Source organism: Ambystoma mexicanum, chromosome 5p, assembly GCF_040938575.1.
Source record: "Ambystoma mexicanum isolate Mex_15411 chromosome 5p, UKY_AmexF1_1, whole genome shotgun sequence".
In the NCBI taxonomy this organism is placed as follows: domain Eukaryota; kingdom Metazoa; phylum Chordata; class Amphibia; order Caudata; family Ambystomatidae; genus Ambystoma; species Ambystoma mexicanum.
This window is the reverse complement of record NC_090930.1, coordinates 647,554,697-647,626,785: the sequence shown is the minus strand read 5'-3', so window position 1 is coordinate 647,626,785 and position 72,089 is coordinate 647,554,697.

The window sequence follows — 72,089 nt, the reverse complement described above, 5'->3', positions numbered from 1 at the left end:
AATCAAATGACACAGAAAAGCCAACAGAACCAAGCCTGCAACCTACAATACCATTAGGTTTGCAGACCCTCTAACAAATACATAAACTACACCAAACAAGGAAGAGTTGGAGGAACAAACAAGAGACGGAAATTAACTCAAAAAAAAAAAACAGATCAGCGACTAACAAGATCAAAAACACAGAAACAAGTAGGACAAGGAAACAACAAAACCTAGTTATGAACCTCCCTGACAAGGAACTGACACCATTAGAAACCCAAGTATTAAACAGAGGTTTGTCTTTCTCACCTACAAGATACAACAACCTTGTGGACATCCACATAGAGCTCTTTAAATTTACAAGAAGACTGAAATTAAAAACATCATTTGCGACACAAGTAATGACAAATAAACCACCAACATGAATTGCTACACCGAGCGTACTGATCATAGGAGACCTTAATACAATCCATCTATTGGCAACAATGGAAGAAAGCGACAACATCACCACGAAAAAAACATGTATGAAGGAATTGGCAATTGAAGCCTATGAAAATATCAGAATTTAAGAAAAAATCAACATTCACTCCACAACTCTTTACAGAAAACTTTATAGACACACTCCAGGAAGCATTTGCTCTAGACCTCCATAAACTTGAAGATACGGAAACATCATCCCACAAAGGTAGAACAAACCTTTACAAAGCACAACGGCAAGTACTACCTGAACTACGAGCAAACAAATACATCACTGTCAAACAGCGGACAAAGGTGGAAACATCGTCGTCATGAATACCAAAGACTATATAAAGATGGCAGAAACACCCGTTAACCTTCCAGGGAACTGCGAGAAATTAAACAGCAACCCACAACCCGGCATTCTAATCAAACATGGTATACTTATAAAGAAAATACCGTAATCTGGGACTATTGATGGATGATGAACTAGGCTACATCAACACATGCCACCCGGTGACACCAACACTATACCTTCTGCCTAAAATACACAAGACCTTTGTAGAAATAACTGAAGGAAGACCAATCCTCAGCGGGATAGGCGGCATCACAGAAACTCTTGGATACTATATGAACAATGTGATCCAGCCATTAGTGACTACAATACCTATGTATCTGAAAGACTTGATGCACACGCTAAAAATCTTATCAGACCTTGAATGGAAACCAGAATACCTGATTGCTACATTAGATGTCAAGGCTCTGTGTACAACAATAGACCACCAACTAGCCTTGCAAAGCGTAGAACACCTACTTAGTCATGAATCAGCATCCTATTACGAACAGGTCAAAATGACCAAAGACTTCCTCGATTTCTCACTAACTAGCAATATCTTTCTTTTTAATGGAGATTACTACCGGCAGACATGCAGGACCGCCATGGGAGCAAGCTACACATCTGTATTGGCAAACTGTCTCATGCATAGTTATGAAAGCAAGTTTGCTCTGACATTACCAGAATATATGGAATGGTACACTAGATCATCTAGAAGAATATGTGAGAGTACTCAACTGCAACAAGTTTGGAATAGAACTGACGAGTCATATCAGTGCAAATACAATCAACTTCCTGGATCTCACCATCGAGATAAAGAACAACCAGATCACAACTAAAACATTTCGAAAAACAACAGAAGTCAATTCAATTCTTCATGCCCAAAGCTGCCACAGAAGATCGGTTATCAACAATATACCAAAAGGAGAATACATAAGGGCCAAGAGAAATTGTGACACTGTGGAACCCTTTGAAAAAGAATGCACACTTCTAGACAACCGCTTCAAAACAAGGGGCTATGAGACTCAGACGATCGTCAAAGCTAAAGCAAAAACTGAAGCACTGCCAAGATCAACACTACTCACTCCAAAAACAAGAGTGAGAAAAACTAAGGAAGACACTAACAGATTCATAACAAGGTACAATTCTGATAGCTAAAAAATACAACGAATTCTAGAAAAACACTGGTCACTCTTACTACTAGATCCAGACATGAACCATATACTGAAATCTCACCCAAGCATTTAATACAGTAGAGCACCGACACTACGGATGTTACTGAGCCCATAGTACATGCCAGAACAGAAGGAACCTCAAACCAACTGGTTAACTAAAAGAACCACAATAGGCTTCACCAAATGCGGGACATGTTTTATGTGCAACTATGCAGAAAATGCAACAATCGCCAAATTTAGCAACTGCTAAGACTATAAAGTCCAGGATTATATAAACAGCAGAACCAAGTTGTCTGTATATGCCAACAGATGCATATGCGACAAGATCTACATTGGGAGCACGATCAGGGAACTACGTGTCAGAATACGAGAACACTTAAATGGCAGACCCAACATCAAATGGATGACAAAAGACGGATCCGCTTCATTGGACTGAGAACAATCAAATGCAGATCATGAGGTGGAGACAGAGAGTGACAACTATGCCAGGAACAAGCCAAATTGATCTGCCATTTCAGATGCACCAAAAATGGCTTGATCTCTGACCATGACTTCAATGTGTTCCTATAAGTATTTTGTTAATGTCTGACTACTCTCCTGTTGTCTTACATTACTTTCTCTCTTCTGCGCCCCACTAGGGTTTATATTGCCCTTCTCACCCCTTGTGATCTCATCTAATTCACTTGATGTTGCAATTTGGCCCCCGATTTCCCCAGTGCATTTATAACAGTTCTTTGCAACCACTCCTCTTTCGAACTATAACTTTTAATCCTCTAAACAACATCCAGCATTCATGCTTAGCAATTAAGTCCCCACCTTTGTTTCTTGATCACTTCCCCCCTTTTTCTAATTCAGCCACCTGTTTGTTACGTTATGACTTTATTTACTCAGTTTTGCCTTTGGTGACTCTCCCTATAAACCCATGGTGGGCTTACATCCTGCCTCAGGTCCAAAGGTTTTAATTTCTCCACAGGGGATTTGTCCCCCCAGCCATGCTATATTGACTAGACTGTGCTGCAATTTTAACACAGCCCCATTTGTTCACGTTCCCCTCTCCTATTCAGTTATTTTCACGTGACCCCCTGATGGCAATTACTTTCTACTTTGCTTTGGTTACTCTTCCAACAAACACAATTTGGGTACCTATTCTGCCTCCAAACCGCATCCGGGGGCCATTCAGCCTTCTCATATCTCCCATGGGGCAGTTCCCCCCCCCCACCTCCCAGCCTGGCTTTTTCGACTAACTTTGTCATTCCACAGACGTACATCCTCAAACATGTGCATTGTTCACTTTCACATGCGTACGGCTTTGAACATTTAACCGAGTTCCTTTGCTTTCCCTTCTATGCCCGCGAGCACGGCTGCGCAAGCACCCCGGGCTAAAGCACATGTGCGATTTAATGGTTCGAATCCCTCAGTCATTTCACCAGACGGAGCGAGTATTTACACAGGCATCAGGTAAGCTTTTCCTACGACGGGCGAACAGCACTTTGCAACCTTAACTTCTCACGCTGCATAATTATTTTATCTCCTCACGTCAGATTCCAAACAACAGTTCTGCTTAACCCTTCCACCATTCTATATATCTTGAGATATCTCTTAAATTATCGGCACTCCGCACAATAACCCCCTTTGTATTCGTCCAGCCGTTTAACGCGGCCTCACCTAATTCACCATCATTTCTAGCCGCCCATTTCTCACGAATCTGACTCCTCACCATTGCATCTCCGCCCCTATGGAGACAACATGCAGACGGATTGCACTCCCTGTGACGGTTTTGCCCAGTTTCCCGCATTCAGCTCGTAGCAGAGCAGTACTTAAGCCTCTCCAGAGGCAACACCTTCACACACATTCAACCAACAAGGGACCTATTCCCGAACATAATTGTCATTTTCCAGCGTGATTTTACGACCACAGCGCTCACTCATATTTACATTTGGCCACAGCCAGGATTGTGTTTGCATTAGCAGTAGCTGCTGGACTAAACAGCTACATTGATGACATGTTCTTTCTCCCTTTCTACTATTTCCACACGCGCAGCCTTTTGACCCCTTGCATACTGGATGACATGTCTGCCATTGGCCATTGACAACCACACGGAATTGATCCCATGAACCTTACCAATTTGGTAAAACGCCACCTGGCCCCCTTCTTCTTTTTTCTATTCTCAATACATGCCCACTCAAGACAAATTTCTAATCTTTATTTACTTCTGCTTCCTCCCACTCTTGTCTCCTTTTTTCTCCTCATCCTCGCAACCTTGTCCTACTGTCTATTATGTCTTACGGTCATTCGACACACCTGTATAACATTTTAATCTTGATTGTTGAATGCATTTAAATGACCAATGTTAAATCATAAATACACTGTCACTATTCACCACTTATAATGATCATTTGACAATCTAATCACTATATCAACACAGGCACGTGTTGTCCCACAAAATTGTGATATGGTATTGGAAATTGCTTGTATCCTATAACTAATCAGCCTTGATAAAGACCCTCTGGGGTTGAAACACGTGTCGGCTGACCTTCTCGTTGCAGACAATGGGCCTCATTATGAGTTTGGCGGTAGCCGTGTCCTTTTTAAGGGCACGCTACGGCCAAACTCGCTACCGGCACCGGCACCCGTGAATAGGCCATTACCGGTCCATTAGGAGATGAATGGGCCGGTAATTGCCCATTTGCGGGTGCCGGTATGGCCGGCCTCCCAATCCCCATTCTGCCCTATTGGACAGAATGGGGGTCGGGAGCATGGTTGCACGGTGCCGGTGCAATCACGAGTTCTGCTTGCGGGTGCCGGTCTGCATGCCTGGTCAGACCACGCATGCAGTCCGGCACCGGTAAGCAGAACTTGTAATGTGGCGGAGAGGTAACAACGGTGCCGGTAGCACTACCGGCGCCGTTGTTGCCTTTCCGCCACATTCGTAATGAGGCCCAATGTGTCTAGACCATGTACCAATGCTAATAAAAAACACACATGTAACAACCACAGCTAAAACGCATGAGTTTCTTTCATATTGAAGGGACCAAATACCCTCCTTGCAAGGCAACCAGGACTTTTTGATAAACATAATAAACGAGATGACAATATGTAATCAAAAACCATAATATCATAGCAATATTGTTAGACTATTTAGAAACGTGTTAGGTACATAGGGCCTCATTACACGGTAGGCGGAGGACCAAGGTGCTATTAGCACCTTGGTCCATGCCGGTAAAATACCGGCACCGCCTTGGTGGAAAGGGGAATTACCGCCCTATTCCAAGGTTGGCGGGGCGGTAATTCCCCCTTCCCCCATTGCCCTTCCCCATTCCCATTTTTGGCCCATAGGGCTCTATGGGAATGGGGAAGGCGCTAATTACGGTGCCGCAAATTGCGGTACCGTAATTAGCATCCTGGTCCCTTTGCGGGTTGGTTTTTAACACCTGCTAAACAGCAGACGTTAAAGTACCTACCCGCAAAGGGACCTCGTAGTAAGGCGGTAAGGGTTTACCGGTACCGGTTAACCCTTACCGCCGTCTGTGTAATGAGGCCCATAGTCATAAGTCATCAACACTGGAAGAATGTCTAAGGGCAAAGAAGGCTGGGGCCATCAGACAAGGAGGGTTAATGCTAACAATTCAAAGATAAACCGAGGTCATGGCTAGTATAGACGGGTAAAGCAAAGAAATGTGCTAAAGGATTGGATGTGTCTTTGTTATTGCATGTTTTGAGGAAGTGCAATGCATCCTCCAGATGTCTGATACCAAGCTACTTAAGGTGCATGTTGATCCTTTTATTACTTTGGTTGGTATACTTAGGGCAAAAGAATATACAATTAATTACTGTTTCCTTTACAGTACCACATAATTGCAAAATGCAGACTGAGCTTTCGCCCATTTGCAAGTGAAAACTACGAGAGGAAGCATATCAAAAATAAATGGAATAAGCAAGATTCCATGGGCAAACGTCTCAATCCAAATGAGAAACTGTTTAATATCCTAGCAAACCCTTACTTTGAAAAATAATATAGTTTTTGAACCAATGCTCGTGTGATTAATGAAAAGGGATAAGGCCCAATCCTGAAATACTACTTTTACTGTCATTAATGTTTGGTTATCAATGTAGGCAGGATTTCTCCAAAAGTGGCCAATGACAACTTCAGTCAGCAGGTTTTTGATTAATTTGAGTCATTTCCAATTACTGCTCTGAAGATCATTGGCAATGGAACGTAATATAATTTTTTGGAGCAGCAGATTAGCACTAACATATTGAACCTACCGAGAAGACTAAGGATTTCAAATAGATCTCGTACATAATGGGGCAAAAAGCCGCTTTGAATTATATTAGGATGGAGGGGTCTGTGGGTGGAACCGCCAAACTATGTTGTATAAATTTTCACTCACCCAGACCTAGACCATCTAACACCTAATGACTACACAATTCAGAACCCTACTGGGTTGCTGAGAATAATGCTGCACCCGTTCAAATACCGGGATTGATATTGGAGGGTTCCAAACACCTTGTGAACATTGTACTTAGACACCATGCTCCAGAACCTCCTGGAATGTTTGCCAGATGCAGAACTCATGATCTCATCCCAGTTCATTCTGTTCAGATCTACTTTTTATTGTTAATGAGGGCCTTATATTTGGAACAAAGAGACTGAATTGTGGCTGCGTTGGCACTGTTTCCCTTTTTAAATTCAAAGTAGCCTTGCCTTCGTAGCAATGTGGACATCTTCAAACCATGGGCTAGCTACACTGTGGACCCATCTTGACCGAACCCAGGGTATCATGCAGGATACGAATAGTCAAATTGAGTTACAGATAGTGTTGTAACATTTTTCAATGTTTCAATGTTTAAGCTACCTTGATTGAGGTTGAGGAGATAGGTCTCAAAAACAGTTGATAGCTTAACATATATTCCTGCCTGGGATGACAGTCTCCTATTTTAAATCATTCCATTTAATAGATTTACTGTTGGCCGAGTTATTATGCTCCAGATGACCAGGAGTACATGGCAAATGGGAAGGGTTAGATGCTGATTGTAATGTTACACGAGCAGTTGCATGGTCTCCTTCAGGTCTTCTAATGACTTCAAGATGATCTGTTGGGTGTCATCTCTCTAAATTTAACAGTATATAGTTTAAGTGAGTTCTAACCTTACCCCTTCTAAATGTTGGGGCAGGGAGCCGATCACCAGAAAGCTTCCTGTTAGTTGCCTTCAGGGCAAGCTCTATAAGAAGCTTCGGAATCATAAGGGCTTCATATCGGGAATTTACAACCCTCATATTCGTCAAAGGTTGCTGCCAAACATTCAGGCAAAGGCTCCAAATGAACATTTAGGCCGCCAGCAACGATGACAAAAACATTAGAATTCCAGGTGGAGGATAATGCACGAAATGGATGACCACTGCAGGCACTTGTGTCCACAGCAATCCATTTTCCACAGTATCAAAACAGAGTGTAAAAACCAAAGGTCAAACACAGTCAAAAACGCCTTTACGCTTTGTTTTGTACTCTGTTTTGCAAAAAGTGTAAGTGCTGCGTGCCATTTATGCTGAGCAGATGGCATTTACAATGGATTCCTACTGAATCCATTCGATTGATCCAGTATGAAAATCGAATGCTAAAATAAAACCTGGCAGATTATCGAGTACAGGTGAGGCATAAACATATATATCCCATAAATCACCGACTCCTCCTAAAAAAACAGGTAAATATCACCCGAGTGTAACCATTTTATATCTACCTTTTACCCTTTTTTCACATTCCAGGACTTACAAAATGGCCCCCTTTTTGTCTTCAGATAGCACTAATGCCAGATTCCTCTTACCTCTAAGAACTGTAATTAAGCAATATGCCCTGAGCCACGGGGGCATTACAGAGTTAGGATATACCCCAGGGCCCATAGTTATAGGCCCGAGCAATGTGAGGGCCTTAACGAAGGCCCTAGGGCATTACCTGACTCAGTAATGCCCCCACGGCTTGGGGCATATTGCTATTAGTACCCTGGCCCGCAAGACTGGGGTACTATGGAATTCACATTATAAATGGCATCTTCCATGCGGAAATGCAAGCAGATCTTGCACTTTTTGCACTGTGAAGTGGTAAAAAAAATAGTTAAGGCTGTTTTGCCTGGTTCCACGCATTTTTTGCAGCTCATAGTCCCCGGGATTCGGATCTTAACCTGCGTTGCGCTGCCATGCCTTGCTTCAAAGACAAACACGTTGTCCTTAAGCTATCCTTCCTCCCCACCATCTTAACTAAGTCATTCTTTGAGAATGCTGAGAAATGTGACAGTAGGCCATGGAAGCTAAGGTGCTCTTGCTTATATCAAGCATGTTTTATATTCTATTGTATTTATTTGTATAGCGCACCAAGCTCTGAGGCAACTGGGCACATTTCTTGATACATAGGAGATACAGTATTTACAGTTACAGGCATATTCACATACAACGTTTTTACATTTTGCAGGTAATGTGATTACCTAGGTCAGATAGACACGGCTTAAACGGCACACAATATTTACACAGTAGTGCCAGAACGCAGTGAGAATATTCAAAAGAGGTACAATGTTTGGCAGGGTCGGCGGGTTTTCATTAAGTATGACAAACAAGTTCCCAACTTCTAGAAATTGAATTGCCCCTGATGAAGTGTGATTCACTCGAAACGCGTTGGGCCCCCTTCGACTACATCATCATGAATAAAATGAAGATTGTTCTTGTGACCTAAATTGTCTGAAAGCTCATTGCTGCTTAACTGTCTCTCGTCTAAATTGTTTTCCCTTCAAAATATGTGATACAACTATTTACCTAAAACAGTGTGAATTTAAATGTTGAATTTTTGGTCTGGTATTCCAGACATACGATAGTGTGCAAGGGACGTGAGTTCCCGACTTGGGAACTTGTTTGTCTTTTCTGTATTTAGTCAACCTGGGTGTCAAGGTTGCATCTCTCTCCCCTGCACCTCAAAAATATTTTGCAATTAGTAACCTATTTACTAAGTACACACTAGAGTATATGAAATCACTGATAATAGGGTGAGCTTCCACTGTCCATATTTCTCTTTTCATTCAGTATGAGCCAGGATTTAGCTCTTTCTGGAATTTGTGGAATGAAGGTTCTAGTCTAATGTTGGGTGGTAGTGTGTTCCAAGTTTTGGCTGCGAGGACCGGGAAGCCTTTTCCTCCTGCTTTTTGCAATTTGAACCTTGGTATGACCAGGTAATTGGATAAGGATGATCTGGTTTGTCTTGCTGAAGTGTTAAAGCTGAATGTATTGAAGAGGTATGTCAGTGCTTGGTTGTGTATACGTTTATGTGTGAGGCAGAGGGTATTGAGCTTAATTATTTGGTTAATTGAAAGCCAGAGAACATTACGCCTCATCTCCGAGATATGCAGTTTTCTCAGGAAGTTCATGGCTGCTCTGAGTGTGTTGTTTTGGTAGATCTGAAGTTTGCGCAGATTGTACTGACTCATGCCTAAGTATAGTGCATTGCAGTAATCTAGTTTGGTTAATACCAGTGCTATGGCCAGAGTGATACAGTTAGCAGGTGTTAGGAAGGGTCTACAAGCATTGATGAGCTTAAATGTGTAGGCAGTGGTGGATGCTGTGGCATTGATTTGTCTTCCTAGTGAGAAAGTGGAGTCGATGTACATACCTAGTGTTTTGACATCGAGACTTTGATGTTGTTGCCGTCAATGTTGAAGGTGTTAAATTTGTTGTCCATTTTGTTGATTTTAGCTTGGGTGCCTACTAGTAGAAGCTCAGTCGTGTCGTCATTGAGGTAGAGACCATGTTGTGCCATCCAAGCTTGGATGATGAGATAAATGTCATTGAGTCGTTGTGTGTCTAAGTCATGGTTGCCCATGATGTGGATGAGGACTTGTGTCGTAGTTAGTGTATGAGATGCCTAGTTGGTCAAGTATGTCGAATAGTGGTTTCGCAAATATGTTGTAGAGTGTTGGGGAGACACAAGAGCCTTGCGGTACCCCACAGGTGACTGTCGATGGAGAAGCAGTGGCTGTTGGTGCAAATACTCTAGTTGTTCTATTGTTCAAGAATGATTGAATCCAGGCAATGGCATTGTTAGAGAAGTGTGATGCTGAGGAGAGATGGTTGCAGAGGGTTTTATGGTCAACAAGGTCAAATGCCGCTGATAGGTCTAGGAGGAGGGCAAGGTTGCAAGGATTGCAAGGTTGCCTGAGTCTTGAATCTGTTCAATCTGGGTTACCAGATCTATCAGGGCTGTCTCAGTGCCGTGTCGGTTGTTGCTTTTTAGGTGGTGCTGGATTTGCAGGTGGGCTGCTATGTCAATGATCTTCAGGAGGAAGGGTACCGTGGTGATTGGTCTGTAATTCGAGGGATTATTAGGGTCCAGGGTAGGTTTCTTGAGGAGAGGCATGACCCAGGCATCCTTAAGGTTAGCGGGAATGGTATTGGGCTTGAAGGTGGAGTAGAATATCGAGGTAATGAAGGGGGCAATCTCCTTTGCTGTTTCTTTTATGATAGGTGCATAAACTCTGTGGTCCATGTACACTGGGACATTTTTGAAACATGTACTTTGAGAATACATGTATTCGGCCTGTTTCTGCATGTTTAAGCAATGGAAAGGAAATCCAGAGGAGTCTTTGGCCAGGAACAGGAGCATGAGGAGGTGAAAGGTGACAAAGGATCATTATGATATGTTTACGCAAAGAAGTGTTATGCAGTGGATGAGATATTTCATTTGAAAATCGTATTTGTCCATAGGAGAGGGGGTTGGTTTGTTTCCCAAATCTTCTTTGTGCCAGCTTGGAACATAGACAGTGATGAGCAGGGAAGTAAAGAACTTGTGCTAATCAGCATGCACGCTCTGCAGATGTTTGTGTGATCATCCCTTGTATTTCCTGTCCTTAGTCACGCATCCCACCCCGGTTATGCATCATATAGAAATGGGTTGTTAATGGAGAAACTTTCCCTCCCACCCATGCTACTGCAGATATGTGTGTGCAGTGAAACTTTGCAGGTGTGGACTACCCGACAGGGAACTCTGGAGATTTCCTGGTAGGCCTCTGCACCCTGAGCCTCTTCAGTGTTTTAGTTCCACATTTTCTCATAGGAAAAGGGTTGGATTTGCTGAAAATGTGTAATTTGGGGCCACTTCGAAAATTATTTCCAGGGCCGATTTTGGTTCCCAGTCCACTCCTGAGTGAAAGTACCCGAAAGTACCTGTGAGCAGATTGCAGTATTTGCTGCAATCTTCTCACACAGGGTGTGGTTCTGCATGCACACTGTACTTGTGTGTATGAGTCGCAGTGCCTGCAAAAGCAGATTGTTCTTTTTTCTGAATGCAACGCATTTGTATTCCAAAAAAAAGCTTTGTGACTAGGCCTTTTGTCGTGAAAGGAGAATCCAAAACCGAATTGCAATTGTAATTCAGTTTGCGCCGTCCCAGGGCACCACTTCCCTGCATTAGAATTCTTAATTACCGAACAGTAAAAAAAACAACCAAATCTAATTGAAGCCACCTGAATCCATCTGTATCATTACCGACATATGCACATACAATTACGAGTAACATAACGGCAACAGTATTTAGGCAGATACAAAACATGAAAATAATTCAAGTTACAGGTAAATCTAATCCTTCCAAATGTTGTCTGAGAAAGACATTTTCCCAGTGAAAAATGTGTTTACAAATCAGGACAATCGTTTCTTAGTCCATATGTTGTGCATTCCAATTGGGGCTGACTTCATTGGGAAGGAAGTGCTTTTCCATTTGCTGAAAGGTTCTTTTTTTGGAAGAGGCGTATAGGAATCCATGCCAAATTAAAATGACACAATATTGTGGAGGATTGCTAAATTCGGTCCAGTACGACTATGCAGCAGATGCGTGGCCAGCATTGTCTAACAAGTGGGACCTGAAGCAGATGTAGTTGGGACCACTCCAAGGGGATCCTGCAGAGGGAAGGGGTTTGTTCTGTCCTGGTCAAAGGCACAGAAGTGACCAAGCCAGACAGGGGAATCCAAACCAGCCAAGCAGTATTCATGGGGGTTGTCCCCTTCAGAATAATTAATACATAATAGGTTAGAACTGTGGATTTTTCAGTAGAGCTTCTGTGACAAGTCAGGTAAAAAGCCACACAGGTCACAGACGGTTTTGTATGGTAAGACAATAAAATAAATCCATTTGAACTATATACAGGATACTTTTCAAACACATTTTATTAATGTCTTTGCCCTCTATATGATATATAGCGCCAATATACAATGGGCCTCATTAGGAGTTTGGAGGTAACCATGCCGTTTTTAGCGGCATGGCTACCCCAAAACCGGGTACCGTGTTCCAGAAGTAGGGAATTACCGGGCCATGCCGACTTTAGCGGGCCCGGTAATTCCCATTCTTGAGACCGGTACATCCCCATTCCCATTTGAGCCCCCATAGGGCTCAATGGGAATGGGGAGGATGCTAACAACAGGTTAATGACGGGCCCGTTGTTAGCATCCTGGTCTGCTAGCGGGACCCACTGCAGACCTTGTAATGTGGCAGCCCGGAATGAACGGTGCCGGTCCCTTACTGGCACCGCTCATTCCACGGCCGCCTACCTCCTAATGAGGCCCAATGTGTTTCAAAGTGCATATGCCAGTGCAAAAAACGATTTCATGGTGATTGCCCATATATGTCCATGCTGGTTCACCTATACATGATAGTACTCACACATAAGAACATACTCATGTTTGCTTGCCCATAATGCAAGTAATAATACTATAACAAAACATGTTCATGCTGGCTCTGCCAATATCTGCCAGTATCAGTACATAAGAACATACTCCTTATTGGCTATATAATAAGAAAACATCTCTTTGCTGGTTACTCAAATGCCCCATATAAGAGCACTCATCATGTTGTATTTGCCTTCTAACACCAGTAAAAATGGCCAATCTACTGTAAGAAAGTACTGCCTTGTGGGCTGAACAAATGCCCACATTGTAAGAACACTCATGTTGTCTTTGACCTTGACACCAGTATAATATGCTGTTAAAAGAATGTAAGCATTGAGCGTTAACAAGGTGGGCCAATTAGTAAGGGTGTAACAGGACCACTAACAGTCAGTAGGCCTCATTACACGGATGGCGGTAAGGATTTACTGGTACCGGTAAAATACCAGTACCGGTAAATCCTTACCGCCTTACTATGAGGTCCCTTTGCGGGTTGGGGGATTTAACACCTGCTTTTTGCAGGCGTTAAAATCCAACCCGCTAAGGGACCTCGGAGCTAATTACGGCACCGCAAAATTGCAGTGCCGTAATTAGCGCCTTCCCCATTCCCATAGAGCCCTATGGGGCAGAAATGGGAATGGGGAAGGGCAATGGCGGAAAGGGGATTTACCGCCCCTCCAACCTTGGAATGGGGCGGTAAATCCCCTTTCCGCCAAGGCGGTGCCGGTATTTTACCGGCATGAGCCATGGCGCTAATAGCGCCATGGCTCACCGCCTACCGGGTAATGAGGCCCATAGTCCGAAATGGATGCTCATTCTTCTCAAAATGGTTTTTGGAAGTTGAAAATATCTTTTTTCTTTTTTTAGGGGTAGCAATGGAGACCACAGGGGTAGCAAGGGAGACCTCAGGGGTCACATGTGCGACCCCTGGCACCCCCCAAATGACATCCCTGAAGGGTATTCTTATTTCATTCTGGATACTGAGTTAGTGGATTGTGGAGGAAGGGTGTCAAATGATTTTCCACAGGCATAACACCTAGCAGTTCGAGTGAACTGTCAATGTCAAACATGCATAGTGCCATTATATGTGATTATTGGTGGCTCGTTGTTCCTTTCTATATTTTTGCACAGCTCTTTTTCTTCCATTTCTCCTTCGCTATTAAGATTTACATTTTTAGCTTTAAGCTATCGACACCGTAGCCTTTTCTGTGCCTAGTCAAATGCATTGTGATATTACAACCCAACTACATTAATGTCAGCCATTTGCGGAAACAGTCTATTCCTCTTGTGGGACTGTAGGACCTGATACCTTATCATGCCCGGCTCCAGCAGGGGTCAGGGGGGCCAGGCCCCCAGAGCCAGCCTCTTCCCCCCCTAGAAATGAGGCCAGGTCAGTGGTGTTCTACACCACTGGTAACCGAGGGAGGGGGGTTGTATTTCACTCTAAGCATTCAGCAGCAACCCCAGAGACATCATTCTGAGAGACTGCACTGCAGGATTCCTGGCCAGGATGTGTTTTCTTGCCCTAGGCAATGATTTATGCCCCACAGCCATAAAAGTGCAAATGGCCAGGGAGATGGAGGATCATTCACACCTCTAAGTGAGGTAGCCCACTTATTCAAGCAAGCTGCTTACAACTATTTTTTCAATCCTAATATCACTATTTTGGTTTCTGCAATTTAAAGTATATTTATTTTTTGTGGTAATATAATGGCTTTTCACATCATGCTTAATAAAATGGTTAACTATATCAAACAATAAATGACAGGTAAAGTTGCTTGAAAAGAGATTTCTGCAGAAGGTGTGTCAACTGACTGGGGGCCCTTGCAAATTCCATTCAAAGTACATATTCTACTGCATTAACTACTCGAGTACAAGTGAAAAGATAAGGTTGGTTGTAACAAAAATGTAATTCTGGGGGGGAGAGTGTAGTAAAATCAAAAAGTGATAAATGCAAGGCTTTCAATTAAACATTACCACTGCCATTGCTCTGTGCAACATTTCATGCTGTAATTCTATAGTATTTCTGTGCGATTAGAGAAGGGGACAAGCCATTAGCAAATGACTTTTGGTGCTGCCACCAAAAGGTGCCGTTCAATCTCAATTGCTAGGCCGTGTTCCATCTGCACTGGAACACAAGCAGCCATATGAATGTGTAGGCCCTGTGGTCTAGCAGTTTGGGAAGGGTTTCTGACATTAGTGACAGGGCCCAGGCTGTTATGCAAACAATAGTATGGAAGGCTGGACAGAGCAATGAAGGTGGTTCTAATTGACCTATTAGGTACAACCAGACCACATGCTGTGGAACACAGATAGGATGGCAATAAAATGTGAGGATAAACACACATCCTATGGGTGTGTCTGGTCATTTACCCACCTAACGACTAGCCCTGGCTACATCAATGCCTCGCACCCAAAACATAAAGTTTCTAGAAATCTTTGAGCAAGCTCTATCACAAAGTAACACCAAACGTGTTACTGTATCGGCCTGCCGGTTTTCTATCTAAGCATTCTGTTGAGTGTTTAATTACTTAAGTGCTTCTGTAAATCAGCTCCCGGTGTAGTACAATTCTCATAATGTGGGTCTTCAGTCAGTTGATTTTATAAGCAATATATTTGTCAATGCTTCTGTGACTTGGCTTAAACAAGCAATCCCAAACCAGCAGTTTTGGCTTGCATATAGGTATTAGCAGACATTTGCCAGGCAATGCCATCATATGGCCAGTTACTGGCACCATTTTCAAACTGTTCCCATATTATGGCCTTGTGGTACCCTTATGGCAGTGCCTGGCAAATGCCTATCCATGCCTAATCAAAAGCCCAAGCTGCTGGCTTTGCCAGTGCATGTTGGCTTCCGTTTGTCTGCCTAAGTGGATTTGTATTTGCCCAGATGTGGGAGTCTTGCTTGCTACGCCTAGGGAATGAAGCTGCACCTCACTGAGCTGGTCCAACAAGGCCCTACCTGAAAATGATATGGCTAGGTTGGCAAGTATTGACCAGTTTCAGATCTTCTCATGCATACATACCAGTGGGGCTCAGACCTAAATAGAATGTATCTTTGTTTGGAAGCCTAGTCTACTTTAACAGAGGGCCTCATTCTGAGTATGACGGTAAGGGATACCGGTCACCGCTAACGAGACCAGTGCCGGTAATCCCTTACCGCCACATTCCGAGTTCCCTTTTGCGCCCTCGTCCCTAACGCCTGCTTTAGCTTTTAGCAGGCGTTAGGGACGAGGGCGCAAAGGGGCTTTTTAGCCAATAACGGTGACCGTAAAGTACGGACACCGTTATTTGCAATTTCCCCATTCCCATTGAGTCCTATGGGGACTCATTTGGGAATGGGGAAGGGCCCTGGGGAATGGGAAATTACCGCCCTGGTCAACTTGGAATAGGGCAGTAATTTCCCATTCCACCAGGGCGGTGCCGGTACGGGTCCGGTGCCGACCAAGGCGCTACTACCGCCATTGGTTAGCGCCGGACTCGGATTGAGGCCCAGAATGTTTCATGATTCAAACTGATAAGTACTGACTCGAAAAACATCATTCTGTTTGAGTAAATTTACAGAGTCTACATGCAAAAAGAATATGTCATGTGTGTTGTGGGTGGGATTTGTTTGGAAAGTTTGATATAAATCCTGGGTGCTGGGTGTTTAGGCAGTGCTGGAAATGAAACATGAACACCCATAAAATAACAAAAAAAGAAGAGCGTGTTCTATAATGTTTTCTATAATGTTGCTGGCAAAGTATGAATGGTGCACATCTTTTATAACTAAAAAGCAGTATTTAAATATTTTCTAAATAGTGCAATCAGAGGTGGATTTAATATTTGGACAAGGGACACATGCCAATGCCCCCCCTGCTCTACTCTGTCCCCTCAAATACAAGTAGCAGGGCCGATCAGGCCCTACCGTGGGATCTTCTCTTTTTTACATGTCTCAGAGGTAGATTATTTACAACAGGAAGTGATTAGAGATGAGAAAAGGTAAAAAGGCAGTGGCCACTGCTGCACCACTTTAAAAAAACAAATTATATAGGGTTTTAAGAAGCTATTTAAGTGTGATTGTTGGGTGATTAGTAAGTAAAGGGATACAGAACAGGCTGTGTGAAACCATAACCTTGTCATACATTTTATTCACGTTGTGTCTGCATGAGATTTGTTGTAAGTGCTCATTAATTGCTATGCTGAAGCTTGTAGGCTTCCATTCAGGATCGGGAAAATAAAGCTACAGTCATAGGGGATCATTTTTCAGGTCAAGCGGAGTAGAAGAAGTGGCACTAAATGCATGTAACTCCAATTTTTATGTTAGCTGCATGATTTTGTATGACAAGTGAAGTTGGAGAGCAGATCGGACTTAACAAGGTCCCCCTGACAAATCCGGTATTCCACCAGCATGTATTTTTACGTTGGTGGAAACCAATAGATTCCTATGGGTGCTGCCTGACTTTTACACTTGGAAAAAGCAGGCAGACTCCAAAGAAATCCATTGTGAATCCATTGTGGATGGCTCTCACAATCGTTAATTGTGGAAGTGATTGACACTTTTCCAGCCACGTAGTGGTAAAGTAAAGAGCAAAGGCGATTAACACCTGTGTTTTACTGTTTACTTTTCCAGTACTTGATGGAAACAATTAAAATGAATGAATGATCCCTTTTGCAAAAAAGTGCAAACAGGAGAATTCTGATTTGTGCAATTTAGGATTCAAAACAAAATGCCCTCCTTAACTTTTTCATCAACATGTTTCTACAATGTTGAATACATTGTCAGGTTGATTCATCATGTGACCTGTGTATTTCTAAAGTAATCTGTATACTATGTAGTATTATGTTACGTATTCAAAGCCAAACTATGGCTTTACCACCTGACCAAAAGTATGTGATCCTGGCATATTTATTAATTTCACTATGCCTTATCTGTTAAAATTAGGTGCCCCTGGAAGTGATTCAATTCACATTATAAGCTATCCCAAAAGGCCTCACTCATAGTTTAATTGATGGCCAGCGCAGGGATTAGGACACACACACATCTAACTTTGAAAATATCCAGGCAACATTTATTGAAAACAATTGTGTCATTCTCTAGCAAATCAAAGTAAACACATCTAACAAAGAGTCATCATGGACAATTGCATATTATACCCAGTATGTAAACAGTATGTAACAGACAATGATGTACAGGGCACACCCTACCAGGAGCACTACCAGGAGGCCACAAACCTCTCAACAAGCACTGTCTGCCTCCCGATGTGGCCCTTACAACCCTAGCACTCCTTTGCACTCTCAGCTCAATTCAAGTTTTGTGTTTAAAATGTAATTTTGGACACAAACCATTGACGGGAGACATTCAGAATGGGACTACTGTAGGGGTTCAGTTGGAAAGGAGGTGCGAGGAGGTTGTGGAATGGGTGGGTGAAGGGAGGATTGTATGCATGTGTATGTTATTGGAGGATATGTTGTCATTGAAATATTGGTAAGATCAACAAGACTACCTGTATTGATTGGACATGGTATGTTCTGTTCTTGAAATTTAAAGAAGTTTGAAAAAAATGTCATTTTGTAGGAAACACAATCTCCTATTTCTTGCTTCAGTATGCTGGGTGGGGGGTGTATATCTTTCACAACAAGATGGAGGGACCACACGCATCTCCTGCAGGGCCTGCTGGGAGTAGTCACAGTGCCCAGGAAGGTATTGTTGGGCAGACACCATCTGAAATGGTACAAAGACTGGGGGCCTCACTGCTCATCCCTCTCAGAGGAGGAGGAGGCATCACCCTCAATTCCGCCAAGCCAGTCCAGGAAAGGCATGCTGGGTGCTGGTGTGAATAGGTGGGAGGGGAGGTAATTCGAAATGGTGGTTAGGGCAGCTGAAGGAAGGTGACAGGATGGTGAAAGGTGAAGGAGGATCCGATATAACAGAAAGGGGAGAGCAAATGGGAAGGGAAGATAGGTAGATTGATGTTGCAACACTATTTACCTTGCTTCTCTTTTGCTATGTACTGTTTTTTTCTAGAGGGGTGGAAATGTATTTTTGCAGATCTGGGAAGACATTATTTGCTGGATCACGGATCTGGGAAATCTGGATCAATTCCAGCACTTTGTTTAGGGTACTCCTACACCCACAACCAATGGAATATGGGCCCCCTTGATCACAACCCTGGCCCACACAGATGAGAATTCCTGGAGTCAGGCCTGTACGTTATAGACATAATCACTATGGTTTCTCTATTACAATAGTCTATAAAGCCAAAGCCAGTGAATGTACATCATTGCCAGTGAATTAGCTCCAACAGAGTAAGCTATCTGCTTTATTTCAATTGTTACTAACTGAGCATTGTGCCACAATTATCCCTGACCATGGACTGGACTGTCTTTCTCTCTTTTGTTTATGGCAAGAGTTTGGGGTGACTTCTGCAATGCACCATACAATAATAATAATAATAATAATAATAATAATAATAATAATAATAATAATAATAATGCCAAGAAAGCCCTCACCACACTCAGGGTTTGAATATGATCCACATTACTCACTACACCACATCCGCTGACTCTCAAACAGATCACTAGCAAGCAGAGAGAGAATTCGATACTGTGAACCAAACTTAACTGATGATTAGCATAGACAGCGTGGTCATTTAAGTTTACCAAAACTCAATAGTTACAAATCCATCTGTTATTGTGAAACATGGTGTGCCCTAAATTGTTGTGATTGTACAGACACCTTTTGGTAGGCAAAGATGCTGCTCATCACAGACCTTATTTTCATAAACATAAGACACATGAAGCCCCGGCAGCTCCCACACATGATTTTTCCCTTATCGATACGAATGTGCTGTAGCACGTGGTACATTTATAATTATGTTCAGATGAGGAATATCGTGGGACAGCTCAGATAAGAACCTTTATAGATGTGTTACCACCTTGTCTAATAAAACGTCTAAAAACACTAATTTTGCTATTTTTGTTGTCTTTTTTTCTTTTTCTTGAGTCTTCTCTCTGTCTAGCACCATTCTCCTAGTTAGGAAAATGCTAGAAATTATAACAGTACCTCACACTGCTAGGGAAACTTGTATATATATATATTATTCATTCAAGCAATGACCTTAGAAGAAAAATAAGTAAGAAGACATTTTTCTATGATTTCTTTGCAGAGCTTCAAGCAATAACTCTGGCAATTTATTATCTGGTCAATACTTAACCAAAGAGCCTGGAAGAAAAACACGTGTTAGCATGAAGCTTTTATTTATTTATTTATTTAAGTATGTATGCATTTGCAGAGCGTCTTAGGTCCGGAGGTAAACAGGCTCTGGAAGCAAATAGACACATAGTACCACGGTCAAAAACAGACATGGCCAACAGGTATCAAATGCAATAGAAACAGGCAAGTATAAAACTAAACAAGATAAGAACAATAATCCACTAAAAAATGCAATAAGGATGTAATAACATGATAAAACAGTAAAAACAGGTTAAAACAGACAGTAAGAACAAGTGTCTAAGTACAATAAGAACATACCATTTTTGTAAAGAAAAAGGTTTTCAGCTTTTTCTTGAATGCTTCAATAGAGGTTTCAGATCGTAGTGTGTCAGGGAAACGATTGCAGAGCTCGGGGGCAAGATATCAAAGGAAAGTTTACCTGCTCGATCAAGCTTCACACGTGGCACCACTAACAGATTGCTGTTGCTTGATCGGAGAACCATCTATTCTGTTTGATGCACAATCTTTGTTTCAAGTACACAGGGTTTTTGCCAAAAAAACACGTGTGTAATAGTCAGCACCCTACATTTATTGTGTTCCCTAACAGGAAGACAATTCAAAGACCGCTTGGCTGCCATCACATGATCCCTGTGCTTAAGGCCTGCTACCACCCTGATTGCGTGATTCTGAGTTACTTGGAGCCTGGAAAGGTTGCAAACAAAATTGCCAACCAAAAGGCTCCCACCATAATCAATTCTAGCTTCTAATATGCCCCTTGCTACAGTGGAACTATTTTCTTCCAAAATAAATGGCTGGATCTTGCCAAGTGATCTTAAATATTATACCTAGGAGGAACCTACAAAGTTAACATGATCCTTCATAAAGTAGAATTAAAGTACATTTGCATGTGTTGCCTAATAACGCCACTGACCTGCTCATTAAAACCAACTGAGAGACTCAGGGTATGCCTGCTGGCTCCAACCTAATCGGAAAATGGAATTACTACAACTTTGGTAAGGGCAACCCATGTTGTCCATATATAAGGATCCCCCTACTTAAAAGGACCCCCTACTTTATCCTATGATGCTGAATGTATTAATGGGTTGCTGTAACTTTCAAACTGTTTTTCTCTCACTTGACTTAAAAAATGATCATATAACCTTCATTAGTGGATAACCTGTTCATAGAACCTCCAAAAAACACAGCTGACCGAATCGAAATGGAATGAATATTGTTGCCAAGAATGAATTATCTTCCTCTGTTTCCCTTTACGTTTTGGTTATTAAGTGACACTATAAGCATTGTCTATAAGCCAGAACTATTGGCTTGTTACGCAAAGGTAGGGGTAGTATATGAGGAGGGACACAAAGGCTGTGGGTGTTGTTTTGCTTTTTACCCACCAATTGGCCATACATAGTCAAGCTAGTCCCTATGGCAATTCCCACCCAAAACGTGCCTTTTAGGGGATGCCAATGCTATTTCTAGGTAGACATTTGAAAGGCAATGGGCTAATTGTTGCTGAAACCCATTAACTCGTGAATTGTAAAGATCTTAACCAAATGGCCCATTAGCAACTTGATTTATGCGCTGTATGTGTGTCTTTGCATCTCTTCATTGCCCTTAATTCCTGTTAAAATGAAGCACAGACAGAGCCAACAACTATGTCTCCTGTATATGCATTGAATAGGCATTTGCTATGCACTGCCATAATATGCCTAGTTACTAACAGAATTTGCCAGCTGCTGTCGCTATGGCTAGGTGTGTCCCATTCTGATAATGCCCACCCAAAAGTCAAAACGGTTGACATGGTTGGACTTTTTTCTAATTAATGTCTCGTCTGCAGATTGTGTGGTCTGCAGTTTGTGCAAGAGTTCGCAAGGCATTTGCAACGTTATATGAAGCATGCCATCAATTATCTGTTTTTAAAAGCCTTCCTTTGGAATCTCTGACTCACATCATAGCATTTGCTCTCAGAAATGGCATTTGTTATGCCACATAGGTACACAGCTATAGAAAATGAGATAGTCATAGCTAATGAATCTGCCAAAAGAAATAAATGGATATGATTCAAAAGATGATGGAAAATAAACAAAACAAAGACATTAAAAAGTATTTATGCATCTGACAGCACAGAGAATAATGAATGTTGCCCGGAAAGCACTTCATCATACAGCCCAGATAAGGACTGCAAACATCTTTTAAATATGGGTATTTCGAACGTTTGAGGCAGCACGACAAAAGGCAAACGCGTACTTCTGCAGAAGAATACGTCATCTCTCTTGACAACCGTTGTCAGTGAGGAAGGTCATAGATCACCTTTCAATGAAGGTGATGTAGGCATATGCCATGTTTGCTTTACTTTAAACACATTTATAGATGCCTTACATTCTAAAAATATAAGCAACGCTAGAACTGGGAGTGCAGTGGTGAACATAACATGACTAAGCCAACTGAGAAGCCATTTCCAAAATGATTTTCACACATTACAATTCACTTAACGGTTGGTATTACGGGACCTTTGCACATGCGCACAATGGCCCTCATTCCAAGGTTGGTGCTAGTCATGGCGCTATTAGCGCCATGACTAGCACCAATACCGGTACCGCCACCGACTTGGTGGTATGGGGACTTACCGGTCTATTCCGACCTTTGCGGGACCGATAAGTCCCCATTTGAAAAGCCATTCCAAATTCCCATTTGAGCCCCAATAGGGCTCAATGGGAAGGGGGAAGGGGTCAATAACAGTCCCGCAAATTCCGGTACCGTTATTGACCCCGGTATCCTTTTGCGGGTTCCGTCCATAACGCCTGGTAAACCCAGGCATTAAGGGAGGGACCCGCAAAGGGACCTCGGAATAGGGTGCAAAGGGATTACTGGCACCGGTGTCATTACCGGTGCCGGTATCCCTTTGCGCCCAGGTCGTAATGACCGCCAATCTCTTTGCATAACTACTGCTTGCATATGCACTGACCCCAAGAGATGTATTGGCCCTTTCAAGGGTTTTGAATTTGCAAAATGCAGTGTGGCTCCATGGCCGAGGCAATCGCTTAGCTTGTGAGCTATCCACCCACTTTGACGAAGTTGTCTTGTTATGTTATGGAACCTTTATACTGTACCCAACACCACCATAGAGTGAGAGAGAGGGAGAAAGAAAGAGAGAGAGAGAGAGAGAGAGAGAGAGAGAGAGAGAGAGAGAGAGAGAGAGAGAGAGTGTGTCTCTATAATGATTGGTAGTAGGTCCAACGAATGTTGATCAGAAAAAGGGAATAGAGCCCATATGGAATTTCTCATGAGTGCAGTTTCCAGTACTTGAGTAGTGGGGTTCTAGTGTTCACCAGTGCATGGCTGTGCCCTTGAAATGTAGAGGTACTTAGCCACATAGCCCTCCCTGTAAATCCACAGGATATTCTCGATTGTCAAGCCAACTGACAGAAGTGCCAGAGCAGAGACTTGGGCATGCAGATGTAAATGCAGGGAGCACAAAGGCATAAATGGCAGGTGAGGAAGGGATCCACTTGATCCTCGAAACACCATAGCCATTTGTTCATTGGGTGAAGGATGAGACAGACTGATAAATGTTTGGTCAACAAGAGCTTTTAAATGAGAAATGTAATCAAACCAAGGTAGGATAAAATTATTCCATGTGTTACCTCAACATCACCACACCAATGTGTGGCGTTGGTGGTGGTGGCATTGACTTTATGATTTGTATGCTTTTTTTTCTGGAAAATACACATAGTTCCAACATCAATAAACAGTGATTGTGGTACAGCAAAAAATTCATAGAGCCTTACATTTTCAACTAAATCTCCTTGACACAGTTCTGCTTCCAAAATGTTGTCGGCAGATAGTGATCTGTCTGCTCTTACCCTTGTAACTGCATTCTCCTGGCTTATTTTTCCATGATCTCACTGCCGTTCTGGATGACTGTGCGGATATAGACTCAAGTACTGCCTCTGTTAACAAAAATGGTGCAAGGGCCCTAGGGTATTGTGCTAGGCCTATAAAGCCTCCAGTAACATTTACAATTCTGTTTTGATGCGGGTGCTATTTTGGCCCTAGGAAGATTTTATCACTGTGCACTGGTTTTGAGGAGTAGGATGGTGGCAGCTGTATTTTAGTTTTGTCTTCACCTGGGGTGTCTGCTGATTTACTGTGTTGGTTGTTCAATGTTCATTTTTGGTAGCCATTGGTGTACTAATGGTGTACTAATGTGTACTAATGTGTTTTTCTAAGTGCTGCTCTTGGTCGTTTTCTCCATTGGCTTTTTCTTTTTTAAGGGAAAACATGGCACACACATGGCCTCACTTTGACCCAGCCTTGCATCCTATTTAGTGGTTTGAACTGGTTTAGACCAGATCCTTGCCCTACACATGCCAATTCACAGTACGTCAGCTTTCTTGGGTGTTTGGCAGTTCCTCCGACCAACCTCATCAGGTGCTAAAATCTTTGTTTGAAGCCCTGTTGTGTGATTGAAAGGCTATCTTAGGCCAGCCTGAATGAGTATGGGATATCCAAGGGGTACCGGCCTCTACACTGCATTGTGTTGGATTTTTTGGGGGAGCAGCAGGTTTACCAACCAGCTGGGGGAAAGCTATTGCTTATACAATTGCCTTGTTACATAGTTTTGTTGTTAACATTATTGGGTTATTGTCTCGTGTAGTGTACAATGAGTCCTTGTGACTACTACTGTGAGTTTAAACTATTCTTGCCGTTTGGTGCCATCTGCATATGATTTTTGAAGCTGTACATGTATTCCTATAGGCCTACATGTATTTAGTATAGAGCGCATTTATATCACCCTTCTTACTATGTGAATGAGGATTTAGGAATACAGTGATCACTATTTGTATGACATATTGAGTCTGGATAATACCTGTATGAAAGACATGATCCTCTGAGTTTAGGGTACCCATGTCCTTCCACCCTCCCCAGGCTATATGCCCAGCCTCAATCGTTGCATAGTGGGCTTATATGTTAGTATAAGTATCGAATTGGGTCTTAATAGACCAGCAACATTTTTGTAAAGATACACGGGTTCCATCATATGCTTTATGTGCCTAGAGTGTTTAGTTTGAACTGAAGCAGTTTATATGTGTTACTTAAATGGAGTGAATATTTGTTCAGGATATTGGTGCGTGTGTTTTCTTTGTTAAACTGAGTGGACTAATGGGCCTTCCTTACCCGCCCTCATCCTTCCCGAATTTAAGACTGATCACTGCATACTACCCGTAGAGAGGTTTGACTTCCCTTATGGTTGAATTAGGTTAGACAGCTGCACATCCTTTATCAGAGGACTGTGTGAATATGCCCCTAACGACATTCAAACACTTTCATCAGCTCTAGAGACACAGAATTGAATATTAGTTCTCCTCACAACACAGATTACTTTTACAAACTAATTTCAGCAGGATAGCAGGATAGTATTCCATCAACCCAGAACATGTGTGACAATGTAATGAACATGTATACCCAATGATTGCTCTCAATTGGTGCATTACAGTCATCACAACTTATATACCGTGTTGCTTGCAACAAACATGCAATCAGTAGATTTTGGGTAAGGCTGTCCTTAAACATTGTCGCATGCTTACATTTTTTCCGATACATTCAATTCCCCCATGGTTGATAGCAGTTCTTAAATATCAGAGCTCATGATACATTTGGTTTGATATTCTTCTTCCTTACTAAGCATTTCTGTGCATGGATGCTCCTTGAAGAACATTTCCATGTAGCAGGCATGCAGTGTTCCAAGTATGTATTTGGATGCATCTTCGGCATGTCGAATATGTGTGCCCATTATGATTTATTTAACAGTGCTTTCATTAAACCAGACATCTCACATTTGAGAAATACCAGAGCCATCAATGAAATAACTAAGAGCATGAAATAATGCCATATATATGTGCAGGTCATCAGGCCATATCAATATCAAAGACCCTGCAGAGACATTATTAGGTCATTATTAGTTGCTGCACAGGAATGTAGTGACCCAAATGTAATGTCACAATACATTTTGCATCTGTTCAACAAATGTGCTTTGTCAAGTTTTCAGATACATCAAGACAATCAAATACAATTAACCTGTTTGGGTAGCTGCTATGGTTGGCAGAATACATTTACACGTTATTTGCTTTGGTACGTGTTGCAATATTCCACTGAAAACAGTCCAGGTTGGAACACACTCCGAATCAGAACCTGTTTACCATGGTTCAATTTAGGAGTCTGCAACCATTGCACCATTATCCGCCCTAATTTCAAATTATGTGCTCCAAACATTTAAAGTAGTAGAACTTGTTAAACTTCCAATTTTGCATGTTAACATCCTTAATATTTTTGGCTTTTGGCACTTTGAGACTTTGTAGGAGATGAAGACTCATTTGGCTGGGTAGCTTAAACCATGAGCATTTCACAATGCTTGTATCATTCAATGTTGTGGACTGTGATCCATCTTCGTCATGATAATCTTCATAACAATAATCCACACAACTGGGGACAGAGCTACCCAAACAACATGGAGCTTTTAATTACAGCAAATCAGAGGTAAGTAAAACATCAGTATTGTTTATTTACAGTTGTGTTATTTGAAAAAAGAGCCTAACTCAGAAGAACTGTGCTTTGCCTCTGGGCCCTATGGCTACCTAGAATGATGAATGTATGTGTTGCCTTTCTAATAGGGGATACCATACCCACAGCTGAACATTAATGAGAAACATGGAAAAGACTAAAGTTACAAACTGCACAATTCAACTCAATACCCAAACATCATCTATGAAAAATGTGTTCTTCGAAAATTATGAGTTCCAAAGAAGAACCTCATTTTGAGCCCAATACAGTTTATGGGAGACATGCCTAAATGTATTCTGCTACTCTAAAGTATGCATGGGCTGAAAAGGTATGATTAAAATGGGAAAGTGAAAGAAAGTCAAAGAAATTGAATAACATATTCCCCTGAACTTGTTGACCGGTTTCTGCAATAGTATTAATTCTTCCATTCATCAGGACAAGAGTTGCATGTCAGGGGCTTGGTATGGTTCACTGAGTACATGTAAACTAACTAATATTGTAGAGAGACAGCACTGCATATACATTCACCTTTCTAGATATCCAGAGGGTCCAGAGGGAAAGAGTAGTTCTTCATTGTGCAGCTATTTAGCCAAAACCCCTTTTGTTTTGCTGTAGTCACCCAGAGTGGGACAGCTATGCCCAGACATGGGTCCCATGACTTCTGGGCAAACATGTTTGGGGATGCTTGTGGTCTCGTGCAAAAAGGATGTGACCAAGCAGTTTGGGAAAGACTGCCCCATTTCGGGTGGGACCAAGCCTGATTTGTATATGGTCATTCGCCTTTTTTAGTAGAGGGTTGCCCAGAGCAATGGCATAGAGTAAGATTAATTCTAAACCTTCCAGCATCACCTCTTTTGTTTTGCTGGAATATTGTAGAAAGACAGCACTTCAAATATATTCACCTTTCTAGATATCCAGAGGGTCCACAGGGAAAGTATATCCATTTGTTTTATTTTGTTATGTTTATTGTTGAAAGCATGAACCTAGCTTGAGAGCAGCAGAGCACTGAACAGAGTGTGAGTAGCCGGCATCTGGGCTTGCTTCTTTTAACAGTAGCGATATACTGTGAGGTCTGTGCATGAATATCTGCATCCATTGAAATAAGTTCTTGGTCAGGTGTTGTTGAAAGAGCCATGTTTTGAGTGATTTGCTAAATAGGAGAATTGTGTGGGCATTCTGAGCTGACACTGGGATCGAGTTCCAGAGGGTGCATGTATGACAAGAGAAGGGTTTTTTGAGGGTCCTCTGTTTGTGACCAAGTTGTGATTCAAGCCTGTTGGTCGATATGCTGCGCAAGGAGCATGTGCCACCAGATATGTGGAGCTTAGCTGCCAGGTACACTCGTGTGCTACTTCTGACTTCTTTGCAGATGATACATGCAGTTTTGAACAGTATCCTGTCTTGGAGTGGAAGCCAATGTAGTTTAAGTAGGATGGGAGTAATTTGGTCAGATTGCTGTACTCCCATGATAAGACGTGCTGCAGCGTGCTAGACTGCTTTTAGGAGAGCCAAGTGAGCAGCTGGGAACTCTGTCAGGAGACCATTTCCCACATCAATGTTTGAGACCACAATGGCCTGTAGTAGAGTCCGGAAGTCCTGCAGCGGGATGAACAGTTTGATTTTTTGAAGAATAGAGATTCTGACCAGGCTTTTTGGGCCTTCTTGGTCATGTGTTTCTGGACTGACAGATTGCTGTCAATGGTAAAGCCTGAGGATTTTTCTGAACATAGTTATGTAGTGTGCAGCTATCTTTAATAATAAAATGATACAATATACAATATTGATTGGTTACTTACCACTCATGTGTTGCAATTCTGTATAGCAAATCATCACAGTTGCACTAAAGGTTCCCTTTTCATCAGGTGTGTCCTCAAGGAAGTCCAAATAATCTGCAATATAGTACATACATATTCATCTCACAAGGTTCAGTGGTACATATACTTCTCCATTATCTCCTATGAGGCGCAGAACTTCATTAGCTAAAGCTGTCCCAACCAGAGATCTTTATTATAGTTGATTGAGGAACCCACGTCCTGTATTAATTGCACAAAAATTGCACTGCATGATTTGTAATGAACCGTTAGGTCAACAACAACTTAAAATGGAAGTTCAAGTGTGTCCTACATTTACTGAAGTGTAAGCACCATGCAAGCCTACATTTCTGTTCTGGTTCAAATGTGTGTTCTCAACTTGCATGTTATAAAACGTTCTTGTACCACTTACACACCATTTGAAAAAATAATAACACCACTTGTGGTATTGCATTTGTAACTTTGTCCTGCATGATTCAAACTGTACATTTCCACATCTTCTCTGCCAGGATGGGTTTCCAGAATCTGTGGGATTTCTCTGTGGCTGATTTTCCCACGATGGAAATGACCGCATGGGAAATGTACGCGTCACAAACATTTTCGTACATTTCCCATGCGGACGTCCATTGAAAATCACACAGATTCAAACACATACCCTCACTCACACTGTCGGAATAGAAACAATATTATGCCTCCTATTGTAACAATTGTATGTGTATTGGCCTACGCCAAGTTGTCTAAACATCATGTGCGAACAAACTCCACGACAAGGTCTTGACCTTAGAGAAATTAATGTAAGCCGCCATCTTGGATTAAACCGCCATTTTAGGTTCTCTTGTTATGTAGAAGTCACCCTGAACATCAAAATGGAGGCCAAATGCCATTCTGAGTAAGATTCTGGCCGTTGTGACCTCCGTACAACTGAATAATTAATATGCCTGCAGGCCACTTGTCGGGGTCGCGAACAGAGACCTTGTCCTACCGTTGACCTATATGTAACTGTACTACTCATATCAGCGAAACTAATCGAAATGCATATATTAAAGGATTGACCTGGCAAGGAACCCTAAGACCAGAATTAAATATTTCACAGAATGGTTATCCCGCAAGAGGGTTGACCAAGGGCTGGACAAATTGTATAAAAAGCCCGGGTATTCTAATGTGCGCTCTCTCACTAACACATCAAACCCTCGTTGAAGTTCGTTATGTTATTCTGAGAGCCGAATAGCTATCCGTTTGTCAATTGACTTGGTAACTGTTGTAGCTTGAAACAAAGCACTCTGTATGTTTCTTTGTAACATGTGTTGGTGTGTTTCTTTTTGGGCTTCCCGGCCTCATATTATTTTTCTGTTTTCACAGTTGGTGCCCGATTAGGAACCCTCAAGATTGATGCCGGATCATTGAAGGATTGACGCAGACTATCGAACCGGGATCGGACGGTGTGATACTGCAGCACCGACCGAAAGAGACGCGATACCTCGGCAGCGCTGCACGGTCCGATCCTTCGACGATAGTCGTGTGGTCTGACACGGCATCTTGACGAGGGTCCATTTTTGAGGCGGGCAGATTTGTCGAAACCACCAAACACAAGGTAAAATTTGTTAGGTGAGTTCTTTGGTAAACCGTACAGTCCTCCTCCCGACTCTTAATTTAACCCTGACAATTTGAATTTGGCGTATTTTATCTGCAGACACAATTATTGACCAGGTAACACCAATTTTTTGTGAAATGCCTGGGAAATTGTGTAGCTGCTTTAGGGCTCTGTTCCGCAGCGATCGACAATCTTTGGAATTTAGCCGCCCGGCACCACAGGAGGGGTCGCCGGCGTGTACTATGTACTGTAAGCATGGCATTGGAAGTATAGTATTTAATGATATTTGGCACAGACAAACCAGTCATGCCTCCGAATTTCAGTGGCCAATCAATGGTAGTTTCGAGATCCCCCGTATTGAATACCTAGAATCGGTCTTGTTAAAGAAAAAGGCCAGACCTGCAGCATTTGATGTTTTGCAGAATTGGAAAAAAGAAGCTTTGCAGCAGCTTAAAAGTAGGGATAAACATGCACGCCGTCATAAAACGAATGCCGAAAAGGCGTTGTCATATGATAAGGAAAAACATTCAGAGTCAGTCAAGAATATGCATAGGGCTTTCTCACTCGGTATCCAGAAAATCTATCCCTCTAAATATTTTCATGTTTCCGAAGAATTTATTGATAAATTGTCTGCTTCACCTCCGTATTATCCTCTCCCTGGTGCTTTGCCCATTCCGGCTGTTATTCCTGCTGTTATTCCTGTACCCCCTGTACAACCTATTGTTCCAGTTCCTCTAGTTGTTGTTCCTCCACCTACTCTACCATCCCTTCCCCTTGCGCCGATAGTTGCACCTCCATTGAATTTGCTCGCACCTCCGCTCCCGAGTGGTTCTGTACCGACTGAAGTTGATCAAGGTGCAGGGTCAAAGATTGTTACTCTTAATACTGTTTCTGCAGAAAAGAAATGGGAATTATTTGCATGGGCTAAGCATTGTATGGAGAGAGGTGATCAAGCTGATGTTTTTTCCACATTATCAAATATGAGCAATTTTCCCGAGAAAAATGTTTTCATTGAAGGTTTGGGGACTTATTTATGTGTAATGTGGGGTAGATTACATAATACGGATCTCCCACAAGGGTTGAGGGATCTAAATACTTTAGCGCTTTTGAGGGACACTGAGGAGAAAGTACATGGTCATGTTGAGAGGTTATTTGAGTATAGGAGGGACTTAGAAAGATTACGGGATGCGGATGATGAAGACGATAGTATGTATGTACAGAAACGGTTCCTTCCGTGTCGTAAATCGGCATCTGAGGAAGTACGAATCTGTACCAAAGATGCGATTCGATGGATCTCGGATTCATCAATACCGTCAGATGAAGTGTATGACACGTATAGCCAGTATACAGTAGAAATGCAGAGGAAGGTGATTCAGGTAATGGTACAGTACCTGCAGGATGAATGTGTAAGGAAGAAGGTTAGTTGTCCTACAGAGTTATTGGGTATTTGTAAGAGGGCTTTTTCGCCCGACACTTCTTCGGCTGCCTTAGCGCTCGACCTGGCTCTGTTGCTTAGTAAGCGATCGGAATTACCTATATCTCAGGTGCCAATGAGAGAGGTTCCTCCGACATTTGTCCCAAAGGTTGAGATTCCCGCTAACGTTGGGACAGGTGCACCCGCTGTGGACATCCCTGCACATTATGTATCGCAATTTGTTCACGTTCCGTTTTCGCGACAGGAAGTGAACACTATTAGACAATCAATTCCCGATATTAGGAAAAATCCGACGGGATCTACAAAGAGATAGAGTCGGTTTTACAATCCTCTGTGTTCACCCTAAGTGATATTGATATCGTATTCCCTGTACTCCTGCCCGTAGATTTATGGAAACAGGTTCGAACAATAGATGATGTGCCAGGGTTGGGAGATACGTTGGCTAACATAACTAGGTTTGATGGGGAAAGACCAGCTGGTGAGAAACCACCTCAGGTAATACTCACTTTGCCTGATAGAATTGTTGCAAAATTGAAAACCATAATTCCTGAGAAAAGAATTATTTGGGACAAGTTTACGGCCTGTGTTCAAGGAAAATCTGAAGGTGCCACTGAATTCTTTAATCGATTCGAACAGGTATTCTCTGACTTCAGTGGACAGGACTTGGGCACAGAGTCTGGGAAAAGGTTGTTTGTGGACAAATTTGTGCGTGGATTGCTGCCTGACATCCAGTCACAGATTATGTCCTCTTAGAGCGCTTGGCAGGCGAAATCCGAGTCCGAAGTTTTGCACATGGCTCAGTATTATGAGAACCGTGTTAATAATGAAAAAGAGAGAATAGAGAAGAGGAAAGGAGATTTGAAGACTAAAGAATTGTTACAGCAAATTGTTAGAAATTCCAGAGGAGGCAATTCACAGACCAGAGGTCAGTATGTTCCGAAAGGGAACGTCCTCTTGGGTCCTGTGAATATTAATCAATGTGCCTATTGCCGGCAGGAAGGTCATTGGCGTGCACAGTGCCCCGTCCTTCGACAAAGGTCAAACAACACATTTGGGAGTATGGGTAGACGACCTAGAGGTCGCCCCGAAGTGGGGGGCCCTGATAGAGGTCAGTTCTCACAAGATCCTCAGCAACCTTTTTCACAGGATAATCAGACTTCAGGTGTGGACACGAAAAACATATTTGATCACCCTTCTGCTGCCTACCTTTCTGAAGAGCTTCCTTCCGACGACATTTTATTTCGTTAGGATTGCCCGAAGCAGGGTTTGGAACCTTCACCTATTCCCGTAAGTCAAAAAGGTCCCTACGTTGAATTGTTAGTGGGGAATAGGAAACATCGGTTTTTGATAGACACTGGAGCACAGAAGTGCTCCATTGATCATTCTCGGGTTCCAAACATTCCACTGTCAGGGCAAACTAATGTTTCTGTAGGGTTTTCTGGCATACCAGTTGCTAGTCCGGTTTCTTCGCCGGTGCCTGTTTCTTTGGGTCCCTTTACGGACCACTGTCCATTCCTCTTGACTTCAAACTGTGGAGAGAATTTGCTGGGGTTAAATTTGTTGAAGAAACTAAATGCAGTAAATCATTGTTCCTCTGAAGGAGTGTGACTGACGGTTTCACCGCAGCAACTTCCCAGTTCTCAGTTTTTGACTCGACCATTGCCTCCTGAGTTTAGCGCTGTCCCGGAATGTTTGTGGGCGGTTGACGACAATGATGTCGGGGTACTACAGGTTGAACCCGTTAAAATAGTTTTGAAACATGGAGTTAAACTACCACGCATTCCGCAATATAAAATATCAGTTGAGGGCGAGCGTGCTTTGAAGTTCATTGTCTCCGATTTTGTGCATCGAGGAGTGATCGAAGAGATTGCAGGTAGTTTATGTAACAGCCCGATTTTACCCGTGTACAAAAAAGGCGACAATGCAATCCCATTCCGTTTCATAATTGATCTACGCGCTATTAATAAAGTTGTCGCCCCACAATTTCCAATTGTGTCTGATGTGACAACGATACTAACGATGATCCCTGCTACAGCTACTCACTTTAGTGTTGTGGATCTGAAGAATGCTTTCTTCAGTATTCCTATACACAAGGATAGTAGTTATTTGTTTGCGTTCACCTTGGGGGGACGTTCATTCACATTTACTCGTGAACCTCAAGGTTATACTGAAAGTCCAAGCATTTATAGTAGGGCTTTGAAAGAGCAGCTTGACATCCTTGAATTGCCATCTACTTGTACACTGCTTCAGTATGTCGATGACTTGCTTTTAGCTGCAGATTCTGAAAGTGCTTGTAAAGAAGGCACTCTATTGTTGCTTATTCATTTGGCTGAACATGGTCATAAAGCTTCGCTTAAGAAATTTCAATATTGTTGTCAGGAGGTCGCCTATTTAGGCTATCTCCTGTCAAAGGAGGGGAGAAGATTGACACCTGAAAGAATAAAACACATTTCTGGCATGTCTGTTCCAAATACACAGAAGGAAGTCAGAGTCTTAATAGGTATGGCTTCTTACTGTAGGCTGTGGATCCCGAACTTCTCACTAGTGATAAAACCGATGTTGGCCTTGACGAAGAAGGGCATTTCTTCGCCGCTGCCATGGAAGTCAGAACATCAACGATCATTTGAGCTTCTCAAAGCCGCGTTATGCTCTGCACCGGTTCTGGGTACTCCAAATTACAACAAGGCCTTTGTGTTGTTGTGCATGAATGTGATGGATGTGCTTTGGCTGTGTTAACACAGGAACACGGAGGGAAGAATAGACCGTGCGGGCTACTACTCTTCCGCCCTTGACCCTGTCGCATGCGCTTTGCCAAGATGTTTGCGAGCTGACGCTGCTGCTGCCGTGTCTGTAAAACAGAGTGAGGGAATGGTCCTAGGCCATGATTTAACCCTGATGGTACCTCACTCTGTAGATGTCCTATTGAATAAAACCCAAACACAGCACCTCACCTCTGCACAGCTGATGAGGTATGAATTAACTTTGTTTGCCCCTCACATTCAAATTAAGAGGTGTTGTGTTCTTAATCCGGCTGAACTCCTACCTTTCCCGCAAAATACTGTTTGTGGTGACGAAGAATCACATGACTGCCTGTATGCTACTGAACAGGAAAGGAAGGGCAGGATAGACCTTATAGATACTCCTTTGGATAATGCGGAGGGGGAGCTGTTTTGTGACGGCTGTTGAAACTAAGAGAATTCCGCATAACTCTACGCAGGCCGCAGAGATTATAGCGTTGACCCGAGCTTGTGAACTCTCCGAAGGGCGTACAGTAAACATATATACTGATAGCCAGTACACCTTTGGGGTGGCTCACAACTTTGGGAGGCTCTGGTCGGAAAGAGGGTTCCTAACTTCACATGGGACCAAGATTCAGCATGGCCCCCTGATAGTGCAATTGCTCTCGGCACTCGCGCTCCCTAGTCAGTTAGCGATTATGAAATGTGCAGCGCATCGTAAGGTCATAGATGATGTGGGAAAAGGGAACGCTTTTGCTGACCAGATAGCCAGGCAAACGACCACAGACCTTAGCGCAGACATGTATGCTCTAAGAGAAACAAAAGATGCCTATGTAATGGATGAGGGTATTGGGTCTGTACGAGATATCCAAGCTTATGCCACAATAGAAGAGTCTAAAAAGTGGGCCGAAGGGATGGGGAAACTAGAGGAAGATGGGTGTTGGGTGGATACATCTGAAGGGAAATGGTTGCTCCCTGATTCATATGTGCTGGCGATGGTCACGATGGCACATGGTCCTATGCATGTGTGTGCTCAGCAGATCACGAAAATGTTAGAACAAGTCTGGGTAAATGATAAAATTTTGAAGATCGCACAGCGCTATGTCCAAAATTGCATGATTTGCTTACAGCACAATGTGGGGAAGGGGACAGTAACTCCAAAGGGTAGTTTTGGGCCTCCTTCTGTTCCCTTCGAGGTCATCCACTTTGATTTTATTGAGATGGAACGGTCTAATAATCTAAAATATGTCCTTGTGATCATTTGCGCTTTTAGTAAATGGGTTGAGGCTTTTCCCGTTAAGGATGCTACTGCCATGACAACTGCGAAGACTTTGGTAAAGGAATTATTTCCACGATTTGGGCTGCCAAGAATAATTTGGTCGGACAACGGTCCCCATTTTGTTGCAGCAATAATTTTGCAGATATGCACTGTAAGCGATACTCAATCAACACTACAGCTAAGTCAATGCCTAGTATGGGATGCTGAGGAAAACCTTTATTGATGTATTTTTATATCCAGTTCAGTACTCTGGATGACAACCCTTGTATAACACCCCCCTCTTAGAATCCCCCTGACCCCACTGAGCCAAGAAGTAGGTTTGTTTTGCAAATTAAAAGGTTTATTTGAAAATTTAAACAATATATATATCACACTTCTATAAATAAATTGAAAATGGATATTACACTCGTGAATATGAGCAGTAGTCAGTAAGAGGCAACTTATGAATAGGAACAGAAGAATAAGGTGGGAAAGAATGCTTTATATGGTTCAAGGAAACGCAAGGTGGAATAAAATGCAGTACAGAAATAACTTGATTTTAGCAAAAGGTAATATGATCACTTTTTCTTTTGACAATTCACTCCACCCCTATGCAATACAAGAAATGGAAGGAGAGCACAGTCTTCAAGAATCCCAACAAATCACACTTTATAATGCAATACAGTTCCAGTTCTCCCAGCAAGCTTAGGGAAAACAGGGGATGAGTTTTAAACACAGGCGAATTACTGTAATGTGGTTTGCAAGGAAGTGAAAAGGTGCTAAAATTGCTTTTAATTCCCTCTAGAGGTTCAGGGTAGGTGATGGCTACTTTATATTAGTTCACGCTCACTTGAACAATACTCTATGAATGATTAGCAGATTGCAAACGAATTTTAGCAAAGAGAAGCAAAAAGCTGCTGATTTCTACAGATGAAGAAATCGGGCCAAATCGCAAATCGCGGTAAATTTCGCGAGTGCGTGTCTCGCGATTACAGAAAAAGTATGGGGAGTAGGAAGTCGGTTCTAGGTTCGTTGGAAAGCCCAGATTATAAGCTTTCAGATAAATCTCGTTCCTAGCACAAACGGTTCCGGAGATACGGATGATTTAATAAAGGTAGATTTTCAGATTTAAAGTCAAACTCAAAATGACAGTTGACAGCTTGCAGCTGCAGAATTGACAGGTGACAGTTGTGCAGCTTTAAAAAAGACAGATGACACGATTTCTAGGAGGCTGTTCTAATTAGGTTAAAATAGCTTGAATTAGATTATTTTAACTAAGAGATTGGGTTCTGCACAGTTCTGGCGGATACTCACTCCTAATTTTGAAATGAATGGGCCTCGTCACGGATCTGGTCAACTGGACTGGACTGGGCGGTTCTGCTCACAGCGTCTGGGTCAGCTCTGCTCTGCTGGTCTAGCCTCTCTGGATACGGCGGGTCAGTCAGGCACCGGTTCTGCTCACAGCGGTCTGGGTCCGGTCTGCGGTTCCGGCAACAGTTCTTGGCAAAGAATTCAAACAGCTCACCCGGCTGTTGAATAGTTTGGTTAGGTTGGCTGGATTCTGAAGGCCTGCTGAGAATACTTTTGCTTGCAGTGGGCCTTCTAGGTTCAAAGTTCTGTAGTCTATGTTTAGCTTGGAAGTCTAAGTGTTGGATCTCTGGATGTGAAGTTGTCGGTCAGCATGCTCCGCAGCAAATGGAATGTGTCCCAGCAGTCTCTTTTTATGTGTTTTAAAAAGTGGGTGGAGAGGCTAGCATCCCTAAGCCTGCCCCTCTCTTGATTTGATAGGTCAATAGATTCTTTGGTCCCTGATTTGGGAAGGGATAGTGTGTCAGAGTGATGTCATTTTTATGACCTGCAGAAATGACACTCCCCTGGTCAATGTGCACACAAACCTATTCCTGATCCAAATACATATTTCCCAGGTACACAGTTGTTTGACATCATATACACATGTCATTTATTACTAAATATAGTCCCTGTCCCGACTCTGGCGTTTCTAGGAGCTTGCATTCAAAAATGGCAACTTATTTTCGATTTTAGTGGGTTTTGCAACATTGGTTTTTCATCAAAAATTATACAAAGGTACATTTCCCTTCCACATATATCCCAGTAACCTTCCATGTCTCTAGCTTAAACACATTGTCTACAATAATCATAATTAGCAGGGTTTTGCCCCAGAACATGGTACAAATTGGAGTTTGGACTCAAATCGTGAGGGCATTTTTCAAACTAAGACTCTCAAAGTTGTACATTCCGGTCATTTGGTTACAATAAATTATCACTGTTTCTATAAAATATATATTTGTTGCAATTCAACTCCCCCAAGCGTTTGGGTCCGCCTCCAGGAGTCTGGGTGGGTCAGTGATCACATGTCTCTCCTTGCTGGCAGGGGGCTGTTGACAGGAAACACTCAAAATTAACATACCCCATTCAACAGAAAGAGCCTTTTGTGTGGGCTCCAGCAGGCTGCCTGGAAGTCTCTCCTCAATTAATCAACAGGTTCATGTGATATCCTGCCTCCTAGTGTGGGCATCTCTGAGGTGTTAAGGTTTCCCAGCATCTTGGCCTCTGGGAACAGCAGGTGGCTTGATTTTCAATTAACCAACAAGCTTTGAAGTCCCTGCCCCTCTTGCAACTCCTTAATACAGTTTCCCCTGTCAGAGTTTAGACCGCTAGCACCACCTTGGGGAATTTGTCGGTACTGCATCCATTTTTGAGTTGTCTTGAATTACTGCATTTCAATACAGTGGTCTTTTGCTTGATAGTATAGGGCCCTTGCTTAACATTGTTTTGATGCCATCCTTACAGTAGAGTGGTGATGTGGAATCCCCCCACAAGAAGGTTGTATCTTTGGAGTGGTCTCGTGCCAACTGCGCAGTTCTCCTATTCTGGCGTGAATGTGGGCGGCGATAGCTCATCCCCACATCCTCCCAGTCTATTGATTTAGTTTGTTCTGGGATACAATAATGGGCGGCGACAGCTCATCCCCACATCTACCCAGTCTATTGATTCAGTTTGTTCTGGGATAGAATAAAGGGCGGCGACAGCTCATCCCCACCTCTACCCAGTCTATTGATTCAACATGGGTCAAAACCCTTGACAGCATAGCGTTACACATTGAAAAGCGATTTCACTCGGCTAGACATCCTCAAAGTGCTGGGTTGGTAGAGAGACATAACGGTATCCTAAAGAATAAGCTTGCTAAAACATGCGCCGGCACCAAACTGAAATGGCCGGACGCCTTACCTATTGTATTGTTAGCCATGCGTGCCACACCTCAAACTAAGACTGGGCTCTCTCCATTTGAGGTAGTGATGGGGAGACCTGCTAATATTTGGGGTCTTCCGAAGCCTAAAGCATTGAGGGAGGTTGAAAATGTATTGCTTGTAGACTACTGTAACCAGTTGACTAAAAATCTGTATCTCATTTATCATCAGGTTCAATCAGCTTTACCTGTACGGTTTACGGGCCCAGGACACAATATTCAGCCTGGAAGTTGGGTCCTGGTGAAGGCCTACAAAAGGTCTTCCTGCCTCGCGCCTTGTTGGCGGGGACCCTAGCAGGTGCTGTTGGTCACCCAGACAGCAGTGCGGGTGGCTGGAAAGAAGCATTGGATCCACACGACGCATGTCAAGAAACTTCCTCACCCGACGCCACACGTTACAGAAGAAGCAGAACCCCTCGCTGATGCTACACTCTCAGATCCTGGAGTAGCAGATAGCGCTGTGAGTGTGTCAGAGAATCCCTCTGAGCCCGTGGAGCTTGGGGAACAGTCCATTTTTTCTCCACACTCTTTGGAAAGGTCACTTCCGGAAAACGTTGTTTCAAGGTCTGCGACTTCCGCCGCCTCTGATAAGTTGCTTCCCTCAGGAAGTGACGTTACCTTATTTCCGGATCAAACAGTACCGGGAATCACCAGGTACGACCTTCGACGAAGAAAATAGAACTGCGGCATGGGTTTTGCCTGTGCATCTGGGAAAGAAAAGAGTCATTGAGAGTTTTGTTCTTGCAAAAGAAAGTTTTTGAAAAGAAAGGGATTTTGCTGGCTAGGGTTGGGGAAGGACTAAGAAGTCACGCGACCGTAGTCTCGCCAGCAACGAACATTGGGGTCGTCGATTGAGAAACTACGATGCCTTCCACCTCCACAGCTGCTGCTCGCATTGGACTTGTAAATAAGGGGGTGACCAACTCGGACAATGAACAATGTGCCTGGGCCCCGAAAACGTATTGCTGTGTTATGATAATAGTAATTGGAATTTGTATAGTTACTACCGTGGGACTCTGGTACTTTGAAGAAATTTATCCTCTAGAGCCTCTTCAGCCAATTGAAATTGTGCCTACTGCTTTGACTCCCTCTGTACACCTTCATACTCTGTCACCTAGGGACTCCCAGCATAGACGAAAGTACCATAATAACACTTTAATGATAATAATGAACTCAACGCATGCCATTTTTAATAAGAGTAATTGCTGGATCTGCACCCATTTGCCGCAACATGGGAATAAGGGGCTAGGATGGTATATTCACCCTTTACCTTTAACAACTGCTTGCTATGCCTCTCTTAGAGCACTATTCTTTGGTCGTTGGAATGACAGCATCTCAGGGAACTTTGATGGAACTAATTTAAATAATTTTGAGAAACGTGAATTGACTCCCCTGGGATGCTCGCTTTTTGAAAATAGAAGTAAGCCTAATGTTGCTTCTATTAGGCCATCTGATAAACTGTCTCTTCCTTTCCAAACTCTAATTTCCTTTATAATGGCTCCGATAGGCAATAAGGACGCTGTGCCTCCTTCCTACTTCCTTAACCATAGCCCCGATTCAGTCCCCTTCTGTGTACAAAGAAATGGCACTCGGTCAATGGGAGATTTTGAAGGTTGTGTGAACATTGTAAATTTGACCGGAGAGAACAGGCCTCTGTATGTAGGGGGCCCTGTCTATTTTGTTTGCGGTAGTACAGCATTTCCTTGGTTGCCCAAGGATTGGCAGGGAACCTGTTATTTAGGAATCCTGTTACATGGGGTATTCATAGCTAGTACATTGGAAGTTTCTAAGGCTCACCCATGGCGGGACGAGAATGGAGATACCCCTGGGCAAATATTGCGAGATATAACAAAATCAGTTGTGCCATTTTGGGGACAGATAGCAAATTCTGAAAATATTAGGGGGCTAGCAAGAGTACTGGAGAGAACCATCAACCGCACCACGGATATACTCTGCAATATGACACTGGAACAGAAAGCAATAAGATTGGTAGCGCTCCAATACCGGATGACATTAGATGTCATTCTGGCAGAACGTGGTGGAGTATGTAAATTAGTGGGGTCCGCTTGTTGTGTTTTCGTACCAGATTCCTCACCGACAATTTTCAAAGCAATACAGAACTTGCACGTCCTTAGTTCAGAAGTGCATGTGCCTGTGGGGGATGGGAGTATTAGCGCTTGGTTCTGGGATTCCCTACGATCTTGGGGTTGGAAGGTGCTTTCTGTCATACTGGTTATTTTGGGAATTCTGCTATTCCTTTGTTGCTGTATCCAATGTCTACCTAGTATATGTGCAATGCTAGGGGGATGTTGCGTTCAGGCAGTGAGCACGATAGGGCACAAAATGTATGCCCCAGACACAGCATCTAAAGTATTTGGTTGCAAGAGGTTCTGGTGAACGACCTAATGCTATAGATATTACAGATAACGATTCAGGATGGATGGACGACAATGCATGGAGTTATTCAGAAAGATATTAGAAATGGTATTAGCACTTGCATAGGCCAAAAGGAGGGTTTGTCGGAATAGAAACAATAGTATGCCTCCTATTGTAACAATTGTATGTGTATTGGCCTACACCAAGTTGTCTAAACATCATGTGCGAACAAATTCCACGACAAGGTCTTGACCTTAGAGAAATTAATGTAAGCCGCCATCTTGGATTAAACCGCCATTTTAGGTTCTCTTGTTATGTAGAAGTCACCCTGAACATCAAAATGGAGGCCAAATGACATTCTGAGTAAGATTCTGGCCGTTGTGACTTCCGTACAACTGAATAATTAATATGCCTGCAGGCCACTTGTCGGGGTAGCGAATAGAGACCTTGTCCTACCGTTGACCTATATGTAACAGTACTACTCATATCAGCGAAACTAATCGAAATGCATATATTAAAGGATTGACCTGGCAAGGAACCCTAAAACCAGAATTAAATATTTCGCAGAATGGTTAAATCGCAAGAGGGTTGGCCAAGGGCTGGACAAATTGTATAAAAAGCCCGGGTATTCGAATGTGTGCTCTCTCACTAACACATCGAACCCTTGTTGAAGTTCGTTATGTTATACTGAGAGCCGAATAGCTATCCGTTTGTCAATTGACTTGGTAACTGTTGTAGCTTGAAATAAAGCACTTGTATGTTTCTTTGTAACCTGTGTTGGTGTGTTTCTTTTTGGGCTTCCCGGCCTCATATTATTTTTCTGTGTTCACAACACCCCCAACACCCCCACACCCTTCGACTTACCTTTCCTTCCGACGCGCTGTGTCCCTGCAGCGCCAGTTTCCTTTCACTTCCGTATTTGGGATCCGGCGCCGCAGGGTCCTTTTCTTTTCTTTATTTTATTTTTTTAAACTTTCAATTGGGTGAACTGAAAGGGTGTCCCCTGCAACACGATGCTCAGTATACCATTTTTTCTTTTTTTCTCGCTCGGGTGAGCTGCAGGGGTGTCCCCCACAACACCCCACTTACTATCTACTATAGTGAGCGGGGTGTTCCAGGGGACACCCCAACAGCCCCCGCAGCCTTTGTGTTTCTTTTTTTTTAATATACTGACCCCACCAAAACACATACCACAAAAAGTTTGAATTTTTGGTAGTTCGAACTTTTGGTGCTATGTGTTTTAGCAAGGTCATAAATTATATTCAGTAATTTCGTCCTATTTTGTTTTCCACAGTAATGTAGCAGCTTGATACATAGCCTTAATATATGAATTCATGGTGGCATTAGTTTCCGCATATTAAAGCACTGCATTGTTAGCTGATTTCAAAGAATCACTGTGAATGGTTCTTGGAGACAGGAATTTCAGGGATTTTCTCAATATCATATATTCCTCTTTAACATCTTGTGAGTAACAGATTTACTCAGCATCTGTAATTGTGACAACCTTACCTTCCAAACGTTTATCTAATAAAAAGTTAATTAATTCTGTCTTGCACATTCTGGTGATTTGGTGGTGTTTCTGGAGGATTCTCTGCACTTTTCAAGACATTGGAGTCATTTTAGCGGCATGGCTACCCCCATACCAGATACCGGTCCGGGTTCCCTGAATGGGGAAATACCGGGCCATTCAAACATTGGAGGGCCCGGTATTTCCCCATTCAGGGAACCCAGACCCTGTACATCCCCATTCCCATACGAGGCCCCATAGGGGTCAATGGGAATGGGGAGCATGCTAACAATGGGCACGTTAATGACAGGCCCGTTGTTAGAATGCTGGACCGCTCGTGGGACCCGCTAAGGACGCCTGGATATACCAGGCGTCCTTAGCGGGTCCTGCCAGCGGACCTCGTAATGAGGCAGTAGGGGGTTAACGAGGCCGGCAGCTCTACCGGTCCCATTAACCCCCTACCACCCGAGTCGGAATGACCCCCATTGTGCATATGTTTTACATAGCATTCTCTGTTATATATTATGTCAAATGAATAAGCGTGTTTTGGGTTGATTCACCCACTCAAATTCAGTTTCCATTAGCTATTTCCACTCAATTTAGCAGCATCCTACATCTTCTGTCCGGTATCTTCAGTGCAACTAGAGTACAATTTATTCTTCCAAGCTTCAGGTTCATTGCAAAGGAATAAGCATTTGTTTTGTAATTGCCTACATGTCCTTTGGTATCTTGTACAGGGACAATTCTCCCAGAGCTGGAAGAATCACCCTGAATGTTTACTAGTTGTTTTTTGCATCTTGGGTCCATTCTCTCCACCATCTCTCTCTGCACATATGGTGTTCCCCAGGGCTCTAACCTTTCACCCTGGCTGTTCAATGTATACTTGGCCCATTTGACCCAACTTATCTCTACCTTCTCCTCTAACTTTCAGTGTTATGTGGATGACACTCAGCACTCACCCCTCAGCCTCCTCTCCTCTCTCGCTCATTCCTGACTGTCTATCCATGATTCAGGAGTGGTGCGCCTCTAACTATCTCTGCCTTAATTCCACTAAGACTGAGATCCTTCACATTGGGACGCCTGCTCCCACTTTCCCTCTCTCACTCTGGCCGCCTTCCTTGGGCCCTCTTTCTTTGCCCTTCCTGTGAGGCAAAAAACCTTTGTGTCATCTTCGACTCCACTGTCTCCTTCTCTCCCCATATCATGGAACTTGCCAAGAAGGCCCACTAAAAGCTACACTTCATCAGAGGTATTCTTCCTTTTCTCACTTTCCCCCAGAAGCTCACTGTCTCCAGAGCTCTGGTTCTCTCTAGGTTGGATTAATGCAACAGCCTCTTTCTCAATCTGCCTTCTGCTACTCTCTGCCCTCTGCAACTAATCCAGAACAGGACTGCAAGATGTGTCCTTGGTGTCAAGCCCAGGGATGGTATCTCTCCAGCCCTGAAATCTCTCCAATTGTCCCCGGTGGCTGCAAGGATCAAGTTCAAGACCCTCTGCATAATCCACAAGTCTCTCGCCCTGAACACCTTTCTTCTCGAGCCTTTAGCTCAGCCACCTCCAAATCTCCAGGCAGAGAGTGGGGGGTAGATCCCTCTCCTCTGCAGGTGCCTCCCTCTGGAATGGCCTCCCTGCCCCTCTCAAATTTGAGACAGATCACCTGAAAGTCTGGAAACAGCTCAAGACTCTCTCTCTCTCTCTCTCTCTCTCTCTCTCTCCTTCTGAACTACCTGTCTGGTCGTTGACTGGTGGCCTGGCTCCCCTCAGAGACTAATTGGGTGCAAGGCCCTCCACAAACAGTCGCCCCTGCACTGCCATCGGGCCTACCGTGCACTTCGGGACTGTAACTGTAACACAACTGTTCCCCACCTACTTGCACTTACCCAGAGCTGTGCTGCCCTTGCAGGACTTACTCAGAGCAATTCTGCTCTGATTGCACTTCCCCTTTTCCCTCTCCCTTGCACCTTCCCTTCTCCCTCCCCCCTGCACTTTGCGTTATCGCACTTGCACAATCTTAATGACACAAGGCCTAGTAAGATCGCTTGTTTTGTCCTCCCTCTGTCCTCCCTCTGTCTTCCCTTCCTTGTCTTGTCATGCCTAGAAACACTTATGTACAGGCACTTTAGAAATGACATCATATCATACCATATCATATCATATCTGGACTGTAGTCTAGCAGGGCACCCTTTTTGTAAGATTACCTTTATGTGTGCAGTTCTTGTCACAGGGCATATACCACTTTGCATTACCTTCATTTATTTCTTCAGCAGTTTTATTTTCGAAGCCTTCTGCACAATCTTAATAATCACAGCTTTCACCCTCATTTCAAATTCTTACAGCCCAAAGTCACTTTTTCTGTAGCCTCCTTTTGTTGGAAATCAAAGTCTGTACCATTAGAGGGCTTGCGTTGGGACAAGTTTAAAATATAACCTATGCTAGGGAAACTCTACGGTTAACGTGGAATGGCCCACCCCTAGAAGAGAACAGTAATGAAACACAAAAAACCCACTCACTCTGATTCAACATTGTATTATTTCCTTTTTATTAACAGTGCATTGAGTTAAATTATGTCAGCCCACTTGGTTCTCAGCTTTGTGGACTTCATAAGCCACTACAATTCAATTCTCAACATTATGGGCCTCATCACGAGTTGGGTGGTATCCCAGTGGTATTCCCACCAGGATACTGCACACGCTAATAGTGTTACCACCAAACCCCCTGGCGCTATTAGCGCCAGATCACAGGTTTGGCGGAACAGGAATTCCCCATTCCCCATTGGGCCCATTCGGGAATTCCCCTTTCTCCATTGAGAGCCAAGGGGAATTTTTGGTGCGACTGCCGTCAGCGGTATTGCTGCACGGTAATCACACTGAAAATTGGCAAATTCCCTGCAGGTTTACCCCCAGCTGAGAACTGGGGGTAAATCCTGCCAAACCCTTGATTTGGTGGACCTTAAATGCAGCACTAATATCGTTACCACCACATTTAAGGGTTACCGCCAAACTCGTGATGAGGCCGTATATGTTACTGAGATACGAAAAAGTGCATACAAAAGTCCTTTACACATTCATGTTATTGTTGATAAAAACATTAATGTACAGATATTGCTTACCCACACCCAACATACAAAAACACAATTCAGTAATAAAAAACAACATAAGGTTGTGATCCTGTTTTACATCTTGTAGTGATCTGTGTGATGGGATGCTAGTGACACTAGTGAGTGGAGACTGACTGTCACACTAGTTACATCAGGATTCATCCTTGATTTAAGTGTCATCAGTGCTGGTCATTGGGCCGGCTCTCGGCGGATCCGAGATCCGGCACCAGAAATGGAGCCGGATCTCGGGTTCTCGCCAGAGTCAGCCGCCCAAAACCATGAACCACCTGGAATACGTAAAAAAAAAAAAAAACACCTGGGACAGCAGCATTGAACCTTTACCGCCGGCTTTGGCACTGGTGTGTAATGCACTATGCTTGCTACATGTACAACTGATTTCTTTCAGTTGTACATGTAGCGAGCATTGTGCATTACACATCAGTGCCAAAGCCGCCTGTAAAGGGCAATGCTGCCGTCGCGGGCATTTTTTTTTGTTTTGTTTAATGTATTCCACCATTGCTGGATGCACACTATGAGCCTCGCCCCCGCATCCCTAGACCACGCCCCCTCGTGCACCGCCCCCCCAACTCCTCCTCCACCCCGGCCCTTGTGTTGTGGGATCCCCCACCACATTGTTTCCATTTCCACCACTGAGTGTAATTAATTGTTGAATCAAGGCTGTTTTTTTTATCACTATATTGTGTTTTCTATGTTGGGTGATGGTAAGCAATATCTATAGATGCATGTTGTTTTGTGTGTATGTGCTTGGGACACAAAGCCGTACTTACTGGTGATGTTTTGCTGGATACACAACCCTTCTTACTGGTATGTGGGACACGTAGCGGTACTGACATATGTGGTTAGGCTGGACCACTTAAGCATCCTTACTGATGTACATTTGCAGGGGCTGGGAGTGGGAGGGGATTCTGCTTTTTCTTGTTTTCCTCTCTGGAACACACAGCACTTCTTACTCCTTTACACTTTTAATACATGGTTTTTGGCTTGTTGATAGTTGTGCTCCCCAATTTCTTTTAGCTATCACAGCACTGTGCTCTTCCTCTTAAGCCAGACCATTCTTTGATGTTGCTCGTAGACTGGGACCCAATGCGTTTATCCTCCCCACTGAGCTTTCGCTCGTGGGTTTGTGCTGCTCTGGCATCGCTATTAGGTTGGGCTACGTCTGCCTGACTGGTTTAACTTGTCACAGTTCTTTTTGTCAGAAATGATGGATCTACCAATTCTCACATTCCAATCCCAGGTGACTTTAGACTTTTGGGCCTCAGAACTGCAACTGGTGTGGCAACCCCACCCTTCCTCTGAATCATGGAAAATAATTGAAGTTGATGAAGCCCAGAAAGTGGTGTGGGAAATGACAAAAGAATGCCCGATGGTGAGGAGAGATACCTCTAGCTGCCAATGCACAGACACCCCCTTGCATAACAAGAAGGCTGCTCCCTGCTCCGAACCAACAGCCACTTAGCATTTCTGGATGGAGCAAGTAGGGCCTACACATTGCTTTATTGTGTTATATAATATGTAGCATAACATTATTTCATATTTGCATATATTCTCAAAATGCATCCTCTCATATATTTACTAGATCAAAGCCGTATTTGTTTTAAGGCCTCCGTCAGGGTCAACTAGGTTTACTAAAGTATTTACAAGTTTCTGGGAATCAATACATTTCACGTCAACTCTTATGTTTACGCAATGCCCACTGGTTTCCTCTGTAATGTATTAATTACCCCATTTACACTTTAAACTTAACTGCACATTTGTATCCTTTGAAAACTGTAGCATAGCAACAAATATACGTGCAACATGTGCCAACATGTAACCTTTGTACAGTCAGTAGGCGGTAATGGCAATTATTTATATTATGTCGTTTGCCACTGTAGACATAGTCATTAAACCAGCAGACACGGGAGGAACTCTTGTAATACAGGACATCAATGACTACTGTTGGAGTAGGGTGTAGCCAGGAGGGAGTGCAGGGGCGATAGTGGGGCCCGCCACTTCGTGCAGTCAAGTTTTGGTGATGGCGAGCGCATCAAGATCCAGGTTGGTGAGTATTTGGTTAGCTTTTTAAAGCGTATATTAGCATAACCTTGTATTATATAGTGCTGAAAAGATATATAGCCAAGTGTCTAAAGTGCGTACTTGGCTCATATCCCAGATTCCCCTATTGACCAGAGTGAATCATTTTGGGCAAATACTTGGATCTTGCAGCAACATATCTGCAAAAAAGTGAAGAACTTGGGTTTTTCTTGTGGGGCTGTGGGCAGCAGAAAGCCAAATGCGGGTCCTATGTTGTGGGTTAATGAATGTTAGGATGTCAGGTGTGGGCATCTTGCCCAATTGTGTGGTTATTCCCCGAAGAAACAAAGTGTTGCGGGTTATATAATATGAAAACAAATATGGGAAGGGGTCTTCATGTAAGTGCTTTAAGAGACCTGAACCCTCAAAACCAGTGGATGCTTATAATTCCTTCAATGCAGAGATAAAGATTAATGAAGCAATAGAATCCTCATAGGGGGCATTACCTGTCTGGTAATGCCTCTGGTGCGAGAGCTACAAGCCAGAGCGAAGTAAGGGTTTTACCGCAGCCCCGGGGGCATTACCAGACAGGTAATACCCCCTATGGGGGTTCTATTGCTATTAGTACCCCGGGAAATCGTACCATAGTACTACATTTTTTTTTCTCAAGCTGAGAAATGGTGTTGAAACCGTTTCTCCGCTCGAGAACAAAAAATAAAAGAAAAGTCCCTTCTCCCTTTCCATGGTGCCCATTGAAATTAATGAAAAAAATAAGCAAACAAAATGTCCGCCATCGAACAGAGAAGGGACTACATGTCGTCAATTCTCCCTTGGCGGCTAATCACGTACCTGTGATGTGGAGATAACAGTCCTGTTCCTGGCACCACCGAAGAACAACGCAGCAGAAGGTAAGTGGGGAGGGTTGGGCCATAAATATGTATAGACGTGGTTATAGCCCCCTCAAACTGAATGTAGTGGAGATAGACCCCCCTCCACCTCAAACCGAATGATGATAAACTATTGTGTTGATCACTGACTTAAAATGTTACAGAAATTAGAAATGTAGTGCTTTACAGTGAAGCGATTTAAAGGACAACTATGTTATGAGTTCAGAATGTCTTGAATGATAGAAGGTTTGTTAAGTAGTATATTTTAAGTATATAAACTAGACTTGAAATGGACCAGGTATCGAAATATGACCAGAAATAGGGTGATCCACCATTTGGTGATAGGTCAGCCATGATACAGCTGACCATCACATATTATTGCAGACTACTGCAAGAGAGGAATTGAGAGAATAATGAGGCTAGGAAAGTGAAGAAGTAAAATTAAAAGCAGAAAGAATTGTCAAAATACACCATAGAAGGGGCGAGGTTGACTAAGTTGGGAAGGGTCATGCTCCCGGCAAATTACAGCTGAATAACCAGAGGCAGTATTGATCAAAGCAATAATGGATTTGCTCCATGAGGAAGGGGAGGATTTCAAGCAAGAGGCTTTCAGAAAAATCAAGGGAATTGGCAAAATAATCAGGGAAATTTCAAGAATAACCCGGTGGGTTTCAAAGCATGCAGAAGAATAGTAAAAGCATGCAGGAGGGGCAAGTTAGGAGACCTCCTGTATATCGGACATGTGGTATGTCAGAGCACTTTTTACGCATGTGTAGAAGCCAAGGATTTGTGCAGAATGGGTAATTCTTAAGAGGAGGGGACAGCATATCCCCTAATATACAGCTCACAAGTCAAGGAAGGGTTTCGCCCAGGATCAGACATTGTATCAGACATAAGCGCTGGGAGTGCAGCAGGTACAGCAGCTTAGGAAAGGCGCAAAACATATTTACTGCAGAGGGCAAGTAAGTGAGCCCACATGCAGGCCCAGCAATGTGCAAACCCAAAATAAACAGTGACACGCAGGAGTGAAAGTGTTGGGTTTAACAGGGAGAAATTATTTTACAAAAGCAAAGGAATGCATGCATCCATAGTAGGGCAGCCTCATAGGGTGACTTGATGCATTCAGAATTGTTAGTGGCACTAGGCCTCAAAGGGTGTTGAGGATTAATATGACAAAGGGAGAACAATTTTTGTTCTAGTGGTAGACATTGGGAATGTATGTCCATGGAGCAAAGGCAGAAAGGTGGTGAATTAATATAAGAAGGTTGAGGATGTTTTTTGAAAACTATAAGTGTAGTTTTTGTTTAGTGAGAAATTAGCAGTCTCTGGAGGAGAGTGTGTTATGATACATTTTTGGTATATTTGTAACAGGCACCCGCCAGTGTTTGAGGAAAGGATTGGATGACAAAACCTAAACATCATGATTTTGTTTAGTGAATTAGGGATAGAGTGTTTTGTTTTGGGAAATGCACTCTTTGAAAGTGGGTGCATCCATAGTGGCATGTACAGGACAAGAGCCTGATGAGATGTTTCTGGTAGAGACCAAAGGTTTTTATTATTATAGCAAAGACACAGTAATATAGGTAACTGTGTAACCTAGTGGAAAGATGGTGAGAGTATTTGGTGAATTTAGTCTCAGACCACAGATATTAATGAACAAGAGGGTTGACAGATGACCTCAGCAAAATTTGAAACAGCCATAGAGAAAGGGAATAATGCAAATGATCAAGAAATGAATAATAAAAATGGATCATGGAGGCCAGTAATGGATCTCATAAAAAAGGTTTAGGTTAAGTAACGTTGCGAATGGTGATATATCCAGATAAGGCTTAATGAAAGTACCAAAATGTGCTTTCTTTAAGGACATCACTCATTAAAAACAAAAGAAAGGAAATATTTTAGTATATATGGCGATACTGTAGCAACATCCAGTATAAATTAAAGTAAATTGGAGAGAGGATGTCAAAAACCGAGAGGTGGACTTTGGGCCTTTTGGCATTGGTCCAGCAAAATGAAGTGGGAGAAAATGAAATAAATAATTTACCTTAAGCAGTAAAGGAATGAAGAGCTCAGATTAAAAAATTTACGTTATTTGGATGAGATAAAAACAAGTAAATAAATAAATAATCAAAGAGAAATACGAATGAAAAAAGGATTGAATTAATGAATGGATAGGGAACTAAAGCCAGCATACAATAATTTAAAATCCAAAATGTTACAAAAAAAACAGCATCAATTAGGGTTAAAAGCCAACATTGAAAGAAATGCGCAGAGCAATAAAAAAGCATTAGGGAGTAACAGAGAACCAGAAAAGGGGTATGGTTGACCAAAATTTGGGTTAACCAGACAAGGACAATTTTGAACACAGCCAATTCAAGAAGAAAATACAAGGGTAAGTAAATCACCATTTTTTGAGTGCATGTAATGATGTTGGTTTATGTTACAGATGAAAATCATTGCCCTTGCGTGAACATAGGAGGAATGTCTGCATGGCCTTAAGTAGGGAGAAAAGAAAAAAAAAAGATAAGTACTAGTTCACACTACAAGGGTGTGGACACACTATTGATCATTATTAAGAGTAAGAGAACCCAGATGAATAACAGAAAAAAGAGGCAGATAGAGACACAGTTTCTTCAATTATGTAGGCATTTTTCCCAAGATAGGTGCAATCAGGTGTGAATAGAGTAGAATATAGATGCAAGCATGGCCACTTCAGACAAACGCAGAACATAGAAGACATCAGATGACAGGTGGGTAACTTTTTATAAATTTCAATAGTGTGCAGAACCTCAACAAGGGCAGGGTTTAAGCATATACATATAGAAAAATGTTTAGAATAGGCAAACAATGTAGCTTTATGCTATAATATGAAGGCACATAGTAAGAATTGGTGCCATAGTCTAGAAGAACAGGGGTAGACTACATTAAGCATAGTGGGGTTAAGAGGAGATAATGTGCAGTGAAACATTTTAGTTTGTCTAAACAGGATAAAGACAAAGCACAGAAGAAAAAGAACATGGTCCAACGCTATTGGGACAAAGATGACAAAAAAAGGCAGAATGACGCATTTACAGCTAAGCGGCAAGCAATTACAGCTAAGCGGGAAGTATTTACAGCAAAGCAGAGAAAGAGACTTAAGTACTAGCTCTAGCATTGAACAGGGCTAGGGTAAATGTTATTGTTTTGTGCACCAACGAATTATGGAAAGCCTGTGAATTAATTGGGCTGAAAAAAGATTGAAGTGGATCCAGAAAATATTTTTTTTGTTAGCAGCAAGGAGACAGAATCTAGGTTAGGAAATACCTTGACCTCCTTGCCACTACCCAAATGACTTTTGTCTCTATTTCGATTCTTAACAGAGAACAGAGATCCCTAACAAAAAATATCCTCGTCTGCTATGGATGTGCCTAGGAGATGGAGAAGACGACGACATGCCTTTTTAATTTATGTATAAAATGTATTATTTTAAGTGTCTCTACATTTGAAAATGTCAATGTAAGAAAAGGATAAATATTTCCCCTGAAGGGATATACTATTCTTGTAAATGGGAAAAAAGGAGAAAGCCCAGAAGACATAAGGGCAGAAAAATTAGACAGGCAAATGTATTTATTGCCTAAAAGTATATGTTTATTGTAAACAAATCAGGTTCCAGCAGGCTGACCAAATACAGTGGGAACACATGTGAATATGTACAAAAAAGGGGAGAGAATTAGTCGTTTTGTATACACAGAACTAAATTGTCTGATAGCTTTGTCTAGGAGGCAGGGTTGTCCAGATATTTTTTAAATATAGTTTTTCTAGGAGGCAGGGATGCTCAAAAAGAAAAAAATATATATATATAAACATATTGTCTAAAATTTTGTTTAGAAGGCAGGTGAATTTTGACAGAGAATACAAAAAGAGTTTTAAGGGGTTGGGTTGAGAAAACATGTATTGATAATAGAGACATACTTATTTGTCAAAGGGAACTCATTCAGTTTTATATTACAGATGGATAACGAAGGACCTATATGCCTCAGGAGATTGAAAGCATCGAACCACGTGAGGAGAGAGAAGTCACAAACGAACCCAACTAAAAGCCCTGTTAGAGTAACCATTGTTTCGAATGCTTCTGCAAAATACTCCCCCATCGTTGTGTTCCCTTACTAAAAAAGAAAATGCCCCTCCTTGTGGACTTTTCAACAAAAAATCGAACTATGAATACGAGTGCTCTATGGAAAAAAGAGACACTCAAATGCGAAAGTACCAGCCTTTGGATTAAAGGGCCTGAGGACTTGCTGCAAGGAAGCCCAAAGAAGAGGACAAAATCAACAGGACACGGACGGTCAGTGGATGCTAAACCGAGATGAGTCGGGTGGAAGACATGTGAGTGGAAGATGTATTGATGAGAAGAAAAATATATTTTTACTGAAAATATGAATGGGCAAGATAATGGGAGCAAGGAAGAAAATGTGCAGTGGAAGTTGCGGAAAGGATGTGGAATATGAACCACGATATGGACAAAATGTGTGCAGACAATGGGCTAATGGGTTAATTCAAAGCTTGACTAATCTCTTAAGTCTCATAGTGGCTGTCAAACTATCTGGGCATATAGTTAGTTCAAAGTAAATTGGAGAACGGAGGTAGGGCTCAAATAAAAATAAATAAAAGTCCTTTTTAGGGACACAAACATGTTTATACTAGGAAAGTATAATGTGCTAGTACTGACGTTGTAGAAATGTGTTAGGATACCTCTCAGATTGAAGTGAAATGTATTATAGAAAAGGGTGATTAGGTCAGAAATGTGTAGGTACATTGAAAATTAAGGAGGGTGGACATGTGTTTAGTTGTATGTATTGGGTCGATGACTAAATACTATACAGAGCGGGGAGTGTATAGAAGTGGTTATAGCCGCCCCTAAACTGAATGTAGTGGAGATAGAACCCCTCCACCTCAGACCGAATGATGATAAACTATTGGGTTGATCACTGACTTAAAATGTTATAGAAATTAGTACTTTAGAGAAAAGCGCTTTAAAGGATGATCTATATTATGAGGTCAGAATGTCTAGAATGACAGAAGGTTTGTTAAGTAGTATATTTGAAGTATATTTTACTAATAAACTAGACTAGAAACAGACCAGGTATCAAATTATGATCAAAAATAGGGTGATCCACCATTGTGTGATAGGTCAGGCATGGTCAGGTGATTCCTAAAATGGTGAATTGCTGTGAGTCATGATGACACCAGTGAGGATCTTTTTTTTTTTTTAATAAAAGTTCATCCAGGGGACAATGGTGGGGAGAATGAGTCAGTAAATCCGGTACAGACTAGGTCTGATTGGCAGTCAGACGAATCATAAGCAGGAAGAGGGGTTGAACATTGATTATGCCATTATAGGCAAGGGATCACAGGCAGGAAAGGGGCTGTACTTTTGATCAGGCCATCACCTCACCTCCATAGAGTGTATATAAGGAGGGGGGAGCCTAGCGATTTTAGCAAAGTCCCAGAGAAGTTGTTGATGCTGTATCCTGTGTATCTTGTGTCTTGCCTGCTGGAAGAAATACACTTGCTGACTTTGAAAAATTCTGCCTCAGTCTGCTGTTGTGCTCCAGAGTGTTTTCTTGACCCCAGAGATGCCAATGATCAGGAGAGAGGGTGATGGGACCCTCCTCCACAAATAGGTGGAAAAGTGGGATGGTGGTGGGGGTAAGGGGGGGTAGGGAGCACAGTTTCCGGATTCCTGGCGAGGGAAGATGTTGGCATCCGCTCCACCAGGTACTAATACATATCTGGGCCCACCTGACATTTTAACTTTTTCCAATATGATGGAGGACTGAGAGTGTTTTTGACATTCAAGACAAGCCTTGCAGGTGATATATTCAGCATGGTGCCCTGGTCATGAATAGGGAGCAATCATGTGTCTTGCCTAACAATAGACACATTTTATGGGAACAGTCATAAGCGATATAATTTTGCCAGGTAAAGCCATTTCGTTTGTGGCTGACAGCTGTCTTCAATTATTCCTAAAATCGTCTGCATTGCTTTTTTATGTTTCGGTGCCGGTTGACCACACACTAACTGACTGTCTTCACCTCTCACATCTTCACATCTGTCATCCCTACACCCAGACGATATTGAATGAAACACATATGTGGTCTAAAATGAGCCTCGTTGATGCTGAAACGAACTGACGTTTGGAAAATTGTAGAACATGCTCATACCACCATGTGCTGTTAAGTTCTCTAAAAATGTGTAGGAGTATGGTAGAAGGAACACCTTCTGCCATGCCTATAGCATAGATAGCAGTCTTTCATCCTTATAGTATGCCCGGGTGGTTTCCTGCTCGTATAAGCTGGTGAGATAGCACAGCAAGCTGAATGCTGACTTCTGACATCCAAGTTCAACTTGTAGGATAAATATTCGAATTGCAGCAGAGCTGACTCAGTATTTCAACCACTAAAGGCTGGTATATTTACTACCATTTAACTGAGTAATCGCATGACTCGTTTTTACAAGAAATGATGTGGGGGGCATCTGGTATGAAGCCTGTAAAGGAATGTGATATCATTATTCACACCTTGCTTTTTAATTAACCATCCAGTAGGCATTGCATGTGCTGCTCTTGCAATGCTATTCACACTACAACTGTCCTATTAATAAACAGAATACACACCCTCTGTCCCTGGAGGTGTTTTCATATCTGACAGGGGATCCTGGAAAATAATATAAATATAGATGATAACTATACATATAAGAACATAGACTATATAATATAATGGATTCTGAAGCCTCATAAAGCTGTCAATATTAATTAATTAAATGAACGGGAACAATTAAAGTGCAGGTCTCAGCGAATGGATTGTTTTTTAGATCAGAACTTCAGACTCTCACCCAATGGCGTAATTGCCATGGCAGAGGCATTTTGGACGTCATCGCCTCTTTGGATAAGGGGAAGAGATTTTACCGAGCGGCTGTTCTCGCGTTCTTTTTCAGTTTCATATGTTTATGCGTCAGCTGCTCATGCTGGGCTGTGCTTTTGCAGTGAATTGCCTCTGCACTACGATATGCCGTGCCCTCGTCTTGTTCTTTATGAATCCTTTTTTTTTTTAATAACATGTCGAAAACGTCCTCCCCTAGCATCTTTACCCTTTAGATTTAGCAATGGATTGAGGGAGAATACTTGAGAAATGATTCGTGGAATTATTTGCGTGTAAAACGTGGATTTGCGTGCCATTCTGCCTTGAATCAGTGTGAGCTAGCAGATGCCCCGTTGGCATAATGGAATGCACAGGTGAATAACGCTCTTGCCCCTGTATAATAAAGACAGTACACTTCTCGGCTCTCTTTAAATTACTGACTGCTTCCAGCAGATCAGGATGAAGAAGTGCTGGTGACAGGTTTATTCGCCAGGATAGAACACATTACCTACTTCCTTTACATTGGCTTTCAATGTAAAAAAAACGATAAAATAATAGCTTTCAGCTGAGCTGGCACTGACTGCACCTTCTAATGTTGTTGTTCGGTCGCTTTTGCTGCAGCTGTCTGAAAGCATGTTTTCAGGTATGCATGTCTGCCAGCCAGTAGTAGACGTCTCTCTTATGGCATCTGCGTACGTCATGCTTTTATTTCTTTGCCCTTCATGGAAGGGAGCAGATATGCGCGCATTTGTGGACAGGGGCCTGATTCACAAAAATGTGCGCACCACTATGATACGCAGAATCACGAAAGGATGCGTTTGCTTGATCACGGACCTCATTTCGATGCATGAATTCACAATTCTGGAGGGCTGGATTTGCATGTCATGTTGTGTGGTGGCTCATTAAGATGTGTGTGTATTGTCCACACATATGATGTCAACCAGACCACTTTGAGTGTTTTTTTTTTTTCTCCAGGTGATGTGCACGTTTTTGTACGAATCGCAGTAAGATTCACGCCATTTTCACAGAAGTCTGTGGGGCAAGATGGCTGGAAACAAAACGCAGAGCACAGATGCATTTCGTGCATGTGCAAACCGCATTTTCACTTCACTTGCACAATTCCAAGCTCACTCGTTTATGTGCACTATAGTCCAGATGCAGTCCTGTGCGTACCAAGTACTTCCGAGCATCTTGAATTGGGCGAGAGTATTAGGGTTCCCGTGAGGGCAATTTTGAAATGGGTGTTTACAGCGTTTGTTTTTAAGTACCCTGTGGTTAGAGTGTTCCAGATCCTTTACTAAGCGAGTTCTTCAGAGGTGTCGAGCCAAGCCGACCCTGCTAGCCACCGAAAAAGGAGGTTCCACTCCCCGAGTCAGTGTGGATAAATGCCTCTGAAAAGATTTGTCTTTTGGTAAAGAAGACTCTGAGACATCATGTAGGGAAGTGAAACTTCTTTGCTGAAGTTCAAGTTGACAAGGTTACAGAAGCAGGTAAGTTCATGTTATAAGGAAGACATAGGAGACAACCTCCGGCTCCCGCTCTCACAAGCAACCAGCTAACCAACTGACAACCCGGGAACACTCATGTTCCCTCACAAACAACTATTTCACTTCTGATCTTACGCAGGCACTCCATAGGCTTGCATTCACACAGCACCACAGCAAGGGAGAACCAAGACATAACACATCTCCCTCCCTAACACAGAAAAAGGAAAAAGATACGGATCAGAGCTCACAGGGAGAACCATCTGGTTAAGCAAAGTCCTAAATCTCTAACCAACACTCCAATCCAAAACAGAAAAAAAGAATGTTGCTGGTCCGACCGTGGGGCAGTCAAACTAGGGGAGCCAGCACCAACACCAAAACTCAGCACAAAGTTCTTAATGCCTCAAGATACACCCATTTCTTGTCATACCACCAACAGCCACAGTGAACTGAAAGGACAGCACACCCCTCAACGAACCACACTGCCAAAAGCGCTAACCAAAACCATACATGCCAGAACACAAGGCATCAGCTACCCACCACCAATGCACCAAAAGGGAAGAGAGGACCCTCCAGCATACCGGGTATCCAGTGTCAGGACCCCCAAAAGCACAGGCACATAAACCCCAAAGGAAAAAACGTCCAACAAACTTCTGGTTTTCCAACACCCCACCACCACTCCATAAACAGGCACATGTTCAAACCACCCCAAAACTGGCAGGTGTCAAATACCCCACCACCGCACCAACAACCTGGGCATCACCTGGCCAGGTCAGGTAACCGCCAGAGGACACTGATCCACACAACAGTCAGGTCAGAACTCACTGGCAGACTCTGCACTGCTTAACACACACACACATATGTTGTGCTGCCACATACCCAACAAGTGGTTCGCGAGGCTACAGGCTGGGTTTACATAACAAGAATCACAACACAAAACTCATCACACAAAATTCGGTAAATGAGCCTACTGGAACATGGTGAGTGATGGATTCCTACTCTTTGCAAGTCTATGCCCTAAGCTGCGAAGTCTTTTAGATTGATAGTCCTGTGGAGGTAAAAATAAGCTAAACAAAAAACATAAACAAGATTTAACATTTCTGTCCCTAATGTTTAGGCATAATCTAACAAAACATAGGCAACGCCATTTACACTGTTCACCTACAATTAGAATCAACTAACACAGCCAGGGTTCCAACCCAAAATACACACAGCCAGATACACTCCAAAGCCACCACACTACCATAAAAACATGACACTTCCAACACCCAGATAGCAAAGCTCCAAATTGAATACACAAGGATTCCAAATACAGTTGACAGGCCCCACCTGACTATTAGCGCTGATAATGAAAGAACAGCTACCAAAGGCAAATTCGCTAAGATTGATCACTTGCCAGCGCAATGATGCAAAACTGACAAACATTTCACCAAAACCCTTAAGGCTAACATCAATAACATTGCCATTTATGTCCTGCTTTGAATTTTCCTCCAACATCAAATATAGTCACTATGAACACAGGAAGTGGTGGCATACGACTACTGCTGTACATCATGACAGAAATAGACTTCAAAGTACCTAAAGTGTTGATACCTCAAATGGCACCAGCTTTGGCCTCACAGCATGTCAAATGTCCTTGCTTGTAATTTTCTTCCTTTTTTTCCCTCCATGCTCTGATATGAGCATTAAAACACAAAAACATTCCTGCGAGGATCACTGGCTGTGCCGCTCTCATCCACATTTAAACACTCCCTTATGGACAACACTACCGAAAACCCTGTAGAGGAACTATGCACTGAGATGGACATTCGAGCCTCACTGGGTCCACCCAACAGGGTTCTTTCCTCACTGCTTGCCTGAACATCCTCAGTGGCGCTCTAGGTGCCATATTCTTTCATGTTATTATTGCCTCGAAATATGTAAAGTGCCCCCCCCCAACACACGGTGATGCCGCTGGGGTGTTTTTAACCACTGCAGCCTCACGGAAATGTCCAGCTTGATTTGAGTCGGGCCCCAGTGCAAAACCGGTGGCCAGACATTCATGTTCATATTAAGGGGGCCCCTTCACTGTCTGGAAGCAGCCCCAAGACTCACAAGGCCATCAGTGCACTCTGTTCCCGATGCAGCCTCAAAATATGTAAAGTCCCCCCCCCTTTCAACACACAGTGAGCCCGCAGAGGTGTTTTGCACCGCCGTGGCCTCACTGAAATGGCCAGCTCGAGTCGTGCTACCAGCACAAAGCTGGTGGCCGACCTTCATTTTAGTATTAAGGGCGCTGCTCCACTGTCCGGGAGCGGCCCCCAGACTCACGAGGCTGGCGGGGCACTTTGTTACCCCGCAGCCTCAAAATTTGTAAAGTCCCCTCCCTTCAACACACAGTGAGGCCGCTGAGGTGTTTTGCGATGCTGCAGCCTCACCAAAATGGCCAGCCTGATTTGAGTAGGGTCACCGGTGCAAAGCCGGTTGCCTGACCTTCACTTTAGTATTAAGGGGGCTGCTACACTGTCCGGGGAGTGACCCCCAGACTCACGAAGTCGCCAGGGCCCTTTGCCCCCCTCATGGCTTCGAAATTTGTAAAGTGCCCCAGGGTCAGACTGGCCTACACATTTGTTTCTGGCACCAATGGAAAAGTGGCCCGCAGTTGCAAATGGCTATTCATTCCTTTTGTGACAGTTTTTGACTAGTGCCCAAGGGGGTATTTTGGATAAAATGTGATGCAAATTTTACATATTAAAGAATATTTATTTAGCAACACTGGTCAAAACGATTAGCCGCATATCGAAGTAACTCATCAAACTGCCCCACCACATTGCCCAAAAAAGTGGGCAACTATGACCCACAAAAACTGGTCCGGCTTGCCATTCCACCTTGATGCAAATCACTGTCTAGTGCCTACACATCTGGTGACTACTATGGGGATGGTACTAATCAGGGGAAGCTTGAGGTGGGAGGTCACCACTCGGTGCGAATGCCTGATAAATGAAAGACTGCTATATTATGCTTGCCGCAGCCAGTGGATGTAAATAGCTTCCCACTTCTGGCAATTTCAATCTCAGTTTTTGTCATTGAATGTTTATGTTTCCTTTTTACATCATTTTACAAGCCTTTTTAAAAGTTTTTTTAACAACATTTTTTGAAGTAAACCCGAATACTGCTTCATAGTCATCATTTGGTACAGCCCAGCCAAAATATATTGTTATGTTTGACTTTTGCTTTACATTTTTTTTTCTGTCACCAGTACGAGATTCCGATTAGCGTAAAGGCCCTCAAGCAACAGCTAGGAGACTTGCCCAGCAGAAACCCTATCCTTGGCACAAAGCAGCACAACCCCTCATTGTCAGCATGAGTAGCAACAAGGAAAAAAAACAGCCTTGTGTGGGATTACTTTACCATTAAAATAGATGATAACTTCAAGGATGTGTGTCTTGCGGTTTTGTCTGATGGTTCTTCAAACTCGATCTCCAGTCCAAGCACCACAATGACTATGCTCAATATGAAAGGAAAAAAGAGGCTGTTGTAGGAAGAATCAACAGCAATGTGACTCCTGCAAAGTGAAAGAGGGCATGGTCACAGCTGTCCATTCAAGATTGTCTGGACAAAAAGCAAGCCTGGACTCTGGACAGCCCTTCCGCACATGCTTTGCATCGCAGTATTGGCAAAATGATAGCATTAGATTTGGAACCATTTTCTGATGTTGAGGATGTAGGTTTTGTGTGTTTATTTCATAAATTGCAGCATGGGTACAAAGTACCATCACGTAAATATTTTTTGACTCTCATCATCCCTGACCTGTATGAAAAAGTGATCCAGTGTATTGCTTCAGAGGAGCAGGGCGCTGAGAAATAGTGTTTACTGTAGACCTTTTGACTGCTAATAATAACGTGAAATCTTTTATAAGCTTAAAAGGACATTGGCTAGCCAGCAGTATGAAAAAGCATGGAGTTATGTTGCAGTGTGAGGATTTTGTCGGAAGCCATACTGGTACCAAAATAGGCTTGGCATTCCAAGAAATGCTTGAAAGGTGGCAAATTAGCTATTCCAAAGTGCATGTGATCCATAATGCAGCTAACATGTGCAAGGCCTTCAGAGATGCATATTTTGTTAGTGTGGTGGATTTTGTACATACCGAAATGCTCGGCATCCATGATGCCCTTTTTGTGCAAAGATCTGTCCCAGGCATGATGTCACATGCAAGAAAACTTCTTGGCCACTTCAAACATCCCAGTTCTGTCACATCCCGCTTGCACACACTGCAAAAATATCTTGGGTTTCCTGAATTGCAGTTAATCCAAGATGTGTCAACATGGTGGAACTCCTCCTTTTTGATGCTGGGGTGACTGGTAGGGCAGAGGCGGCCAGTGAGTTTGTACTGTGTGGAGGATGATAATGTGTGTCAGTGGCTTTCGGCAGAAAATGTTGTATCTTTGTTGGCACCCTTTGTAGGGCTCACAGAGGAGATTTGCTCTCATGCATCCAGCATCTACTTGGTGGTTCCTGCTGTTAAAGCTTTAAGGTCCTAACTGGGCTCTGGTGAGGTTTGGAACACTGGTGTGAAGCTTGTGAAAACAGAGTTATTGAAGGGTGTGGAGACAAGATTTAAAGACATTGAGGCCATACCTCTCTACTGTGTGGCGACAGGTATCGATCCTCGGTTGCAATTAACATTTTTCTGTAATGATGTTGTGGCCAACAATGTCAAATGTGTAAACCACTCTACTGCCTTAACGCTATGCGAACTGACCTCCCACCCTCCTGTAGGGCAATCTGCAGACCCTGAGATGAAAGACGATGTGCCACCATCCAAGGAGAGTGTTGCACCATGGACACTGAGATCACTATCTTTTTGAGTGAGTTGCTGCTCCCTAAAACAGAAGACCTGCTGAAGTGGTGGGAAATGAACAGTGTTTTATTCCCAGTATTGGCAAAAGTTGCTTGTGTGTATGCTTGTGTGTACTTGGCACCTCATCCTACCAATGTGGACAGCAAGAGAGTGTTCAGTACAGCTGGAGATATTTATTCTGAACACAGAAGTAGCCTCTTAGCAGAAAATGTGGAACACCTTGTTTTTCTGAAATATAACCTTACCCCTACAGGTTACTGTTATTAGTAGCAAAAGAGTAAAGTAGACTTTGGCTTTTTCCAGATATATTTTGTGTTTATTTTTGTCCTTTTAATAAGCTTACAGAGATATGCATCCAATTAATAAACATGAATACCCATGCAATAGAATGCCTCCTTAGTTTATTAATTGAATGTTGTTTGTTATGCCCTAGAATATGTTTAGCTTAAAAAATGACTACTGGGCTCACTATTCGGCTCTGGTCAAATAGTTGGACCAACTAGTTGGCACACTCCTAATTACAAATCTCCCATCTTGCATGTGCATATGAAGTTCCTTGCTGCCCAACTTTTAGGAGCTACGTGGCACACCACACACCTACATTGTTTTTATATTCTATTGGAAGATTTGACATTATTTTGCTACAAGCATGTGAATCTAAAATGTATCAACTTAAACACAAAGTAACGCTAAAAATAACACATCCCTTCCTTATTAACTACGCTAGATACATGGTAAATCACAACATTGCGTCGAAATTGCCATCACCCCAGTCACAAATATGGTGATTGCAAGACAAACCGATCTTTCCCATGGGGACCTTAATCCACAACCCCAACAAGTTTGTTGAGTCAGAGCGCTTGCATTCCGACTTCATACATACACTAAATGATTTATTTCTGAAGTTGGAGCCCTTGTACTGCGACTTCACAGAGAAGTTATTTGACTTAAGAAAGAACTGCTTTCTTTCTGAAAGTAGTGAGAATGCACTACGAATTCAAAAAGAAAGGATTTTCCTTCTGAAGCTTGTCAGCCCCTCCAGGACAGAGGTTGCGGGTTCACTTACTATGACAGTGTTCCCTTTCATGATATGATATGATAAGATAAGTTCGTTATAATGCCTGTAAACAAATGTTTAGGAGGGAAAGACAGAGAGAGGACAAAACAAACTATCTTACTAGGCCTTGTGTCATTCAGACTGTGCAAGTGCGATATGCAAATGTGCAGGGAGGAGAGGTAGAGGGGAGTGCCAGGGGAGGGAGAAGTGCAATCAGGGCAACATTGCTGTGAGTAAGTGCAGGCAGGGCAGCAAGGATCTGGGTAAGTGCACGAGGCATGGGACTTTAGGGTTCCAGATAGAGCCCATAAGTGCGCGGTAGGCCCAGATGCAGTGCAGGGGCTACTGGTCATGGGGGATCCTGGTACCAGTGTGACTCTGAGGGTAGCCAGGCAACCAGTCAATGCAGCAGACAGGTTTGTCAGCAGGGGGTCAGCGAGAGAGAGAAAGCAGAAGAGAAGGTCTTGAGCTGCTTCCGGAACTTCAGGTGGTCCGGCTCAAGTTCATAAACAGAATTACCCATTTAATTGTACCTAACAAAATGTTTAAAAGCCTGTGCTATCTATCCCATCCTCACCAGATCACGATTCTATTACATGCCCCCAGCCAAAACGTTTGAGCACTACATTTCCAAAGGTCTGGCTCATCCTCCACACAAAGTACCATACTGAGGTCATCTGCATCAGAGTGTTGCAACTCTGGTTTATGCTGGATGTCCATATTAGGTTGCTGTAGTGATATGGCCCAGCACAGCAACATAGGGTTGCTTCCATGTCTGGCCATTAATCTTTGGATGGTTTGGTTGGTACAATGAGACCCAAAAATGTTAGGTTTCAGCTTGTGTTCCGCACAAACTACTGAAATTGCCTCCTTTACAATTTTGGTCCAGTTGTTACCTCATTTTGTCAGGCGCTGACTAATATGGGCACACAGTTGTTCAATACCCTCAGAGTTTAGCTACCCTAACAATGGGCAAGTTCCAAATTCAGGATGGATGCCTGAGTGATACATTATTGCTCATAATATAGGATATTTATGACTGGAGCACTGCACAAATCAATTATCACATGCATGAAAGTTGTCTAGCAAGCAGTAGTCTCCGTGACCTTTTTGGCATTATTTTGGATGTCAAGTCATTCAAAAGAGAGCAATGGACCCATATCTCTTGATGAAAGACCTGCAATACCAATTGTGGCTCAGGGAGGCTCAAAGCTGAGTGAATTGAGTGCATCACCCAATACCTCACCACTTGCTCCTTTGCTGAAGAGCTTGTTTTGTATGGCCACCCATTTGGTTTCCTATATCAGTCCCAGTATCCTGTGCTATCTCGCACTTTGAAACGTTAATCGTCAAGCCAACCTTCTGCATGACTTGTAACACCTATTTCAGATGGAATAAATGGTCTTTGTTGAAGTGGATGAAGACAGCAATGTTATCTAAGTAGGCAATGTTGAACTTTTCTAACCCAAATTAACAAGGGGGTCCTGGGAGTCCCTCTGCCAGACATTAGTCCTGGTTACAAGAGACTTACCCAGAGTCTTTAGCTCACTATCTTTCACAGAGAAGAAATATCCCAAACATATCTGTCTTTGTCCTGCTCTGGGGCAATCCAGCACCGAAATGCTAGGCAATTCTCCTCTGAACAAGAGTACCAACAGAAACCCCAGACACGTGTTTCGGTCTGTTTGGACCTAATCATTAGGGTGGATCTGTGCCTCTCTAAGAATAGTGAGCAAGGGGTCCACGTCTCGATTCCCCTAGTAATTTAGGGTGAGACCCAAAGTTAAATAAATATGCAAATTAATAAGGGGGTCTCGGGAGTCCCTCTGCCAGACATTAGTCCTGGTTAGGAGAGACGTACCCAGAGTCTTTAGCTCACTATCTTTCACAGAGAAGAAATATCCCAAAAATATCAGTCTTTGTCCTGCCCTGGGGCAGTCCAGCACCGAAATGCTAGGCAATTCTCCTCTGAACAAAAGTACCAACAGAAACCCCAGACACGTGTTTCAGTCTGGTTGATCTGTGTCTCTCTAAGAATCTAAGAATAGTGAGCAAGGGGTCCACGTCTGGATTCCCCTAGTAATTTAGGGTGAGACCCAAAGTTACTTAAATATGCAAATTAATAAGGGGGTCCAGGGAGTCCCTCTGCCAGACATTAGTCCTGGTTACGAGAGACTTACTCAGAGTCTTTAGCTCACTATCTTTCACAGAATAAATATCCCAAACATATCAGTCTTTGTCCTGCCCTGGGGCAGTCCAGCACAGAAATGCTAGGCAATTCTCCTCTGAACAAGAGTACCAACAGAAACCCCAGACACGTGTTTCGGTCTGGTTGGACCTCATCAGTAGGGTGGATCTGTGCCTCTCTAAGAATAGTGAGCAAGGGGTCCACGTCTGGATTCCTCTAATAACTTAGGGTGAGACCCAAAGTTACTTAAATATGCAAATTAACAAGGGGGTCTTGGGAGTCCCTCTGCCAGACATTAGTCCTGGTTAGGAGAGACGTACCCAGGGTCTTTAGCTCACTATCTTTCACAGAGAAGAAATATCCTAAACATATCAGTCTTTGTCCTGCCCGGGGGCAGTCCAGCACCGAAATGCTAGGCAATTCTCCTCTGAACAAAAGTACCAACAGAAACCCCAGACACGTGTTTCAGTCTGGTTGGACCTCATCAGTAGGGTGGATCTGTGTCTCTCTAAGAATCTAAGAATAGTGAGCAAGGGGTCCACGTCTGGATTCCCCTAGTAATTTAGGGTGAGACCCAAAGTTACTTAAATATGCAAATTAACAAGGGGGTCTTGGGAGTCCCTCTGCCAGACATTAGTCCTGGTTAGGAGAGACGTACGCAGAGTCTTTAGCTCACTATCTTTCACAGAGAAAAAATATCCCAAACATATCAGTCTTTGTCCTGCCCTGGGGCATTCCAGCACCAAAATGCTAGGCAATTCTCCTCTCAATGGGAATGGGTATGCCTGTAGCACCGGCTCCCCATTCCCATTGAGCCCTACATGGCTAAAATGGGAATGGGTATCACCGATTCCGGTACCCGTGAAAGGGCAATTACTGGCTCCAGTGGGGCCGGAGTTCCCCTGGTAATTGCCCATTCGCAGGTTCCGGACTTTCTTGCAAGCTCAATTCAACCTTGTAATGAGGCCTGATGTATACATTTGAGACAGAGATTCAAAAAGAGAGCGAGAGAGGGAAACTGAGAAAGTAGGCTTGACAGGTGGCATTGAGAGCTACAGAAATGAGATCTGTCTACAAATGGCTAAGGGTAGGAGTTCATGGTGTATTCTGCTTTGTAAGGACTACTCCCCTCTTCCCTCAACCAACTGACTCCCCTGAAAGATCTTGTACCACTTTACACTATACTGAAATGTCCCCAGAGACAGTCATCACAAGCCCAGCCATTAGTACAGCAAGACTAACCAGAACACAACTAATATCTCCTTTGCAGCCCCATCACACTCTCCCACCTCAGCATCTAACTAGATCCAAAGAGATGTAGTCCGTCAGATCCTGAGCTCTTACCTATGGATACAATACTACCAAGTTGCTCTGCAACCCTATTGCAATCAAATTCGTACACAGGAATTGGGGACTTCCAATTTGCACCCATCAACGTGACATGTTTCGCATCTGCCACTTACCATTGTCCCACTAATGAATCCCACTCTGCTTTTTTTTCTTAAAGAGCCACACACAGAGAGGCCACCCATATTAGCAGAAGGGTACTATACAAGCCACTAATATTACTATTACAAAGAAATTAGGAGCCACAGTAAGATGAATCATCACACATTCCTGATGTTATCCAAGATGCATTGACAATAGAAACAAAGACGCATTACCCAGTACCCACATTACCCAGGAACAGTGGTTATCTTGGCGTAGTTCAGATTCATCACAAGGTTAAGGCTCTGGAGTCAATGAAAGCCACTTCCAAATGGGACCTTTTGTGCTACCTACCTAATGTAATAACAATCAAACATATCAATCTTCCCTTTGCATAATTGCAGGAGCTGTAATTGACAAAAGAAGTTGGTGCTTCAGATGGTGTAAAAGACATGACACCTTCTCATAAACCGGGGGTGGGCTTACTTGATTCCTAACAGAGGTGCAAATCTATGCACTGGGTATTGTCTGATCATGTGCCATTTCTCATTGCAGCATAGCTAGAGACTAAGCCAGCATCATTGCCACCATTGTGCATCAGTCAACTGTTCTTGAGCAGCACCCAGCTTGATAGGTTTGTCTGTAGTTGCCACACACATCTCTTCTTTCAGCATTGCAGGTTGTGGAGGAAGATGGAAAGCATCTGCCAATGCCTTCCATCATCCAGCTCTAGGTTATTTCATACCATGACCAAGTTTCAAGTCTATGTGTACCCTACCATCTAATGCAGTTATGATGGAAACTCCAGCAAAGTGCAATTTTTTTAATGTTTTTTTATGTTTCTCGTCTACCTCTGTGGAATATGGCCACATGTTTTCTTTCTACATCCCATATTATTTGCCAGTTGGCAAAAAAAACAATAACTTATTATCACACTAAAACCCTGTTGCATATCCAGAGACTATTCCTTGTATTCCTCAGCATTACAGACGCAATCTACGACTTCAAACATTGCCTTAAATGCGTTTTCAAACATGTTGCCATCATCACGATCTGACACAGAAACAACTCGAGTAGCTACAGATAAGTAATTACTGGCAAGATGACTGATTACAAAGCCTAACTTTGACCTGGCGGTACAAATTGATATGGTTGAAATGTAAACTATTTAAGGCAGGTTTCATGGATTTTGTTTGTGGTGTCCATGGATTGTTTAGCCACCCAAACCTGTTCTTGCAGATTACGAGTTAATTGGGAGTATCTGGGGGTCATTACGACCCGGGAGCAAAGGGATACCGGACACCAGTAATGACACCGGTACCGATAATCCCTTTGCGCCCTATTCCGAGGTCCCTTTGCGGGTCCTTCCTTAACGCCTGGTTTTAGCAGGCGTTAAGGACGGGACCCGCAAAGGGATACAGGGGTCAATAACAGTACCACAATTTGCGGTACCGTTATTGCCGCCTTCCCCCTTCCCATTGAGCCCTATGGGGGCTCAAATGGGAATGGGGAATGGCATTTCAAATGGGGATTTACCAGTCCTGCAAAGAGCGGAATGGACCGGTAAATCCTCATACCACCACGTCAGTGGCGGTACCGGTATTGGTGCTAGTCATGGCGCTTGTAGCGCCATGACTAGCACCAACCTCGGAATGAGGGCCTATGGCTTTGAAAGTATTTTATCCTTCCAATGTCAGGCTGCATTTGAAACACAAGTGAAGGCAGTTAATGCATGCCCATCTACTTTCTCACTGCGAGCCATGATAGTACAGACGAGGAGCAGGGTCATATTGGGGAATGGTGTCAAAATAGCATAAACATCAGTAAAATAGCAGCATAAATTAAAGAAGTTGACAGTGAGGCCATTGTGGGCCCAGAACGGAAGCTGGAGAAAATACCCAGGGACGATTAAGACAAAGGAAATTAGCACAATGCCAACAGTAGATTTCAAGTAAGACAGAATAACTAAGGCTCATTGTTTAATAAGAATAAAATAAGGAAAGCAAAAGCACTTGAAACGGATCCAAATAGGAGGCACCACAAGAGACATACACACAGGACAAAAAGGGTATAAGATACTGTTTGCTAGGATGGAATAAGACAAATGTCAGCTGTGAGGCGTTCAGAGGTGACGGTTCTTTCCAGAATCAGCCTTTATTGTGCAATGTGGGCACAAGTACTCCCAGGCCTTGGAAGTGCCAATCACCGTTTTGGCTCTGGCAAGAGTCTGGGGGTTTCTATGGCATGTTTAATGCTGGAATTGATGACTGAAACATGTCCTTTTAAGTATATTTTGGGCTTAGCATTCCAAAACCGGTTCACAAAGAAGGTCCCCAGAGCTGAGCTGAGCCAGCTAGAATCCTGCCACTGCCAATCATGGAGGTCCAACTGCCTAAGCATCAGTCAGTGCTGCTGCATTCCACCATCTGTGATGCACCAGTTAATATGACCAGTTATAGTGACAATGTTGGAGAGATGGCAGATGTCAATGACCAACCAGTGCCCATGGTACGACCACAAGAAGTGAAAGGCATAGTGGTCCATTGTCTAAGTCGCTTCCCAGCACAAGGACTTAACCTCCATCTGCTTCTCGCCACTGAAAGGATATCAGTTGAGAGTATGAGGTGTAGATGCATTAAATGGGCATCCAAACTCATAAATCCATCATCGATTCTACTTTGTACGGGTTACAGGGCCAATGGCTATTGAAAAGTGATGTACCAGGCTCGGGTGATTTTTGCCAGAGGACAAAATATACTATAGATGACACAATAAAGTAAGGCAATGGAGATAGGCAACACAACTGTAATTGTTGTCGATCCTTAAAATGCCACTGTTAATGAGCCCTCCAAGCCTAGCAGTGACACCAATGAGTTATCTGAGGATACAGCAGCTGTCCATGCTTTGTCAGAAAGAGGTGCAAATTATTCTGAATTGCCATCAGGAGGCTGTAGAAGGGAAACTTGTGTTTATATAGTAACATGCATTCCCTACCTCAGAGCAAAATATATCTAAATGTGCACACATTATATTAAGTTAAATGTCTCATCAATGTTTTAGGTGGACATTTTGTGTTGACATTAAAAGGACCCACAAATATGGCACCGATGCAACTTCACCACATGTGACACAACAATGGCCTGTCAGGATAAGCCTGCACTCTGCATAGTATGTGTGCCATATTTCATGCTCATCCTGAACATCAGATGTACTGGGACCTTTTGGAAGCACCATCATTACAATATGGTCCCTGACACACACTGCCACATCCATTCCGCCAGACCATTAACATCATTTCTAAGTGTGGTTTATGACAGGGGTCATGACAAATATACATATCTAAGGAATGTTTCATTGCAATATTGTAAAAGACATGCCTGCCAGTATTATACAATACACTTTAAAAAAAATAATTATTAGCGTGTTTTGGTTTAATAAACCTTTAACACTATAGTTAATGTAATCACAGTACATACAATAAATACAAACAATACATATGATAGTACAGGAACACATTTACCAACACGAAAGGGATCCAGCTAATTCAATTATTTAAATCATTTTGGCCAAATATAAAAAGTTGCATGAATCAATTTCATATTGCTTCTTGAGTATATAGTTGCCGAACTTTGTTCAGAGAATAAATAACTCATATATTGAATATAAATGTCATACCCCTTCTCATTCAATTAATTCAATTTGCAACAACAAGTTAGAAAATGTCAAAGAGTCTCTACTTCCAAACCTGACATAAACGCTCATTATTAGGAATCTTTTTGAAGGCCGCAATACGTGAAAATGTCAGGAACTGGTCAAAACGCAATTCCATAACGAATCCCCTTAGCGTAAAATGTTTCATCTTAATGATATAACTAAATGGGATATTCATTGAGAAGATCTGTCTCATTTAAATCTCAAATCACGATATGGTCGCCAAAGTGGTCAGGTTATTGTCTTCATCCCACATATACGCTTTTTCTTTGATTTCCTTTAATGAGCATTCAAGGTCAATTGGGAACACTAAAGTATAGCTAATGTCCAGAAAGAATTTCCTGTTTTCGTCAATCCAAGTTTTTAAAACGCCTACAGGGTTCTCTATAATAAATATATCTCTAAAATTCAAATTAAATGAATCATCATTTCTTTTCTCCACCAACATTCTTAGGAGAAATGAGCCATTGGCAATCTTCTTCAGCGTCTGCAAAGACATCATTCTCAATTCTAGACAAATTGCTTCCACCGGGGTAGAGTTACATAGTTCGAGGGCCATACGTCATCATTTACCTTCAGGTTTATGGAGCCAGGAGGTCTCCTTCTAAGTGAAAACATCAAGTCCATAAAGTTAGCAAGGTACTATGATAGCTCTAAACATGTTCATAAGGCCCTCTGCAGAGTGCCCACCTTTTGTTCTTTGGAACTTGCATATCAAACCTGTTGCCAATGTTTCTGAGCTAAGTGCATCATACATAGTAGCATCCAGCTATGTATAACTTCTAACCATCTCAATTGCTTCAATATTCATTTTCCAGTCAAATCTTTAATTACGGTTCTTACCCACACTAATTATCATGATCTTCATTTTCTTATGATTTTACGAAGGTTATTCGGATAAGAGAATTTGTGTGGCACTATTAGGCTATGCTGAAATTCTATAGGCATTGGCTACAAGATGATAATGTCATCCGTGTAGGACAGCCAAGCCATGTGTTGCTGTCCTACGTGCGGGGGAAAATGATTACTTCCCATAGTTCTTCATCCATATCAGCCACATACAAGTTGTATAAAGTAGGGGCCAGCGTACAACCCTATTTTAGTCCAAAATTAATCTTCACAGGGTTGCTCAGTAATCCTTCCTGATTAAGCCAGAGTTGTACAGAGGTTACTGCATATAGTGATTTTATATAACATAGTAGTAAAGCATGACGGCCCCATCTATTTAACTTATTCCAGATGTTACCGCCATCCACAGAATCACATGCAGATCCATAATCTATAAAACATGAATAGTGTCTTTCCCTTTCTTTTTGATGTATGATGAATGGGGTAAATCAAAGTTCATACATTTGCTAATGTGCTGACACTCTTCCTAAAACCGTATTGTTGTTTGTTTAAGAGTTTACATTCTTTAATCCAATTATTCACATTTTATAGTAGGGAAATAAGAAGATTTTTTCCATGGACTCAATCTTTTTTCTACTGTCAGGAATTTGACCATAGCTTAGTATTTGTCCAATAATTATTTGAATGATATTTGCCCCATTTTTAGGATCCTATTTTAACAACAAGTTAGGTATCCCTTCTGGGCCTGGCTCCCGTGATGGTTTAAGTCTGATGATATAGTGCTCAATATCCTCAATGTCATATCCTAAATGGCACTTATCTTGTGTTTTTTTCAAAATCGAATCCTGTGAAATATTAGATGTTTCTCTATCATATGATTGGATATGCAAGGAGTGTTCTCTGTGTTGCTCCTTACCCTGCTCTTGCTGCCTGCATTGAGGAACGTGGATGGTCTTTCTTCCATTCTCATTGTGTCCCACACAGAGACGTTACTACAAAATCTTGCATTCGTGTAGTGAAGCGCAGTGCGAGGAGTGTTGTCCGTGTTGCGTGTGAGGCCATGAGGAACTGAACAGTGAACCTGTGCTCCCACTATATGGATCCAGTGAATGGCTCTCTTTGTTTTTTTTCTATGCTGAGGACTCGACACTAGCTCAAATCACAGGTGAACTCTTTAGCTACTGTAGCGCCCGAGTCTGCTAAATCCCTGCCTTCCTCCCTCATCCAGACTA